Source organism: Colossoma macropomum, unplaced genomic scaffold, assembly GCF_904425465.1.
Source record: "Colossoma macropomum unplaced genomic scaffold, Colossoma_macropomum, whole genome shotgun sequence".
NCBI lineage: Eukaryota > Metazoa > Chordata > Actinopteri > Characiformes > Serrasalmidae > Colossoma > Colossoma macropomum.
The window spans coordinates 37,142,532-37,214,620 of NW_023494799.1; the positions used below are offsets into that span (position 1 = coordinate 37,142,532).

Sequence of the window (72,089 nt, forward strand, 5' to 3'; positions counted from 1 at the left end):
TTCAGACACTGTGTCAAAAGATCTTCACATTTGGTTTGTCATAACTCACAGAATCAACTTGTTCATGAAAGTCACGTCACTACTTTAGTCATGGTGTCATATTTTTCTGTGTCACTCTGTGGTGCTCTATCTGTGTTGTATCTGCAACAGAGAGCTTCAGTTCAACTCACAGTGTTGGCTTTACGCTTGCCCGAGCATACAGGAAGGTTTTTAATTGCACAGATTATGTCACTAGGACTGTGGCCTTTGGTGATGCATTGCGGCCTCCTACTTCCCCGGTGAAGGCAATTAGTGAGGGTGGCAATGCGTCATGGATTTTAATGGATTTCTCTCTCATTCGCACACTCATGCACACAGACACTGGACATTGCTTTATCTCTTGCAGCCCCAGATCAGCCCTCTAGCCATCTACCCATTTTTCAAGATAGTAAGATGGAGCTTTTTGCTTTCTTGATAAAACAGTGTCTTAGTAAGGTGCTGGATCAACAGCGTCCTGACATGCACTGATCAGCCATAACATTATGACCCCCTCCTTGGTTCTACGCTCATTGTCCATTTTATCAGCTCCACTTACTATATAGGTGCACTTTGTAGTTCTACAGTTACAGACTGTAGTTCATCTGTTTCTCTGATACTTTGTTAGCCCCCTTTTACCCTGTTCTTCAGTGGTCTGGACCCCCATGGACCCTCACAGATCAGGTACTATTTGGGTGGTGGGTCATTCTCAGCACTGCAGTAACACTGACGTGGTGGTAGTGTGTGTTATGCTGGTCTGAGTGGATCAGACACAGCAGTGCTGCTGGAGTTTTTAAACACTGTGTCCACTCACTGTCCACTCTATTAGACACACCTGCGTTGTTGGCCCACCCTGTAGATGTAAAGCCAGAGATGATAGCTCATCTCTTGCTGTACAGCATGAGCTAATCATCCTCTAGTCCTTCATCAACCGCTGAAGAACAGGGTAAAAGGGGGCTAACAAAGTATGCAGAGAAACAGATGGACTACAGTCCAAAGTCTCCAAGGTGTTCAACTGGGTTAAGGTCTGGTGACTGTGAAGGCCTTTGAATATGACTTCCACCATTTTCATACTCAAAACCATTCAGTGACCCCATGTGCCCTGTGAATGGGGGCACTCCTGGAATCCTGGAAGAGACCACTACCATCAAGACAGAAATGTTTCATCAGTCAAAATAACTTTGTATTGATTTGCAGTGACAAGTGGACTCGAATCATGCCAGCAAAATGACCCCCAGAGAATACAGAGACACTAGAGCCCTTCACTGTAGGGGTCAAGCATTCAGGTCTGTGCCGCTATTTTGATGTATGTCACACATGCACTCGCCCACTTGTAGAGACTCATCTGACCGTATCACTGTTTTCCACATCCCTGTAGATCAGTGTCTGGATTTTAGACCACTGAGGGTAATGATAGAGTTTATGTACTGCAACCCTGCTATAATATCCCTCTCTGTGTAGTCATAAATGGACCGTTCTGGCCAACACAGTCTGATCACGTCCTGCAGTGACATTCTCACCTGAGGAACAGTTGCTCTTCTGTTTTCCCTTAAATATCGCACTAATGCATGAGCATCAAAGTCAGTGAATGTACGATTTTAACCGTGTTTACTGATGATCTAAACGCCAGTTCAGCAGTCTTTGTGACTGAAGCTCATCCCATTCCTGCCCCAGTATTGCCAGATGTGCCTCAGAGCACTGCAGGATGTTAATTGCTTAGTTGTGTCAAGCTGTACACCTGTCTGGAAGCATCAGCACTTGCAAAGCATCTTTCCTCATTTATTCAGGTTTTTCCTTTCGTTTGGCACCAAATTGTATAAATGTAGTAGCAACGTAAGTAGTGCCACAGAGAAAAAGCTTGGACTTAGCCCTGTTAGCCTATCACATCCTTTTGCTCTTGGTGACCAGTAGAAACACAAGCAGTTTAAAATACTGTAGTCATATTTCTGACTAAACACTTTTTTCCCATTTTTCAGAATTTCTGGATAACTCACTTGTTGAGATGCAAACAAAGTCATTCAGAGCAGTTTAATGTGAACTGTTTTTGTGAAGAAACTTACCGACTCTGATTCCTTTATAGAAGTGGTGATAGGAACCAGGGGTCCCAATGTCTACAACGAATGTATAGCCATTTTAATTACTAGACAAAACCACCAGTGAACCTACACAAGTCTTCTGAGTTTTGTAATGTAATCTTTGAGGACAATGTGCCTTAACACACCCTGCTTCTACCTCTCACCATGAACATTTGCATTTTAGGCCATAACCTTGTGTAAAACTGTCATAAAACAATGTCTCAGGCTTTAGCGTATGGGTCATTCTGCAGAACATCCACTTTTCTATCTGTCCATAGGAGTCACTGGTGTTACCGATACTCATTGGTGTTCCTCATAATAAAGGAACACCAGAGACACTTTTAATGAAAAATGCATTTTACAAAATGGGTACAGAGCATCAAACCACATGCTGTCAATCATGGAATATCCACTAAAATATGTAATTTAATCCATTTGTATTCTATTTTTTTCACAATTACCTAAGAATAAAGTCGGTCACACCAGTGACTTCAGCTAAAAGCTTCATATGAAATCATGAGCTAAATGAGAAAATCTCTGATAACTGAAAGACACAGTGGACTCACCATATGCTTTTCTTCATAGATCCTCAGAAAACAGGTAAAAGGAAGTCGAGTGATGTCATCAGTGTGACTTTTATTTCACAATAAGAGATTTTTTGTTACGCAGTAACACCAGTAAAACGACTCCTGGGGACAACAACTTTCATTATATATTTTATAATATTTATTTGGCATCTGTTTTCTTTATATCATTTAATTTATATATTCCATAGTCATGTTTAGTTTATTGTAGTTAAAATTGCAGAAAAACCTGGTTTTTTTTTTCTTCAAAATATGGTCTCAGCCTTTACACATGACTGTGGGGACGAGCCCTTCTGTGGTGCTTGGAATTCTAGATATCTGATTTAAAAACTAATATTGCTAAATTGAGGCTCAAGAAGGTCTAATTGTTAAAATAACTTATTGTTTTATTTAAAAAATATAAATAAATTGTAACCCTAAAATGTTTTTTAAGTGTAATATATCTATAAACGCTAAGGACACAAAAATGGGCGTTTCTGTAGAATGACCCGTATGTGTAACCATTTCATGTGATAACTTTCTGAGAGGGAGCTTTAACGGACGTTAAACTCTTCAGACATCTGGTTCCTATTAGCACCACTGTGAACAATTCTTACTCTCTAAGTTCCTCTGGAACGGAGCGTTTCACATCAGGCCACACTGAATGACTTTGTTTACATCTGTATTCCCATTTAGGTCCAACCCACTTGCTCATGCTAAAATGTATTGTCCTAATTTGGACAGAAGGTTTTGGAAATCTAACTTTACATCAGTTGTAAATGGCAAATACAGGCCTGCAGTGCAGCGCCTAGACCTGCTTATTTCCAATTGAATGTCTATACTTGAACAGTGTGTGCACAGCGCCATCTCCTGTCACTTTTTGGAATGTCACAATACTTTGCAATTCTATTGGTAGAGCTTAGACCGTGATTCTATTGGTAGAACTTAGACCGTGTTTTTACTCATAGGCAGTGGTGGACGAAGTACACAAACCATGTACTTTTTAAAGTAAAGATACCCAAGGTAAAATATTACTCCAGTAAAAGTAGAAGTTCCTCCCTTTAGACCTCCCCTTGAGTAAACGTACAAAAGTATTTGCCTTCAAATGTACTTAAGTATCAACAGTGAAAGTACTAAAAGATTAATTATGGCTCTGATGTCCTATTATCATTTTTGTAACAAGACTCTTGCTTTATCAACTCATTTTAGGTGAGAATACTCCAGTGTCACTCTTGATACACCAATATTTTAATAGAATGTCATTAATTAGTGATGCTGATGACTATTAGAATTATCATAAGCACAAAACACTGAAGGCAAACAAGGTAAACAATTTCTGAGTGGCTCTGCAGTAACCTTTTGAACAAGCAAAGTTTCAGTTTAAGATTTATTTGCAACTTAGTTTAAATTAAAATTAGTTTAAATTTAAACAAGTTTAATAGTAATATTAATAATAATAAGTTTACTATATTGCATCTGTAGATCTCTGTTCATAAACGTAAACTAGCCAAAACAAATTTACTATGAAATGAAAGTGTTTGTATAAATTCAGAAAAAAGACACGTCAGTCTCAACTGCATATGTGTACATATTTCTATATTGTGGTCTATTTACACAAAGTTTGGTTAAAGTCAGGAGTTTCCTCCATCATTTATGTTGAATAGACACTCCCAAAATTTTACACTGCTGCACTGATGTTGAACTGTATGCTTGCACTTGGTCGGTATGACCAACAGGTCAAAACAAGCTCAAAACAAAGTGAGAGCTGTTCCCTGATTGGTATTCTTGCTTTGTGCTTCTTTCGTTTTGACATGTTTTTATGCACACATAAGCCAAAAGGAACAATAGAGTTTTGCAGAGTGTAGTGGAGTAAAAAGTGAGATATTTGACTTTGAAATGTAGTGGAGTGAAAGGAAAAAGTCACCAAAAATGGAAATACTTCAGTAAAGTACAGATACACAAAAAACTACTTAAGTACAGTAACGGATTACATTTACTTCGTTACTGTCCACCACTGCTCATGGGTAAGAGACAGCCTACTGCTGCTGCCTATCAGTTCTCTTTATCTCCACTAAATTTAGCATGAAGATATGTGAATATTTACGTGCAGGAGGGTTATCGCTGCTGTTCCCCACAGAAAGCTTACAACAGATGTTTGTGTAAAAACACTTCATATTTGAAGGAGGTCACTGAAGTAGCCTGAACCAAAAGCAGACATGTTGGATAGTACGTGTTTCCTCAGGGGCATCACATTGGGCCTGACTACTCAGAGCCGTTTGGCTCAGGGGGCCATCAAGCTAGTAGCGATTACCTATAATAATATTACAGGAATGTCTAGAGGATTACTACAAGAACCCCATAGTAAATTTGGACAACTGCTGTGGTTTACTACAGGACACTGCACAAGTATACACACAAGTATGAAATGAATAGATTTATGCAATACACCGATCAGGCATAACGTTATGACCACCTCCTTGGTTCTACACTCATTGTCCATTTTATCAGCTCCACTTACTATATAGGTGCACTTTGTAGTTCTACAGTTACAGACTGTAGTCCATCTGTTTCTCTGCATACTTTGTTAGCCCACTTTTACCCTGTTCTTCAGTGGTCAGGACCCCCATGGACCTCACAGAGCAGGTACTATTTGGGTGGTGGATCATTCTCAGCACTGCAGTTACACTGATGTGGTGGTGGTGGTGTGTTAGTGTGTGTTGTGCTGGTACGAGTGGATCAGACACAGCAGTGCTGCTGGAGTTTTTAAACACTGTGTCCACTCACTGTCCACTCTATTAGACACTCCTACCTTGTCAGTCCACCTTGTAGATGTAAAGTCCGAGACGATAGCTCATCTCCTGCTGCACAGTTTGTGTTGGTCATCTTCTAGTCCTTCATCAGTGGTCACAGGACGCTGCCCACAGGACACTGTTGGCTGGATATTTTTGGTTGGTGGACTATTCTGTGTCTGATCCACTCAGACCAGCACAACACACACTAACGCACCACCACCACGTCAGTGTTACTGCAGTACTGAGAATGACCTACCACCCAAATAGTACTTGCTCTGTGAGGGTCCATGGGGGTCCTGACCACTGAGGAATAGTATGCAGAGAAACAGATGGACTACAGTCTGTAACTGTAGAACTACAAAGTGCACCTATATAGTAAGCGGAGCTGATAAAATGGACAGCGAGTTTAGAAACAAGGAGGTGGTCATAAAATACTCATGACGTCCGTGTCTGTTGGGGTCTCATGATCCTCGGCTGTTGTTTCTGATTGGATAGACTAGATAGAGAAACCCTCTCTATTGCCTGCTCACAGGGGCAACTGTTGAGCGTGCAGTGACGTTGTGTGATCCGATTGGACGATTCCTCGCGGCAGGTTCCAGCGAGCCACTCCGTGCCTGTGGAAGTCAGCCAGCGGCGCTAGCGACGGTAGCCGGAGCTGGGTAGACTTGAGTGGGCAGAAGCCGCCGAACCCGAGCCAGGATGGGGGAAGAAACCGATAGATCGGTCAAGACCAACGACACAAGTAAGGGCGGCAGAGATGGAAATCACGTATCCGAGGCGGCCCAGGAGGAAAGCGATGTTCAGTACTACACGCTGGAAGAGGTTCAAGCTCACAACATGAGCAAAGACACATGGCTGATCATCCACGACAAAGTTTACGATATTACGAGTTTTCTAGAGGAGGTAAGGCGATCATGTTGAACCCTCGTCCGTTCTAGATAGACAGAACAGCTTAACAGTACCAGAGTTCGGTCTTGTGCTCCACTCTTCATAAGCAAAGTTAGCTTAGCTTAGCTAGGCTATCACTTTGGGTTGTTGTGGGTGGCTTAGCTTAGCTTAGCTTAGCTTAGTACCTGTAAACCATTGTAAAGCATTGAGTCTGGTAGGAATGACGCTAAACGCGATTTCTCATTCGACTGGCACAGTTAGAGCTGTACTCCATACTTAGGCCCAGTCCCATTTCTTCTTTTTAACCCTAACCCCTTTGAACTGAGTTACAAGGGGTAGTGGTTGAAATCTTGCCCTACAAAATGGGACAACCTTCAAATTAAAAAAAAAAAATGCACTGATTCGTTAACAGCTACCAGCGCTGCTCTGTAGGCGAGCCAGCCCGTCTTCAGTGACCGCAGAGAAGGGAAAAGTTCAGCAACCTCGCTGCTGGGCTTTGGTTACACTTAGGACATCTTATGCCTTCAAAGAGGGGGAATAAAACAGTTATTTATTCTCGCCCACCGCTAATTCTTTGGTGATACGGAGGTGAAGTCAGCTATTCGCCAGCTTCTTGTTCACATTTTCCCGTTCCGCCTTAAATGGCGCAATAGTGTGCAGCAGTTACATTCTGGCACTTCAGGCGTCAATACTGCCGGACTATTTAAGGTGGAACGGTAAGTTAGCTAGATAGCTACCGAAACATTAGCATGCTATTAGCGATTTTTTATGCTTGTTATTAAGAAAACGACCATAATACACTGAAACAACATTAAACTAGGATAATACGATAGTTATTGTAATTTTTTAACGGATAAAATTCTCACATTTGTGTGTTTTGTTTGGTCTCTTGTTCAGCCATCTTGCCGGTTTTTCTTTTTTTCTGATAACTCTCCGTTTGGAGCCTCTGAAAAATCTCGGTTTGGAGGGCCATGTAGCCCAACACTTCGCCCTACCCCTCCATCTCAACTAAAATTGGGACACCTTACCCCTAGGCGTGAACACGCAAAACAGAGGGGTAAGGGCTAAGTGGTAGGGGCGAGGGGTGAAATGGGACAGGGCCTTAGTTAAACAAGCAAATCAAGCTGAATCATGAACAGTACAATAACGTCACATTTTACTAACGAATATATACGTATATTTTGTTTTTTTTTACAACTTTATACGCTGAATTTTAGGCTGAAAGATGAGTTACGGAAAACCGGAGGTGAGGTGGCCGATATTGGTTGACCCCCGTCGTTCTAGCGATACTAGTGTCAAAGTAAACAAAAACGTTATTACTGAAAAAACTGTTTTCTCATCATGTCAAGTGACTCTTGGACATTAATCTACACACATATCTCTCCCGAAAAACATTGATTTGGGTGAGTAAAGTGCTTTCATTTATTTACAGTTAGCTTAGATTCCCGATGTTTTGTTTTGAGGTGGCCGATAACGGGGGTACCTACGCTAAGCTAAGCTAAGCTAAGCTAACTTTGCTTATGAAAAGCGGAGCACAACTAGACCGAGGTCCGGTACTGTTAAGCTGTTCTTTCCAGCTGTTCTGTCTATATAGAACGGACGAGCGAGTAGTTAACTGACATTATGAAACGCGGCCTGGACGTTGAACTGGTTGCTTAACTGCCTTTTACCTAAGGACCGGTTACTTAATCCTGTCATACATAATGTAGCTAGGTTAACTGTGGTGTAAATGTTAAATCCCACCAAACTGGATCACGTTTTTGCCAGCAAAGCTATTAATTATGGCTAATTGCTGGTCTGACATTGACAGTCAGCTTACCAGGTGAATCTGCACAACAGTGTTTCTTTGAACTCATTGACCAGGGTATATTTTGGTTTGTCCATCTGAATCTATTTGACCAAATCGTAAGGCAAGTTATTCACTAACTGCATGAAATAAATGTACATTTTTGTTTTATTTATTTATTTATTTATTTATTTTTTTGGTAAAAGCTCCCCTCAAATTAACAGAACATGTGTTTTATGATCACACATATTGCTGTATGCTTACAATTTACTGCTGAAAGCCAAAAGTCTTAGACGCTCTTTGTATTATTTTATAAAAATAATGTTTACAGAGCAGATCACTGAAGAGACGCCAGCTGTTTTTATAGTTTAAAGCTCAGATTTGTGGAAAAATGGGTCGACTTTCAGTAGAAAAAAAAATTGAGAGTTCAGCTTCCTTTATTATAAGGGTTTAAAATTACATCACCCATCTATCTGACTGGAAAGAAGACAGTTACAGCTCTCATACGACCCCCACCTTTTGAATGTAGCTTATGAAATATGAAAGTTATAAAGAATATGACGAAGTGCGTTTTGGAACCACCGGTGGTCTGAAGGATTTAAAAAAGATTAAAATGAAGGATAAAGTAGTCACATACAACAAATGCAAGCTGTCCATGGAATCACATGGTAACCTTTGCCCACTGGAAAAGAAAACTGATAATGTTGATTCTGAAGCAGAACAACGATCAGTAATCTGTAGCTTTTCTTCCGTGCTATGTTTTGACAAACCACACTACTACGTGAGGACACGCAGTGCGCTCTGTAAGGCTGTGTTTGAACGGTGGAGCGTCTTGCGCTAAAAAATCCGCATCTGAACCGTCAGGAATCTGCTTGTGACAAGTTTGGTTAAAGAGAGAAAGAGCAGATCTTTACATTTTGAATGTAGCTTATGAAATATTAAAGTTATGAAGAATATGACGAAGTGTGTTTTGGAACCACCGGTGGTCTCAAGGAGTTTAAGAGGTTAAAAGATGAACATATACATGAACTTGTACATTAGATCGTTATCGAAATTACGTTTGTCTCATACACGTTCAGTTTAGTGGACAGGCTCTTCGAGTAGTTTGTTGGTAACTGTAATTAAATGCCAGGAATTAGTACCAGTTGATATTTTGGTGAAAGGCTGTTGAAATAGCCCTACTTTCTAACCAAGATTTGAGGCCTGTGTAACATAGCAGTGAAGTGTTTTCTACATTCTTAAGGGAATTATAGATCGTTAGAGAAGCTCATGTCAGCACTACAACACTTGTTGTGTAATTGCCATGGGTTATGTAGTTAAAGGACGATTTCACCTATTTTCCAAAATTTCTACATAATTAAATAATTAAGAAGTAAACAAAGTCATTCAGAGGTATGATATAAAATGCTCCATTCTAAGAAAAGTTAGAGTCAAAACTTTTTCACTGCATTAGTTATAGGAACCAGACTACCTCACAAACTTGTTAGACCAAAGAGCCTGGGACATTGTTTAGACAAGTTTTGAGACAGTACTTTCTATATCAAACCTCAGAAAGAGAAATACTGTCATGTATGTTGTTTCGGCCTAAGATGTACTTTCTAAAAGACACTTAAGGAAAACTTGTTTTTCCCAACTTTTACCATAATCAGCAGTACATGTAAAACATAAGGCAGGCACATGTAGGTTCACTGGTCATTTTGGATCAAAAATAAAACAGGTATGTTCTGTATTCTGACATTACAACCCTGTTTCCCATCATCACCCGTATAAAGAAATATGAGCTGGTAAGTTTTTCTACAATTCACACACGCTGAATGACTTTATGTCTCAGTTACATGAATTGTGCAATTTTGAAATGGTGGAATTCCCCATTATATATTGACAAGTGGAGGGAAAAAAACACTGGATATATTGGATTGTACCGAGTCCAAAAGGTTTTAACACCTGGAGCTGCTCCTTCTGTAGGGTTTAAAAAGTAGTCAACTGACTGATTTAGCGATAAGATCTAACTTAAATCATAAGATTCTTTGTTTCACAGCATCCGGGAGGTGAAGAAGTGCTTCTGGAGCAAGCAGGCGCAGATGCAACGGAGAGCTTTGAAGATGTTGGCCATTCCACAGATGCAAGAGAGATGCTCCAACAGTACTACATTGGAGAGCTGCACATGGTATTATTCTATTCAGCCTTGTTGACTTTGTGCTGGGGTGGGCATTATGACTATATTGTTGACACAGTTGCTTTTCTGAGCATATTGTGGAACTCTAAAGAACGCCGACCACCTGCACGTTGGATTGGATTGAATGCTGCGGGTGTTTGTCTGTATCGATATATCAAACCTCAGAAAGAGAAATACTGTCATGTATGTTGTGTGTCATGAAAGTATTGAGAGTTAGAGTTTTGCCATATTGCCCACCCCTACATTGTTTATGAGTACAGAGTGTTCAGTGAAAAGCTAGCTTATCTTATCAGTGGAAAAACTTAGCTCCAGAGAAAAGCTTGTCTCTACCAGTCTGCAGATGTAGTGAGACGTAGACTTTGAGCATGATCAATTGGGATACATGATACAACATGCTATAAATAAAGCCTTAAGAATAAAGTGGATTAAGACAGTAGCATACATCAAAATCAATAATCAGTAGGCTCTGTGGCCGTGGACAGTATCAGGTGTTGGTGGGATCAGTATGAGACTCTGTTGTAGTCTTTATACTGTAGATATAGTGATGCTGCAGCAATCAGAGTAAAGATATCAGGAAAACATTTCACAGTCATTAACATCGTCTTCACGCATTGACTTAATGTTGGTTTAAGCATTGCATTACGTTTCACATGCAGCTTTTCATTTTTAATGTTTTTGAATTTAGCAAATGTGTCAAAACAACACTGAACAGATGCATCAATGGGAACTATTTAACAAAAGCATTGCTTCTTTGTTCTTTTTAGAATGACAGAAAAAAGGAGGCTAAAAAGGTAAGAAAATAACACAGCATTCAATTAACAGCATATCTTTTGTCTAGAATGGATGTAATAAACTAGAGTAGACCTGTGCCCAGTGGCACTTAATCAAGTTGATAGTTGAGGTTCTTTTACCACAAGTACCAAAAAAGTTGTTTATTTATTTATTTATTTATTTATTTATTTCATGCAACAGTAGTAAGCTCACACATATGTATGCTGAACTCCACACCTCTCCCCTAATACTTATACTTGTATGTTGTATGTTATCCTTAGCATTTCCATACAAAAGACTGTTCACTGTATGTTGAATACAACACATAACTGCTTACTCTAACAGTATGTAACATGTAACACCATATATACTATGTTTATATTATATATATATATCATATTCATAGATATATTTGTGATATGTGTGTATATCGTTCATATAGTTATTTATTTCATATATATCGCTGCTGCCGAAAGAAAACCGCATATCTCCATTTTTGTCATTTTTCAGTTTTTGACAGTTTTTGAATAGACCAAAAGAAATGGCCCAAAATGATTTGGAAAAAAATCTAGTTCCATTAACTTACATTAAATCTAAAGTATGTTTTTTCCTTTTCCTGTAAAGTTAGCATTTTGGAGATACAAGGTTTTCTTCTGACAACAGTTATATGTTGTATTTATGCCTATTATTGCACATTTGCCCGTTTTGCACTATTGCTACTATTTGCGCGTCTGGTAGACGCTAACTGCATTTCGTTGCCTTGTGCTTGTACTGAGTGCTGGATAAACACGCCTGGTATCATGCACAAAAAGCCACTCAGGAAAATCATGTCTCAGCTCTCATTTATCAGGCAAAACAGAGTTTCCTCACAGTCTCAGCCAAAAATGCTGCAGGGAAGAAGCCAGATGGCTAAGCTAAGCGGCCACAAACTCTGACAGTAAAGTTCATGTGACCTTTGTAATTCTTTTCTTTTCTTACTAGAATAATAACAATTTTGTGGTCAAGTTGAAGTTGACATTATACTACAACCACAACTTCTACTGAACTGCACTGTATTATTTTCTCTTATTCGACAAACTGTTTTCTTCCGCATGTGCTTCAGTGTAATTGCCATGGGGTATGCCCACCCCCCGACCCCCCCCCCCCCCCGACCCATCAACCCAGTTTAAACGTTTTCTGTGGTTATTTTCCACATAGTCACCTGAATAAGAGGATTCTGTTACCGGCACAGGCCTGAACTAGAATATGTGTAGGCGAGTTGTTCGTTAAGCAGTCTTTGCTTCGTTTTACATAAATTCCTTGTACATAAACCCATACTTAGTTAATCCTTCTCTTAACATCTCTTAACTATTCCTCATCTTTCCTTCTCTAGGAAGTTTACATCACAACTTCAAAAGAGTCCAGGTGAGACATTGTGCCCTGTGAAGGTCTGTATGTATGAATCGGTACTGGCCATCGTCCACCGCTGACCGTTCACTTGTTTTTTCTTTGTTCAGCTCGTGGACCACCTGGCTGATTCCTGCTGTAGCGGCTGCCGTCGTGGGCATCATGTACCGTTATTACATGCTAGAGCACAAATCATCTTGAGCACTACTCACCAGGGCCTGGATTACCAAAACTGTTATAGCATAGTGTTTACTGTTAGGTTAAGAAAATGGTCATAGAGGTACGCATTCTGGCATCAAACGTCAATTCGTTGTGTCTTTAGGTTCCGAATTTTCAGAAGACCCAGGCCAGGGTAACTTCTCTCTTCTTTTTTTTCTTTCTCTCTTTCGTCTGGAGGCCTTGACTTGTCTGTCCAATACCACCCCACCACACTGGACTTGCAGGATGACCCTCATTCCCCTTTTTATGCCAGCAACTTTGCAGGGAGAGTGAGGAATCCTTTTTTTGTCAGATTTTTCCCCACTGTCTCTTTATTATGCAGGATTAGAGCAGGATGAGCAGGAATTGGACCGGCTCAGAATGTTCTAACGCTTTCTTGGCCGTAGCTTTGACAGTTCACATGCAGCACTGAATCGGAATGTGGCGCACAATGTGCCTTGTGTGCCACCTTCAGTTAGTGCTTTAGGTAAGCAACAGAACACAGAGGGAGCGTGTTATCGCGAAATAACATCGCGACTGTGATTTGGTTGCCGTTGATCATCACAGCCGTGATGTTATTCGCGATAACACATGACCTCGAGTGTTCTATTGCTTTTATACAACAGTTAAATAAATAAAGTAATAAATTAATAAACTGGGCCGTGAACGCGGCGTTTAATATGTTTTAATGTTCGCAGTTCCTTCACCAAATTATAGTTCCTTAACGAGCAGCTTGTTGACACTAAATTCCCAAACTGTCATCACCACTGAGCAGCTTCAGTCGGCAGCTGCGACAGAAACCTAAACATGAAATGAACCCAATACCATTTGCTAAATGTGTAGTCTGATCTTCAGAGTCTGACCAAATCAGACTGAGCCTGCAACAATATGAAGTTTAGCTCAGTTTTGTCATTTTTTGCAGATCAGTATTAATGTTGTTTTGTTCCAGCCAGTCTGTAAAGTATCTTACAGCCCATTTAGTTTGGCGAATGGTATTGGGTTCATTTCTGGCTGATTCCAGGTTGTTTAGCTGTTCTTCTGTCACAGCTGCCGACTGAAAAGCTGCTCAGTGGTGATGACAGTTTGGGAATTTAGTGTCGTCTCATCTTCAGAGTCTGACCAAATCGGCTGTCGGTCAAATGTGACTTAAATGTCATTTAAAAGTGTCCATTTTCTGTTTATAAAAACGTTCAAATGGCTTGAGCGTCTCCTACAGCTGTCAAAGTCGTTGCTTAGCAACGGCGTCTCAGCGGCGTGATAGTGTTTGTGAAAAAACACTTCTCAACCAATCAGCTTGCGTGACTGGAACTAACTGTTGTATAATACAAAAAAGGATTATTTTTGCAAGAGATGCAGTTGCATAGTTTGAGGTTTCAGGCTTGGTTCATGCAATTATAATGTGAATGTTTTACGTCATAGGTCAGCTGTATTGGAGACGGTAGTTAATTAGTCATTAGGTTTCTCCTTAGAAGGATACTCCAGTGTTTTATAGCTTCATTTCTGTCTGGTGTATCTAAAGCGTACAGATAACTACCACAGGCAGTCATTTTTTTTGTACTTAGTAAAACAACAGAAGACCCAAAGATACAACATGCATTTAAAATAGATTCTAATGGGCAGATGCTTTACAGATGTGGAGTCTTTTACACATTGTGTTTCTTGAGGCAGTAATTTTTCTGTTCTTTAGCTGAGTATAAGAAGATTGTCCATTGTAGTTGACTGTATGCTACAGAAGATAGAGATCAGATGGTAAAATCCTGGAGTACTTTTAATTTTTTTAAATTCCACCTTTAAATTGCCCTGGGTTCACCCGAAGGCCATGAAACACACAAGTAGTATGCAATCACTGTCCGTATAGACCCCAATTTAATTCATTGTGAGGAACAAATAAACAAGGATTCCTCACTTTCATTCGACTGTTTAGACTGAGCTGCTCTTAACTTACACAAGTACCGTCTCATCCACATCCAAGCATCAAACGAAAGCGGAACAGTTTGGGTCCAAACTTTATAAAATTGCTTATAAGCCTGACAGTCTGAGACATTTACATTTTACTCTTTGTTCTTACTTTGATTCGTATAGTGCGGTACCTGAGGATGTTGAAAATAATTCTAACACTTTGCCCTTTTGTATTTTTACACATATGTTTATGGAGATGTAATGATAACAATAATTTATTTGAAACGATTTGTGGTTTGTGTTTAATACTTGAACTGTCATGCAGTCCACAAAGTCTGTATATTTCAAATGATACTCTATGCATTACTTTTTTTTTTTTTTTCATCTCAAAATTGCGAGCACTTGTAGTACATAGCCTCAGTCAGGTGTTGCGTCCTTCCCCTTCACTGGTGACACAAGTTATTTGTATGCAGTGTCTTCGTTTTGTCTTCATATCTTATCAAAATCATTGTCTTTTCCAGTCCATGCAATGTTTTTTTTTTCTGACTTTTTACATGATGGGGTGGTTGAATGTTTTGCTTTTATGTACTTTTAATCTAAGAATCTTTAATCTAGTGTAACTGCACCCTATTTAAATTGTTTCTGAGACTGAAGTAGAGCTGGGAGCACAGTGAAATTCCAGCACGTTGTGATCACTTCAGTAGTGTAGTCTACTCTAAGATTACGATCTCTGGTCACCATTTGACTATTAAAATCAGCCATTTCCATCTAGTTCAATGTGTAAATAAGTGGTCATCCTTCCGTACCACAACAGTGTTGCTTTGCTTTGTGTAAACATGGATGTTTCCATCATTTCTGTATATTTTCTTGGCTGTCTGATATATTTTGATTTAACCAGATTTGACAGAAGCTGTAAATGTCTTTTGAATACAGTGGGAAGAGGGAAAAAGAACTGGTTCCATCTGGTCATAACTTGACAGATTTATTTCTTTATACAGTTATGATCATACACCAATCAGGCATAACATTATGACCACCTCCTTGTTTCTACACTCATTGTCCATTTTATCAGCTCCACTTACTATATAGGAGCACTTTGTAGTTCTACAATTACAGACTGTAGTCCATCTTTTTCTCTGCGTACTTCGTTAGCCCCCTTTTACCCTGTTCCCACAGGACACTGTTGGCTGGATATTTTTGGTTGGTGGACTATTCTCAGTCCAGCAGTGACACTGAGGTGTTTAAAAACTCCAGCAGCACTGCTGTGTCTGATCCACTCAGACCAGCGCAACACACACTAACACACCACCACCACGTCAGTGTTACTGCAGTGCTGAGAATGATCCACCACCCAAATAGTACCTGCTCTGTGGGGGTCCTGAGCACTGAAGAACAGGGTAAAAGGGGGCTAACAAAGTATGCAGAGAAACAGATGGACTACAGTCTGTAACTGTAGAACTACAAAGTGCACCTATATAGTAAGTGGAGCTGATAAAATGGACAATGAGCGTAGAAACAATGTTATGCCTGATCGGTGTATATGGTCATTCAAAGTAACTGCACTTCAGTATCACTTCATATCAGTATTTGCATTTAGAACGAAATGTGCACAACCATTTACTCAAAGGATGATGTGGCATTTATTGTACCAAACATAAATGAGCTTGTTGTAGTAATGCAGCTGTGCTGGGTAAACATGCTTGATGCTGTAGGCAGATGGTACGGTGCACATTTTACATCCTCAGAACATGGCGTCAGGTATCAGACTGAAAAATTGTCTCGGCTCTCGTTTATCAGGCAAAACAGATCGTTTCCACACAGCCTCAGCCAGAAAGGCTGCAGGGAAGAAGGCGGGTGGCTAAGCTAAGCGGCCACAAACTCTCGGACAGTGAAGTCCATGTGACGATTGCAATTCCTGTCTCTTCTTACTAGAATGATAAAAACATTGTGGCCAAGTTAAAGTTTGCATTATACTACAACCACACCTTTTACTGAACTGCACTGTATTATTTCCTTTTATTTGACTGTAATGAAATATTGAGTTTTAAGAGTGCATGGACAGTTTCTTTTTTAGTTGAACTGGCAAAAAAGGAGCAATTATGGTCATAATCTCTTAATGGAGGCCAATAACCCCTTATGTCAGCTCAAAAAAGTTAAAGATTTTCATTTTCACTTTCTCCATCAGCTTCACGAGGCTGAGAAATAATAGTTTTATTCATACACAGTCCTCTAATGCTGTGTTTGGCAGACTGATGGCCTCATCAGCCTTTATATCGCCCACCACCACCAGTGGCCAGGCAGACACTTGCCAGAACTTAATTTCACTTTAATGAAAAGCTTTTTCTTACTGTATTTTATTCTGTGCTCCTTTACCTTTAATCCTGAATGGGATTCTTTTACCGCCTTTACCACCACACTGAAGCAAGCAGACTGTTCTGTATAGGCATCCTTTGTAGATGATCGTGGATTTATAGTTTTTTATATATATATATAGTCTATAACCCCTGTTGGTTTGGTTAATGTTTATCACCATTTTATCACTTTACAGTTAAGTTGCTTAGGCAGCTGCTAAATTAAGATGGATTCTCTCAGCCAGTTTGTCCAATAAATACGGATAAATACACACACACACACACACATCTGGTTCCAGATTGCTCTTGCACACATCCACCTATCACATGATTTAATAAATTCCATCACTGACAGGCTTGATTTAACATTGAATTGAGATTTAATTAGCATTAAGAATTGATTAGTAAACCCGAGTGTTGAATGAATACCACTACTTATACCAGGGAGTCACAAGGAAAACATGTTGACACACCACTACTTGTATTATTAATGCTATTTGACCTTATTCTAATATTAGTTCTTTTGAGAGCAAATAAACATGCACAGCTTTTAACCTCTGAGCAGATTAGATATGATAGTTCACCTGGATAAGGAAGGAGAAGGTCAAAGAAAAATGAGTGACAACACAGGAATTCCAAAAGGAGAAAATCAAGCTCCACTGATAAAATCTACAAGTGTTTCTGTCCATCTGTCCACTGTGAGACGACAACACTGGATTTCCACCTACTTAGATTGAACTTTGGAGGTGTTTACAAGAGTCATCAAAAATGATCCCTCTAGACTTTTTGAAAAACTGCAAGAAAGAAAAAAACAAAAACGAGTCTCCTGAAAAAAGAATAGACGCAGTAATAAAGGCAAAGAGTGGACACAATCACAGAAACCTTCCCCTAGAGGCCCTCTAGGGCCCACTGTCACGCCAGCTGTGACATCCCTACTCATGGGAACATGCCTCAAGAAATATGTGTGTATATGCTCATCAGTGGTCTCTTGTTAAAACTGAAGAAAGAATGGATGGAAAATACTGCTAAGGAACCAAAAGCCTGGGATGAAGTTCAGCTTTCAGCAGGACAATGATCCCAAGCACAAGGCCACAGCAACACTGAAGTGGCTCAAAAACAAAAGGGTGAATGTCCTGTAGTTGCCCAGTGAAAAACCTGACCTCAATCCTAATAAGAATCTGTGTCACTGTTGGAAAGTTGCACAAGAATCATCAAGACTAACGGAATGAAGTGCTCCAAATCTGCAGAGCTGAATGGAAAAAATGAACAGCTCTACCAAATATGTGGGCTTGAATACTGAAGCGAGCAGCATATGTAATTTTTTTCGTCTCTTTGTTTTAAAAATCTACATCTTCGTTTTTATCTTTGCTTTGGAAATGTAATGTTAGCGTTTATAGTACAATGTGAATTTATAGCACACAATGCTAATAGGAAAAGCATGGATACATATCATGTTGTTGACTTGCGAGGGAGTTGAATGTGTTTACAAAAAGTTAATAGTTATATAATACTTACAATTAATATAACGAGTTTGAATACATAGTAGTACATTTGTGTATCAGTATATACACTGATCAAGCATAACATTATGACCACTACGCTCATTGTCCATTTTATTAGCTCCACTTACTATATAGGTCACTTTGTAGTTCTACAGTTACAGACTGTAGTCCATCTGTTTCTCTGCATACTTTGTTAGCCCCCTTTTGTGGTCAGGACCCCCATGGACCCTCACAGAGCAGGTACTATTTGGGTGGTGGATCATTCTCAGCACTGCAGTGACACTGGCGTGGTGGTGGTGTGTTAGTGTGTGTTGTGCTGGTACGAGTGGCTCAGACACAGCAGTGCTGCTGGAGTTTTTAAACACTGTGTCCACTCACTGTCCACTCTAATAGACACTCCTACCTTGTCAGTCCACCTTCTAGATGTAAAGTCAGAGACGATAGCTCATCTGCTGCTGCACAGTTTGTATCGGTCATCCTCTAGTCCTTCATCAGTGGTCACAGGACGCTGTTGTCTGGATATTTGTGGTTGGTGGACTGTTCTAAGTCCAGCAGTGACACTGAGGTCTTTAAAAACTCCAGCAGCCCTGCTGTGTCTGATCCACTCAGACCAGCACAACACACACTAACACACCACCACCCCATCAGTGTTACTGCAGTGCTGAGAATGATCCGCCACCCAAATAGTACCTGCTCTGTGAGGGTCCATGGGGGTCCTGACCACTGAAGAACAGGGTAAAAGGGGGCTAACAAACAGTCTGTAACTGTAGAACTACAAAGTGCACCTATACAGTAAGTGGAGCTGATAAAATGGACAATGAGCGTAGAAACAAGGAGGTGGTCAGAATGTTCTGCCTGATCAGTGTATACTATATTAATATAGTAGTACACTGACAATAATAATAATAATACTTACTACTACTCCTACTAAATTATTATTAAAAAATAATAACAATAATAGTAATAACTTCTACTAAGAGTGTTTCTGGGAGGTTTTAGGGGTCAAAACTCTTCTTTTGAAGTTTCGTGTCTGTTTCCTTGGATCATGGGATTGCAATGGCGTCTGTCTGTACGCAGTGTTGACGTGCTCAGTGTCGTATTTTCAGAGGGATTTTCTTTACTTTATTAAACATTATTGTTCTTTGACCACAGCAATGTGACCAGATTTAGTGGACGGAGTTCACCGAGCGCTGGAGGGAGCAGGTGAGAGTTTTATTTGGGTTTTAGCGGCTCTTATTTTACACTTCTGTGTTCCCGGTTAGCCGGTTTAGCTAAAACTCAGACTCGCTGTTTATTTCAGCTTTGAGTGACTCGCGGTCGACAGTGTGACTTTAACTGAGTCAGTGTTTCTAATGTGAATGTAAACCCGGTGAGTATGTTAATATAGGTTAATAGTAATTAAAATGATAAAATGTGTAGTTTTGTGCGGTGCGTAAGTTAGTTAGCTAGTGTAGCTTCAGTGTAGCTAGCTAACGTTAGCTAACGCTAATGAAGTAAAGGCAACAACTCCACACTGTTTTCAGTTAGACGCGTAACGATACGAGATTTAGTTCCACTTAGCCTAAATACGCTGTCTAAATATATCTAAATATACTGATAAATATATCTAAATATATTGCTGCGTAGACGTTACAAGTCTTCATTATAAGCTGAATGAAATGGATGGAGTCCCTCCTGTCCTTTTAGCCGCAGTCCCATCGGACTAGAACTGTGAATTTAAAAACGTTTCTCCTCTACAGAGTACATCTGATATCTCTATCTATATATCTATATATCTATCTCTCTCTCTCTCTCTCTCTCTCTCTATATATATATATATATATATATATATATATATATGTATGTATATATATATATATGTATATGTGTTTATTTTTGTATATATATATATATATATGTGTGTGTGTGTGTGTGTGTGTATATATGTATATCTATTTATATCTGTATATCTATTTATATCTGTATATCTATTTGTCTATCTGTATCTATCTATATATCTATCTATCTATATATCTATATCTATCTATCTATATCTATCTATCTATCTATCTATCTATCTGTATATCTGTCTATATATCTATCTATTTCTATTTGTATGTATGCTATAAAAATCTATATAAATATCTATATCTTGCCGTTACTAGAGCATGGAACTACTAATGGAGATATCTTTACATTAATACAGTATTTCTTAATCGTGGTCCTGGTGGCCCAGTGTACTGCACGGTTTCAGGCGGTGTATTCGTAACAAATTCATGTAATACCTTTTTGTGAGGCATTAACTCTTCACATGTCTGTTTCTTATCACCACCACTGTGAACAATTCTAATTCAGAGTCTCTAACAAAAAAAAAGATCACATTAAACCACTCTGAATGGCTGTATTTATGTCTTATTGATTTATTTTATATAGAAATGTAGAAATATTAGTGGAATGTCCCTGAAGAAATTTCACCACACGGAAGCAAACTAAATCTGTGGATAGTTACCAGCCTGTCAGAAAACGAGGTTACAGAATACCGTCTTAAATTGTGTTGCTTTAGCTTGCTAGAAAATGGCAGTTTTATTTTATGCTACACTGGTGTGAAAGCTTTTATTTCAGCCTTTTGTTTGGTCATAGATTTCCATCATTGCTGTGAATAAGGCCAAATAAAGACTAGAGCGTAGTTAAAACATTTCTTTCTGAATTCCAGTGCTAACCTACGTTGGTGGGTTACTACTGTGGTAACCAAATAGGCCCTGCAGTCAGACCAATGGGTTCTTCACACCTCAGTTCTAAATAGGTAAGTTATTTCTTCCTAGATCAGTCACGGTTCTGACTAATTCCTAAAAGATGGATTCTGAAGCTAAATATATTTTTGCCTTTACAGATAAGGACCTTCACATTTTGCCCTACTACAGCAAAGGACCATATACCCTCTAGGAAGATGGAGGATGACGCCTCGCTGCATCGTCTGGAGGGCAGTGACCCAGGTGCTCAGGTTGGAGGGCTAATGGTAAAGAAGAAAAGTGCTGCGGTGGAGCAGCACGTATTCCGAGCCCCGGCACCACGAACATCTCTCCTCGGCCTGGATCTGCTGGCTGCTCAGAAACGCAAGGAGCGGGAGGGGAAGGAGCAGCTGAACTCGGACCTTGATGACCAGAGGTCAAAGAAGTCCAAGGTGTCTTCCTATAAAGACTGGGAGGAGGGGAAAAGTGACTCTGGGTCCGATGATGATGATGAGGGGGGTAAAAGCAAGAACGGGAGAAAGGAGAGGTGAGTTATTTGAAACGTATAGTATGTAGACCGCAAAGAATTTTCAGTGTCTAATTGCCACTGGCATTGCAGTTTAGTCCAATTAAATAATAATAATAATAATAATTAATAAAAAAAAATTATATAACACTTCATGCCAGTGGCAGCTCAAAGTGCTTTACAGACAGGTTATAAAACATAGTTATACAAGAAATTATTAGTATTTATTTAGAATCAGAAGAAAATGAAAAAGATCAAATTAGAAGATGAACACCACGAGACGTGGAGTGTTATTTAAATGCTGAGTTAGAGATTCGTTTTTAGATGCGTCTTAAAAGTGAGCTCTGAGCTTGACTGTCTAATAAAAGGTGGACTGAGCTCCACAGTTTGGAAGCATAATAACTGAAAGAGTCTCTCCATCTTTACTGTATTTTACAGAGGGTATTTGTTGAAGGCCACTATCTGCAGATCTCAGATTACGTGCCGGAACATAAACCGACAGACACTCTGTGTCTGTTAATCTAAGTTAATCTGTGTCTTAGAATTACAGCCCATAGTTTTGTACAGTGAAGATTTTTTTTTCTCTATCCTATTTTATTAGTTGTAAGACCATTAATCAAGCATGGATTACAAATAATAACAACTATGAAACTAATATATAAATATGAAATAAATTGAAGTGCGGGCCTACATGGGGTCAGCTGTTCAAGATTGTGTTTTAAAGAACCTGCACTAATATTTTGTGTTACAGCCGCAAGTACCGAACGGCTGGCTCAGAAACACCTTCCAACCCTGGAGGGGTTAGTGAGGAGTTCCGGCAGAAACATCAACAAAGGGAAAAAGACCGTTGGGAACATGGAGTATATGCGTCATCCAAAGAGGACAAAAGCAGGGACAGAAACAGAGAAAGAAGCAAAAACACAGAGCGGGACCGGGACAGAGAAAGAGACAAAGAACGAAAGAGTGATCGAGGTGAGTGAAGAATGATGATTTTGTCAAAATAACATGAAAGGATACCTTCATCTTTAACATTTCCAGATATTTTTTGATATTTTGATTGTTGGAATCTGAGGTTTTTGCTCCAAACATGATCGACCAGTGTGGTGGTCTTGTGGTTTTTTTTTGTGCTGATCTGTGTTGTAATTTTATGCCATAGGTAGTATGAGTCAGGTAACGCTAACCATACACTAGACGACTTTGAAAAGACTAAAGACTGACACCCTCTCACACCTAAAGACAATGTCACAGTTTCTAGTCACAGACTGTGATTTTGCACAGACTGGGGATCTTGCAGTGTCACTATCTGTAAGACTGCAACTAGATTTCTGAGATTATTCCCCATCATAAACCTGGTGGAAATTTACAAGCCGAGAAACCCTTTTCCTTCTCCACTCTGTAGTAGTACAAATGGAAAGATACACTAGCTGGGCTTGTAAAGATCTGGGGCTCAGAGCTGTTCACTGTTGAAATGTGCACTCTGGCAGATCATCACCCAGAATTTTTTTTTAAATAACCTGTAAAATGTGCAGTTACTTTCTTATTTAACAAAGATTTACGCATCAACAAAACATGCAGCGATTCAGCATTGTTTATTAGATATTCTGAACTAAACCATAAAAAAACTAACCAACAAAATAAGAAAACACTGTAACAGAGAGTCATAAAATGGGGAAAAAAACATTGATGCTTCTTCATTAAAGCCATTCTTAAAGTCCTCTGCGCATTTTATTACATTACTGTTACAGACTCAGTGAACCTGGAATCTTAAATTAATCTAAATTTATAGATTAATATGATTATTGTTTTAAAGTGGAGCAGATTTGCCTTTTTTACAGAGAAGTCTTGAGCCAAAACTTAAAACTTACAATAATATTAAACACTAAACGATTGAGATGACGCGAGCGCCACGCAACTCTAGCAAGACTCTCATGATTTTATTCCGACACTTGATATTTGTCTGCGACAGTGAAATCACTTGAAAAGTTGTTTGGTGTTAGGCTGACATAAGTGTTGTAGCGCTGTATTTGAATGCTGCTGCTGCTGTACTCATACCAAAAGGTTGTAGAATAAGTTTGCATGAGTCACTGTGCTGTATAGCCAGTTGTCGTTGACTTTCAGTTAAGCACTTTATTTGGTGCTTATTTTAAATAAGTGACTTTCTTATTTTAAGCATTTTAAAACTTGAAATGAATGGCCTATTAAAGAGCAAATAATGTAATATACATCAGCTAATAAAAAGTACTGAAAACACTACTGTGCTAGTGTGTTTTATGAGTTCATTTACTCCACACAGTGTGAGCTTCAGGCATTTTAAAGGGTGGGGGGTGAGGGAGTCTTCCAAATAGGCTGCAAAGATAGTCATGATTTTGTTCCCTGTATAACAATATTTTTTATGTTTTTGGCTGTTTTTTGATTCAGATGATCGAGAGCGAAGCCGCAGCCGGGGTTCCAGCAGCAGTCGTTCAGAGCACGGGGACGGCAGTGTTCGGAGCGAGCGCTCTCAGAGGGATGGCTGGTCAGAGCGCATCAGCCGCGGGAGCCGCAGGGATGAGCCTGAGAGTCCTCGCCATCGGCCCAGAGGTCAGTTAGTCTGGGTCGGTTGGAGCACCTAACTCAAATAAACCTTTCTTTGCCTAAAAATGAAAGTAAATCCTGAATGTTTTTTGGATGTGCCCACACAGATGCTCCAACACCGTCCCGCTCCAGCTGGGACGAAGACGACAGTGGCTATGCCAGCTCACGACGCTCCCACTGGGAGAGCCCCTCTCCTGCCCCTTCACACCGGGAGTCTGATCGCTCGGAGCGCAGCTATCGCTCCTCCCGTGACAGCGAGAGGAGAGACAAGTTAGAACCTTTTTATGCATTCTGAAAGTGAAGCATATCGAAGTGAAGTCTTTAGGATGCTGAGTCTTCATGTTTGTTAGAATTATTTTTTTGTTCAAATGTTCTGTTAGTGTTGATTCTTACACGTGTTTGTTTCTTAGGTCAGTGAGGGCTCGTTATCCAGAGGACACTCCTCTGCCCACACCCTCGTACAAATACAACGAGTGGGCTAATGACAGGAAGCATCTAGGCTCCACTCCTCGTCTCTCTAGAGGGAAAGGTATTCATCTACTTTGTCGCATGTTGTTTGTTTGAACTTGTTTAAGGTATGCAAAGATTAAGTTCTATATTGTTATAGATACATGACTATATATATATATAATAACTTAGATATATAACTAAACCTGTTACTAAATAGTTCTGTTTGTAATTTGCATTATTAACATGATTGCAGAGATTAATTCAATAGAATTGAAGATTTTGCACCCATTTATTCACATGTAGAATGGACCAATCTCTGCATCTTTCCATTTACTGTCTCACACAACTTTTTTTTTCCATAAGATTAGTTTATGTAATGACTAATTTGTGCAATTTCATCAGTTTACAGTTGATCCTATTTTTTAAATGCCATGCTGATGAAAATGCAAGATATTTAAAAAGACAATGGAGGCTCTGAGAAATAGACATTGGGCCTCATTCACCAGTACCTTCCCTTTTTTTTCCTGTTTTTTTTTCGATATTTTTTTCTTAAGTAAGGTCCTAAGGAAGAACTCTGTGTCAGAATCATGACGTGTTCTAAACCGCAGAATTGTTTGCACCTTTGTGCTGTTGAGTGTGTGTGTAGGTTCTGTTCTTACCTAAGAACAAATTCTAAATAAAAAATTTCTTCTTAAGAACGGTTGATGAGTGAGGCTCATTGTATAGTTAGGGTTAAACAACCATTTTTAAGTTCGTAAGATTCATTTGAAAGTTCATAAGATTAATTAATCAAGGTTAACTATGGCAAAATCTATGATAACATTATGATCAGAATGTATGACAGAAGGACAGAAATGCCATACACAGTCTGTGGAGGTTGGTGAACTTGTTTTGAATGATGCCTTGAACAAAATTTCTTAAAGTGAAATAAGTCTTTTATTCATCTTTTGTTTAATATGAATTTCAAATTATTGTACCTCATTGAGCTGCCGTTGTCAAAGTGATTGTAAATTATAAGTTTAAATGGATCCTTTCTTGCTGTAGGTAGAAGGGAAGACGGAGAGGATGGCATCACTTTTGACAACGAAGAGGAGAAGGAGCAGTGGGAGGAAGACCAGAGGGTGAGTTTGTGCCCTGAAATGTACTAAAAGAATAGAAAGTACTTATTTAATATACATTTTAATAAACTTGTACCCTTAATCTTTGTTACTATTATGTAAATTCTTTGTCCACAGCAAGCTGACAGAGATTGGTACATGATGGATGAGGGCTATGATGAGTTCCACAACCCCTTGACTTCAAGCTCAGATGAATACGTGAAGAAGAGAGAGCAGATCTTACAGAAGCAGACCCAGAAACGAATATCTGCCCAGAAAAGGCAGCTCAATGAGGTACAGTATAAGCTCTTCAGTGCTGTACAATGTGCAGACATGAACAGATATATTATCGGAGTATGGATATGGATACGTTGTTTGACTTAGATGTTCTGCCTGTCATCTTCAGGATAATGAACGTTGGGAGACAAACCGAATGCTAACCAGCGGTGTGGTGCAGCGGTTGGAAGTGGATGAGGACTTTGAAGAAGACAATGCGGCCAGAGTCCACTTGCTCGTCCACAACCTAGTTCCTCCTTTCCTAGATGGCAGAATTGTCTTCACCAAGCAGGTGAGGTCGCTTGTTACAGCTTTGACTGGAAAAGGACAAAGGACAGTAATCACAACCACCAGATTCTACATCAGCGTTCATGAATTCCAATCTTGAGCTATGTTATTGTTTTAATGAGGCGACTGAACTACCCTTAACCTCTTATTGACCAGGGTGTATTTTGGTTTGTCCATCTGAATTTACATGACCAAATCGTAAGGCAAATTATTCAGTAACTGCATGAAATAAATGTGAATTTTTTTATTTTTTTATTCATTTATTTTTTGTAAAAGCTCCCCTCAAATTAACAGAACATGTTTTATGATCACACATATTGCTATATGCTTACAGTTTACTTCTGAAAGCCAAAAATCTTAGACGCTCTTTGTATTTTTTTTATAAAAATAATTTTTACAGAGCAGATCACTGAAGAGACGCCATCTGTTTATAGTTTATAGCCCAGATTTGTGGAAAAATGGGTCGACTTTCAGTAGAAAAAAAAATTCTTATTATTCTTCAGCTTCTTTTATTATAAGGGTTTAAAATTACATCACCCATCTATTTGACTGGAAAGAAGACAGTTACAGCTCTCATACGACCCCCACCTTTAGAATGTAGCTTATGAAATATGAAAGTTATGAAGAATATGACGGAGTGCGTTTTGGAACCACCGGTGGTCTCAAGGAGTTGAAAAGGTTAATTCTTATGTTTTCTTGGAATCACTAATAATGTCCATCTCCCCTCTTCACAGCCTGAGCCAGTCATTCCGGTGAAAGATCCCACCTCAGACATGGCCATCATCTCCCGCAAGGGAAGCCAGCTGGTCCGCAAACACAGAGAGCAGAAGGAGCGCAAGAAGGTGCTGTTTTCATCAGTTCTCACTTCTCAGCTAAACTCAGAGATATCAGTCCTACACCCCACAATGCACATAGATACTAACTTTGCATTGTGCATTTCTCAGATTATTAATATGTTATGCCCTGATATACTGAGACACTATGTATGTATGTTTAAGAAAGATCCATTTTTCTTAGAATAACACTCCCTTTACTGTTCCTCAGGCTCAGCACAAACACTGGGAGCTTGCCGGTACCAAGCTTGGAGACATTATGGGCATTAAGAAAGAGGAAGATGGTTCTGAAGGCAAACATGTTGGAGAGGATGGTGCTGTGGACTACAGGTACAGCTACTTATTTTTAAAGGTTGCGTTGGTCCCAGGGCTGCAACAAACGACAAATTTGATAGTTGAATAATCTTCCGATTACTGAAACGAATAATCGATTATTCGGATTATGAATCACTACATTACCAAATAACATTTGCTGACTAGCACAGAAGACAAAGATGAATAATGTTCAAAACTCCAGTGTTTTAATGAATTTTCCTGCTAATACGAAAGATAAATAAATATTTGTTTAAAACCAAGGATGTGCAAAGTAGCAGCAATAAAATACAACAAAACTGAACCAGTTTTCCTTTAATCATGTAAACAAACAAATCGATCTGAATTTAAATGTTAAATGTAAACAGTGCGGTCTGTGATCTGTGCATTCTCCTATCTGTCTAAACTCTGTTGCAACTAAATTCTACAATCACAGGTCTTTGCTGAAACAAAGTCAGCATCTCTCCATGCTCTTGTGAGAGCCCCGCTCTCCTCTGAGAGCAGATACTTCCCGCTTCAGAGGAGACGCGCTCTGATGGAGCGGACGGGAAAGCGGCAAACTTTTGTTGCAAACTCTTTTCTAAACAGTTAAATGAATGAATTTGTGTAAACACTTCATTTCAGCGGTCACCCTTCGTCCAGCTGCCTTGTATGTCTGCTGAGAACTACCTCCTGTTTGCGAGTGGAGCCAGGTGTTCACGGAAAAGAGAAAACTGTTTGGAAACACTTTTCTGTGTTCGCTAAATTTGAACGCACCGGTGGCCTCGACGTTAAGATGATGATGCAATGTTTAAAGGTGTAAACGTTATCTGGAAAGTGAACAGGGTCGCTGTGAATAATAGTAACTTGCTTCTCTGTTCCAGCTCCATTAACGATACCAGAGAAAATAGAAAGGCCCAGTCCCATTTCTTCTTTTTACCCCTACCCCTTGTTTTCAAGTGTCACCCTAACCCCTTGGAGCTGAGTTACAAGGGGTAGTGGTTGAAATCTTGCCCTACGAAATGGAACACTCAAATAAAAAAAATAAAAAATAAAAAAAACATTGACTCATTAACAGCTGCTAGCGCTGCTTATTGCCCACCCCTAATTCTTTGGTGATACAAAACTGAAGTCAGATATTCATCAGCTTCTTGTTCGAATTTTCCCGTTCCACCTTAAATGGTGCAGCATTTACATTCTGGCACTTCAGTCATTAGAACTGTTGGACTGTTTAAGGTGGAACAGGAAAGTAATCTAACTAGCTACAGAGACATTAGCGAATTTTTTTTTATTTTTTTTATGCTTGTTATGAAGAAAAGGACCATAATACATTGAAACGGCATTAAACTAAGATAATATGATGGGTATCGTAATTTTTTAACGGAGAAAATATTTACATTTGTGGGTTTCTTTGGTCAGTCGTGCAGCCATCTTGCCGGTTTTTCTATTTCCTTATATCACTCTGTTTGGAGTCTCTGAAAAACTTCTGTTTGGAGGGCCATGTAGCCCCAACACTTATATCTCAACTAAAATTGGGACACCCTAACCCTAGATGTGAACATGCAAAACAGAGGGCTAAGGGCTAAGTGTTAGGGGCGAGGGGTGAAATGGGACTGGGCCAAAATGTTACAGCTCATTACATGCAGTAGAACGGCTAGAGCTAGTATGCGGTTTGGAAAGGGGCTTATCTATAGACGAATCTTCTTCACCCAGTGAGCCGACAAGTTTCCTCTTAAGGTGCTCCAGCATGGAGGATGTGCTCCCATGCCAGCTAAGGTCGGCTTTACTAAGCGCAACTGGCAACCTTTTCTTTTCTAAGTTAAGATTGAAATGCTCCCACACTTTTAAGGATTTTGTTCTTGAGGTTCACATCGCGCTTTAGTAAGCGGTAATGTCAAAACTTGCGTAATGATGTCACCAGCTAATCCACTAACAGGCGGACTGCAGTCCGAGTCCAGACCCAGACGCTGTCCTATGCGGACCTGGACCTATAACTGATAAACTATGGAGAATTATTTAATTTCGAATAAAAAATAAATATCACACGTGATGCTACTCAGCCAATCAGGTCTGAGCATTACGCTGCGCACCGAGACTCGAATGAGTGATGCATACACAGGGGAGGGACGAGGCGAGGCGAGGAACAACAGTCGGAGAAGGAAGTCAGAGGGAGGTTAATTCACATGGCGTGCTCTAAAAGAGAAAAAACTGACAAAAGTTGTTGAAATATGACTGAATTGTACTTTATTTGATTTGACATTCAGTTGTTGACTGTATAAGATTGTTGGTACAACTACTAGGCTACTTCAGTTTACAGTATTTGGCACTGAATCATGATGCAGGTAGGAAATTTTCTCTAACTGGACCTTATTGAATTTTAATACCCCTGCTCTGTTCTATCAATCTCTCTCTAGGGCAGAGCAGAAGTTTGCTGACCACATGAAAGAGAAGAGCGAGGCCAGCAGTGAGTTTGCTAAGAAGAAGACTCTGCTGGAACAGAGGCAATTTCTGCCCATCTTTGCTGTCCGGCAACAACTACTCAACATCATCAGGTACATCATTTTGCTGCAGAACTGAAGTCAAGTTGTAGGTGCCGCAGCTGCCTTTGTGCATTTTTATCTACCATGTTTCTTATTTCTGTCAAAAATCTTTACAGAGACAACAGCATTGTAATAGTAGTGGGTGAGACAGGCAGTGGGAAGACCACCCAGCTGACACAGTACCTGCACGAGGACGGCTACACCAGTTACGGCATGGTGGGTTGCACACAGCCACGCAGAGTGGCAGCTATGAGTGTGGCCAAGAGGGTCAGCGAGGAGATGGGCAGCAACTTGGGAGAGGAGGTAAGCTCTATGTAATGTTGCACATTAAATTAGATATCACAGGCTTTTGTTCTATAACTTCTCTTATTAGATATTCCTCTCAAACCATTTCATATTCATTTTATGGATGAATACTGCCATCCAGTGGATAAACTGAGAATTACACATCTTATAGACATGAACACTGAAAACTGTATTGCCCAGAACTACAACAGAATATCTGGTAGGGGTTTTAACAGGGTGATTGAACTGCAGTGTTAGAATAAATTATGCATTTATTTTAGCCAAAATAAAATTCTCAGGCTATTGTCAGATTGTTCCCAAGACATGTTTGTGCATTTGAAGTGTATTTTAAAACATTCTGAATTGTGGTGAAATGAGATTTCATGACCCATTTAATTATTTTCTGAAGTATCAAAATTGAGCTGCTGAAGTCAGATTTTACATCCCTGTTGTCTGAGGTATTTGGTTCTAGTACTGATGCTCATAAAGACATTATATTGTTGTGAATCTAATATAAACACTTGTGCCAATTTATGTATAGGTTGGTTATGCTATCCGTTTTGAAGACTGTACCTCAGAGAAGACGATGATTAAGTACATGACTGATGGGATCTTGTTGCGAGAGTCTCTGCGCGAGTCAGATTTGGACCACTACAGTGCCGTCATCATGGACGAGGCTCACGAGCGTTCCCTCAACACGGATGTGCTCTTCGGTCTGCTCCGAGAGGTCAGATCCACCATTCAGACTGTTCTGTTCTGACTTTATCATAGAGTATTATTACAGTTCTTCAGTTTCCTCTTTTTTTTTTAAGATCTGTTTATTGGAGTTTTCAGTTTAAGTTTAATCTGTGATTTTTGCCCTGTTGATTTTTTTTTTTCTCCCTTTTCTCCTTTTTTCTCTTCCTCATGCTTTTTTTTTTGCTTTTTTTAAAAAGGTCGTGTCCAGACGTTCCGATTTGAAGCTCATTGTCACGTCTGCCACCATGGACTCGGACAAATTTGCGGCGTTCTTCGGAAACGTTCCCATCTTTCACATTCCTGGAAGGACATTCCCTGTGGACATCTTGTTCAGTAAGGTAAGATGTGTTAATGGCTCCTCTGGTCTCTAATGTAGTTTCCAGCATCGGAAGGAGGCTCTCTGCTCACTGAGGCTAAGTGTGTGTGTATGTCCGTGTACAGACTCCTCAGGAGGACTATGTGGAGGCTGCAGTGAAGCAGGCTTTGCAGATCCACCTTAGCGGAATGGTGGGAGACATCCTCATCTTCATGCCTGGTCAGGAGGACATCGAGGTGAGTTTTTAGATGAGAAAAAAAAATTCTGATGTAGAAATGGTAGAAAGGCTTCAGTGGGAAGTTACTGTGTTATACAGTGAAGTTTTAAATGCCCCAAAACTTAAGAACCACATTTATTAGCTGCATCAACATCAAACCCCCCTGTGTTGCTGCAGGTAACGTCAGATCAGATCGTAGAGCGTTTGGAAGATCTGGAGAACGCTCCCTCCACTTGCAGTTCTGCCCATCTATTCTCAGCTGCCCTCAGACCTGCAGGCCAAGATCTTCCAGAAGGTATGTTATCCATCCCTGTCAATTCACTGGAAGCTTTTGAATTGCTTAAATGATTTGTATTTAGAAATATTTGTCTGTCTGTCGTGCTAGGCCCCGGACGGTGTGAGGAAATGCATTGTCGCTACCAACATCGCAGAGACCTCTCTGACTGTCGATGGGATCATGTTTGTTGTGGATTCTGGGTATTGCAAACTTAAGGTACGTGGCTGTGGGCTTTAAAACGATTGACTCATGTTTCTTTGTGGTTGCCCGGTATGTATGTAATCCTCCCAAATGGAAATGTAACCCTCCAAAAGCACGTCATCACAACTGTCATTTGTTTCTGTTGCCCTGTTTCCACAGGTGTTCAACCCACGCATAGGTATGGATGCTCTGCAGGTTTACCCCATCAGCCAGGCCAATGCCAACCAGCGTGCTGGCAGAGCTGGGAGGACAGGGCCAGGCCAGTGCTACAGGTACACATACTCATGCCTTTCTCTTGAAGGCTGATGCTAGATGTTGGCCTAATCAACACATCTTCGCTCAGGGTCCAGAGACTGATTAGACTCCATTTCAGCAGTGGGAAAGTGGGAGGGTGAAAATGAAGAGAGTGAGATAGAGAGCCAGGGTAAGACCAAGGAACATAATGGCAGCCTTGATTAAAGTAGTCTTTAGCCTGTCTCGTTAAAGCCTTTCTCTTCAGTGTGACCTGCGGACAGTCTGGCCTGTAGGGGATAGTGTCTTGGCCATCCACTGCCAGAGAATGACGGAGGGAGAGAATGAAAGAAGGAATGAAAGGTCACAGTGTCCTTCTTCACCATCAAACAGCAGAAAACCAGAGCAGCACCAGTACGCCACAGCCTCACCCTCTCATTTCAGTTCCGATCAGAAGTGGATTGCACATTGGGAACATTGTGTTCCACTTGGGCCTCTTCACACCACTCCAGGCTTTGAAAGCAAACTGCCATGGCATTACCATTAGTGTGTCTTTGTGTTCTAGCTTCCCTCCATTTCTGGAGGCTGTAGTTCATCTCAGCTCTGCATCTTTCTACATCTCAAAGGCTCTTGCCGACTGCCATTTCTGTCTCTGTGATTTGCAAGCCTGTCCCTCGTTTATAACATCCATCAAGCAGCCAAGAGGACTGCAGAGAAGAAATAAAACCATAATCTTGACAGGATTTCATGCCGTTTCATTTTGTTTACAGCAGGGAGAATGCGACTCCGAGACTCCTCCGCCAGGCTTTTCCACAGTGACCTTTTCCAAATCTGCACTCTGGTGAACATACAGGGACACACAGTCTCAGTAGCATACACTCGTTCATGGATGGAATTGTTTTGCATCCATATTAATGCGTCTGGCTGCTCAGGAGAGCGTGCCATCTGTGGCGTTCTGCAACTGTGAACAATCTGTTTCTGTGAACAATCAGTTTTTGTTTGGGCGCTGTAGACTGAGAGAGAGGCCTCATAGGGAAGTTGTCTGCGCGTGAGGCTTGCGTGGTGAATCCGCACCTCAGAAGCACCTTTACAAATGCCAGCGTCACTTCAGCTCTGCTTATGTGGGGGAGAGAAAGCATACCCACTCCTGCTGAGCTTTTCAGCGTAATTCACCAACTTCAGTAGGATTATCCAATAAGGTGAATGGCTGCACAAATCCTGTGTTGGCTCAGACCTATCTCTGCGTGCCAGCGAGGAGAGCCGTGTTAAGTGCTTTGGATATTTTAAGACGCTCATAAGCAGTTTGGAAATTGCTCATTGTGGGGAAGGCTCTCTTTGGCTTCTTTTTAAGGTGGGAGTGGAGTGAGTCTGAATAGAGCCGAGACTTTGCGCTCTTTCAGGCGTTACTACATTAGTCATTCCTCAGGCCCCATGCAGAGTCTTTATTTGGTACCTTTTCATTAAACGACTCACTGTCTGTCCATGTGTCTGTTTGGGCTTTTCTCCACTTTTCCTCTCTCTTTTTTTTTCTGCTTCGCTCATTTCACAAATGTCCGCCCTGTTCATATATTACAAATTAACGGTCACTCCTTTATTTGGCTTCCTCTCATTCCTAGGTTATACACTCAGAGTGCCTTCAAGAACGAAATGCTGACCACCACCATTCCAGAGATTCAGCGCACCAACCTGGCTAACGTGGTGCTGTTGCTGAAGTCTCTGGGGGTGCAGGACTTGCTACTCTTTCACTTCATGGACCCGCCGCCCGAAGACAACATGCTCAATTCCATGTACCAGCTGTGGATCCTGGGAGCTCTGGACAACACAGGTAAGGTGCAGTGTTAACCTCAGCACTTCCATAGGCTCAAGAGGCAAAATGAGCCACTTACGACACAGATGTACAGATCTGTATTTAGGCACACCTGAGCTCCCCTGGCCAAATGACACATTTTGTTGATGGTGAAGTAAAAAGAAATAAATACAATCTCTTCACCAAACTATTTTAAAAAAAATAACATTTTCTGAATGTTAATGTACAGTTATTTCTTTAACTTAAAAACAGTTATTGTGGCACCTGGACACCCTTCCAGTTTTAAAGTCTCAGAACGTACATGACTCATTAGGACTGTTTAGGTAAAGAATGGTCATTAGGAAATGATAGTACACTTTTATCAGCTCCACTTACTATATAGGTGCACTTTGTAGTTCTGCAGTTACAGACTGTAGTCCATCTGTTTCTCTGCATACTTTGTTAGCCCCCTTTTACCCTGTTCTTCAGTGGTCAGGACCCCCATGGACCCTCACAGAGCAGGTGCTATTTGGGTGGTTGATCATTCTCAGCACTGCAGTTACACTGATGTGGTGGTGGTGTGTTAGTGTGTGTTGTGCTGGTCTGAGTGGATCAGACACAGCAGTGCTGCTGGAGTTTTTAAACACCTCAGTGTCACTGCTGGACTTAGAATAGTCCACCAACCAAAAATATTCTTCCAACAGCGTCCTGTGACCACTGATGAAGGACTAGAGGATGACCAACACAAACTGTGCAGCAGCAGATGAGCTATCGTCTCTGACTTTACATCTACAAGGTGGACTGTCAAGGTAGGGGTGTCTAATTGAGTGGACAGTGAGTGGACACAGTGTTTAAAAACTCCAGCAGCACTGCTGTGTCTGATCCACTCGTACCAGCACAACACACACTAACACACCACCACCACATCAGTGTTACTGCAGTGCTGAGAATGATCCACCACCCAAATAGTACCTGCTCTGTGAGGGTCCATGGGGGTCCTGACCACTGAAGAACAGGGTAAAAGGGGGCTAACAAAGTATGCAGAGAAACAGATGGACTACAGTCTGTAACTGTAGAACTACAAAGTGCACCTATATAGTAAGTGGAGCTGATAAAATGGACAATGAGTGTAGAAACAAGGAGGTGGTCATAATGTTATGCCTGATCGGTGTATAAACATAACTTATTGTCACTATTAGCATTATGATTATATTGACTACTTCACACTCTGTCAGTTCATTTAGATCCTAAAACTAATATGTATGTAAACCTGACAGTGGCATTATGGTGCCGCAGACTAACCTGAAAGAAAGTAACAATCACACAAAGGGGTATGAATGTGACTGTTAGGTGCAGCATGTCCTTGAGAATTTGTGAGGATCTGACTGAAAGTGGGATTTCTCTGTATTGCCCCTGCACTGTGTTAACAGCAGATAATCTCTGATTAAAGCTTACCTGCCCAAAGTGTCTACTCTGCTTTTCTCTGCATTTTCTCCCTAAGCTTCTTAGAGTCTGTCATGTAATCACAGAAATCTGAGCTTTGGAAATTTTTGATCAAATTCTTAAACCTGTACAGGATTCCTCCCAAGGTTATGTTTTGCACTTCTATTGCTCGTTGTGTAACTGTAGCTCCCTCTTCTTTCCCTATCAGGTGCTCTGACACCCACTGGGCGGCTTATGGTGGAATTTCCTCTGGACCCAGCACTGTCCAAGATGTTGATTGTGTCCTGTGATATGGGCTGCAGTGCCGACATCCTCATCGTAGTCTCTATGCTGTCTGTGCCAACCATTTTCTACAGGCCCAAGGTCTGTGCATGTCCTTAATTTGTGAAAAGAATGAGAATCTGCTAAGCCGTAACATCTGAAGTCTCTGTCCCTGTTTATATACATTTGATGAACCTGCATATGAGGCGTTTCTTCTGTTTGACTATCCACGTAATTAAAACGTTTTGTTTACCATGCTCCAATTAGGGCAGAGAAGAGGAGAGTGACCAGGTGAGGGAGAAGTTTGCTGTCCCTGAGAGCGATCACCTGACCTACCTCAACGTCTACCTGCAGTGGAAGAACAACAACTATTCCAGCATCTGGTGTAACGAGCACTTCATCCACACCAAGGCCATGCGCAAAGTACGGCAGCATCTCAGTGTGGTTCACTGGTCCTTGAATCGGTGTTATTCCCTTAATCTTTTCAGAGTAACTAGACATGTCGTTTACCTCTTTGCTGCAGGTGCGGGAAGTGCGAGCACAGCTCAAAGACATCATGGTGCAGCAGAAAATGAACCTGACTTCTTGTGGCTCTGACTGGGACGTGATCAGGAAGTGCATATGTGCAGCCTATTTCCACCAGGCTGCAAAGCTGAAGGTACACAACCAAATGCTGACATCTGAGTAAAATTTCCTACGTCACTGTTGCACATAAGCAGGAGTGCCGTGTAGCATTTGAGTCCCTGCATTGACCAAGCGTGTAAAATTTGTGTCTCTATAGGGTATCGGGGAGTATGTGAACGTACGAACAGGGATGCCTTGTCACCTTCATCCCACCAGCTCTCTCTTTGGCATGGGCTACACCCCTGACTACATCACCTACCATGAGCTGGTCATGACCACCAAGGTACTGTGCCCCATCTCGTTTTCACTCACAATGTCTTTTGTAGCTCTGTGGTCTGGTATGTTGTGTAAAGGGTTTTTTCTTCTTCTCTACTACTACAAGAACCGTGCCGAATCAGGTGTGAAACTCAGTGTTCATCTCCTTTAGCAATGCTGAGTCAGAGTCTCATTCACAGACTTTTAAATGCACTCTGTGGTCTTGAAAACATAGCGGTGACCCTGACGCTTGATTTGCTATAAAGCTAAAGGAAAAAAGAAACAGCTGAATAAATGTTGCCCTCCTCAGATTCAGGCTTAGTGCACTGTTGCTGATGATTCTGCTAAATTCTTACAGTCTGCAGTCTTATTTATATATCACCTTATTTATATAGCACTCTTTACACTTTAAAATGCAGCTTAAAGTGCCTAACAAACAAGGAATCGATACAAAACAAGCATAAACAACCAATACTGTACAAGGAAGAAAAAGTGATAAGGACAGTAATTATGCTTTTGCTGCAGTTTTTTTTGGGTCATAGTTATCGTCTTAACTCTTTGGTAAGATTATGAAAATGTTATTCTTAATATTAATGACTGTGATTGATATTCATCACTTTCATTTTGTCACCGTCTAGTTTTAAGGGAGCATCCTGGCTTAAAACTAGCATTTAATATTATTTGTCACATTACATAGAATTTTAAAGTGCAGTTTACAAAAGATGAAGTGGTTGATTTCATTTTTTTGACAGAGTGTCCCTGTTAATGAAAATGAACATACATCTGCCTTGGGTGGGTTTGTGGTTCTGTATGCTGATATAATTGTAGTGTCACAGCCTGGGTTAGGGCTGGGTTTTTGCTCTGGTTTGATGCTGGTGTCCATGTTGCAGGAGTACATGCAGTGTGTAACAGCGGTGGACGGCGAATGGCTGGCGGAGTTGGGCCCGATGTTCTACAGCATCAAACACGCCGGGAAGAGCAGACAGGTGAGACGCAGTCATTACGTTTACATGCTTTTTCCACACACTTGGCTTTCTGTTGAACATCCCTCTATAATACACCCCTCTCTCCTTCTCTCAGGAGAACCGCCGGAGAGCCAAGGAGGAAATCTCCAACATGGAGGAGGAGATGTCGCTGGCCGAACAGCAGCTGCGTGCGCGGAAAGAGGAGCAGGAGAGGAAAAACAACATTGGCAGTGCGAGGTACTGCTCTAACTTCAATAACACAGTTATGCCTCACTCATGCGTCTGCATATGGAAGAGGATTTACAATCAGCTCCTCGCTCTTTAGAGCCGCTGTTCATGCTCTCTCACAAAACCTTAATCATCCCATTTGGGAAATAGTCAAAAGTCTGCTGTGCTGAAATACTAATGTTGCAATTTTAGGAAGACTATTATCACCCCTCCTTCCTCAAGCCCCCCCCTTGCTTAGTCTCTCAGTCCGCCTGATCTCTCTCTCTCTCCTCGCCATCCATTCTTCTCGTCTCCTCCGTGATGAGCTTTTCTCACCTCTTGTCTTCACCGCAGAGGAAAAGAAATAATATTGACTCCTTGCTGACCCCCATTACTGTAGCAATTTAAATGGTGCCGATGCAGACAAGACAGGGCCGCCTTAATTTTCAGATTAATCCGAGAAATTAATTTTGCACACATCTGCCAGATCCACAAAAGAAAGAAAGAGATGGGTGCTGTAAAATAACACATTATTAATTAATCAGTACATTTATCTCTATATCAAGGCTTTTCTCTGGCTGACTGTTGAGAAGACATTCTGATGATCATATTAACGTATTGAGGTTTGATTTCCATGACTGGGAGATGTGATAATTAACAGGGTGGTCGTTTTCTCAGTCTCAGGTGTCTTGATGATGTTTTAAATAAGTTATAACCATGACGTCTGAAACGGAACACAGGTCTACTTAAATGTCCTCATTCATACCACGGCATGCGTTGGTTACTGTGAATGCAGTGTGTGCTGTACAGTAAGGAACAGGAAATAAGCTTAGAATTTTCTCTTAATGTCCACCTGAAAACAAAATGGACCTTTCTCACCTTCAGTTTATGTGCTTGGTCATATTACACACAATTCATCATGTCATAGAAATAACATGATTAATCATTATTTCTCGATAATTTTTGAGCTCAAAATTGTATCCAATCACTGCATTATTTCCACTGCGAACATGTAAATCTGTGAAGTGCTTTTAAAACGTAGTGTGCAGCTTCTGTGCTACGTGCCACGAAGCTGCAGTCTCAGCCGCTCCCCCACATGTAGACAGAGCGTCTGATTTCTAAGCTAAGCTGGCCACAACTATCAGGATTTTGCCATTCTGACTGCCTGTCTGCACGTCTGTGGCTACGTTAACACAGCAGGTAAAAGTGGCCCAAATCGGATTTTCTCACCAAATGTTTTGGGTTGGTTGTTCACAATATCTTTTAAATGTGACCTGTATGCGGCCGTTTCTTTCAAAATCTCTTAGAACACAGCGGTTGCGACAAGTGTCCTCTATTTTTTTTGTACAGAAACATCAGCTTAAATGTTTGAGGCCTCAGCACCGTGAAATTATGGCGAATGTCAAGTTGGATTGACGTTGCATGAATTCACATCTGGCTGTTCAGACTGAGTCACGTTGCTGCAGATCGGATACGGATCATATTTCAGTACCACATATGAAAGTGTCTCAAATCAGAGCTGAAATTGTCAGATTCAGAGAGTTTATCTGTTCACACTGACAAACAGACAAACATTTGTTTCACATATGAAGAAAAAGATCAGATTTGGGCCACTTTTACCTGCTGTGTGAACAATTTTCTGTGTCTTTTGCAAGCAGTTGCCTGCTCTGTGTGCTGGACTGTGTGCTGGACTGTGCTCTTTACAGCCATATCAATGCTGGATTGAAAAAAAAATTCACAGCATTTCTTTACAAGGTATTAAGTAGTTCTGTTTGAAGCACTTAGTAGCTTTTAAGCTAGTTCTCCTGACGTGTTGGCCGAAGCTTACTGGATTGTTTCCTGCCTGTCCCTCACGCCTCACATTTAAACACCAATCTGTCGTTGGTTATTTGCTTGTCAGTCAAATGTACCTTTACTGTCAAAGTAGGCAGTTCTGGGCCCATTTAATGCAGGAGTCTCGCTCACGAGTGTTAAGTTATGGATAACCGGTCACATTATCAACAAACATTTCAGCTAAAGACAGTGCTAAGAGGTACACTTAATTTTCCTATTTGCTTTGACAGAAACTAACTAGGCTACATTTAAAACAAGAAAATAAAAAAAAACAAGAAAAAATGGTGTCTGATTCATGCTCACTGTTACCTTACTTGGATTTGTAAAATCAGAAAATGATTAACACTGTAAACAAGGAAACGTGCATAACCAAAATGTATATGCACTTGTGGTGACTGACACAAAGTTTTGATTAATACAAGTCTGTAGGACGAGGCGAGGCGGGGCTGGTGGCCCACTGGATAAAATAACTGGTGTTGCAGAGGTCAGGGGGGTTGGCTGGTTTTGTGCATTGGATGCTGGTGGCCTGTGCAGAGCAGTATTTAAAGATGATAGATCTCTCTGCCACCCATGTCAGACCTGTGCAGGTCCCTACTGAGACAAACTGTCCTTTCTGTCTCCTTTAGCCTTCCCACCACTGTTTACTCTCCTCTCTGCTCATCACAAAAAAAATAATTAAACTGGTCTTTGCTTTGTAAGTGTAGCCACAGCTGACTGTTCTGCTTTGACTGTAACGGGTCTTCATCGTACACAACGATCAGCCATAACATTATGACCATTACAGACTGTAGTCCATCTGTTTCTCTGCATACTATTCTTCAGTGGTCAGGACCCCCATGGACCCTCACAGAGCAGGTACTATTTGGGTGGTGGATCATTCTCAGCACTGCAGTAACACTGACGTGGTGGTGGTGTGTTAGTGTGTGTTGTGCAGGTCTGAGTGGATCAGACACAGCAGTGCTGCTGGAGTTTTTAAACACCTCAATGTCACTGCTGGACTGAGAATAGTCCACCAACCAAAAATATCCAGCCAACAGTGTCCTGTGGGCAGCGTCCTGTGACCACTGATGAAGGACTAGAGGATGAAAAACAGCAGCACTGAGCAGCAGCAGATGAGCTGTCGTCTCTGACTTTACATCTACAAGGTGGACTGACAGAGTGTCTAATAGAGTGGACAGTGAGTGGACACAGTGTTTAAAAACTCCAGCAGCACTGCTGTGTCTGATCCACTCGTACCAGCACAACACACACTAACACACCTCCACCACGTCAGTGTTACTGCAGTGCTGAGAATGATCCACCACACAAATAGTACCTGCTCTGTGAGGGTCCATGGGGGTCCTGACCACTGAAGAACAGGGTAAAAGGGGGCTAACAAAGTATCAGAGAAACAGATGGACTACAGTCTGTAACTGTAGAACTACAAAGTGCACCTATATAGTAAGTGGAGCTGATAAAATGGACAATGAGTGTAGAAACAAGGGGGTGGTCAGAATGTTCTGCCTGATCGTTGTATACTATATTAATATAGTAGTACACTGACAATAATAATAATAATAATAATAATAATAATTACTACTACTATTAATAAATTATTATTATAAAAATAATAGTAATAACTTCTACTAAGAGTGTTTCTGGGAGGTTTTAGGGGTCAAAACTCTTCTTTTGAAGTTTCGTGTCTGTTTCTTTGACTCATGGGATTGCAATGGCGTCATAATGTTATGCCTGATCGGTGTAGATATCAGTCTGAGTTCAACCCAGCACAGTTACTGTTTGACTACAGTTTAGATTCTAGTTTTTGCAGAAGATACAGAACAGAAGCAGTATTAAAGTTAAACTGAGACATAGAACCTGAAATGTAAGTTAGAAGATGGTGGCCCTTCTCAGGTTAAGCTAAACTGAATGAATTGTATTTTCGTTGAATGATAAGAATAGACTGCTGTTCTTTTGATGTCTTATCAGTAGAAGATTATGAGCAATTTGGGTTCGTTCAGTTAAGGGGACATGTCTGTGGGGAAACGCCAACATTTATAATTCAAAGTCTCTCTATGCTGTGTTCATTGGTACTATGATACCATTGGTTCCATTTTGATGGGCTTACAAATTCATAGTTCATCATACCGAATAATATGAGCCAGTTTTGCCAGTTTGACCAAACAGTTTTTTCTCTCCTCATTTTTTCTTTACAGGTCAATAAAGATCTGCACTCCGGGCAGAAGGGAAGATGTGCCCATGACTCCAAAGCGGACTCCTGCACGTTTTGGCCTTTAGGTCAGCATGTGTGTCAACACTGTCAAGCATGTCATCTACTGATTTCAGAGATGGAAGAAAAGAAATCCTTTTCCCTGAACGCTGAACCTGCATTTCCCTGCTCAGGCCAGCAGTAGGAGCACTTGTATAAGGGATATAAGAGAAAGGGACTCTTGGATAGTAGTGTTTTAATGTGGTTCTCTTTTTCTGTCTCTCTTTCCTTTTTTGTTTTGTCTTGTCTTTTTAAAGCATACCTGAAGATTCAGATTCATAAGCCGACGTTGTTTCTTGTCAGAACCTTCAGGTTCAGTGTAATACTGCTCAAATCATGTTTGTATTATTATTATTTTTTTTTTTTTTTTTTTTTTTAAAGGCAACAACAAAAAAGGCTGGCCTGTAGTTTTGAGAGCACCCCAGTTTAGAGGTCATTTCTGGAAGTGATGTTTATAATACACTGTGCTGAGCATGTCCAGTTAAGTAAAGTAGCTTGTGTGCTAGAAATTGTTAAAATCAGCACCAGCAGTTCTGGATTTTACAAGACTGCAAATCTTTGAAAGGGTCCACAGTGAACAGTCTAGTTGCCAAATGCTTACTTGTCTTTAGCAGCTGTAAATATTAAAAGTGTCAAACCATCTGTTTTTAAAGCCTCCCTGTGTTCACTCCACTCTAGTGTTGCGTTCTTTGTATTATAGGTCCACCACTTGAGGGAATAATACACTGAGGGCTTTTATGATGGAGCTGTTTTGTTGATGTTCAAAGCAGGGGCAGAGATTTAATATAATTTTATGTCCGAGTAAGAACGGCACAAGCTTGTCCAACTCAAATTTTGCACTTAACCCTCTATTGCTCAATGTTGCCTCAGGGCAACAAACTCATTTTCCTCACTTTACAATAACATTGTCCATATTTAAAGATAATGACAGGGTTAACAATAAAGGGTACAGTTTGAGTATGTCAATAAAAGGCATGTTCTTGATCATAAGATCTCTTATTGGGCACTTTAAAACCTCTTTTTTAACATTCGATAATCTTTTTTTTTTGTTATGAGTATTTGCAGAAATATGTTTGTTGCTTAGAGGCAACATTGTGGAATGGATTTGACCAGTCACACAGCTCTATATCATTTCTTCCCATTGTTGCACAATGTTGTCTCAAGGCAACATACCCCAAAATTAATATTTCATAATCAGGTCAATTTTATGCAAGAAAAGTGAATCTTTTTTTTGTTGCAGTAGAGGGTTAACAAAATGAACTTTGTAATAAATTTACTAGGTGATTTAACTCAATTAGCCTGGGTTTAACTTACCCTAAACTGTTTTTGGTGGCTCAATAAGTAGAGAAAGCATGATTTGCCATCTATAATTATTTCATGATTACAAAATTAGTGTTAAAAATATATTGTAATAATGTTGTGGATAATCTTACATTTGCTATCCTATCTGGCAAGCTGGAACCTTCTATGGAGATTGTCGATACACTATGTAAAAACTGGTCAGTGAGTTATTTATGCTGACAAACGTTTGGAAGAAGAATCTCAGATGGGAATTTCAGGTGAAAATGTTTTAGGGGCTCTGCTGTTTTTCCTCTTAGAATAATTTAATAACATTTTCGAGATTCTTAACTCGTAACTTAGTCGGTTAAACACACTTCAAAAAATACAGTTATATAGTTACATCTGGGTCATTCAAGAGAAAGGTCCACTTTTCTATCTGTCCATAGGAGTCACTGATCCTCACTGGTGTTACACATAAGAAAGAACACCAGAGACATTTTTAATGAACAATGCATTTAACAAAATAACTGTTACAGAGCATCAAACCACATGTCGTCAATCATGGAATATCCACTAAAATATGGAATTTAATCCATTTATATTCTATTTTTTCACAGTTACCTCAGAATAAAGTCGGCCACACCAGTGACTTCAGCTAAGAGCTTCATATGGAATCATGAGCTAAATAAGAAAATCTATGATAACTGAAAGACACAGTGGACTCACCATGGGCTTTTCTTCATAGAGCCTCAGAAAACAGGTAAAAGGAAGTTGAGTGATGTCATCAGTGTGACTTTTATTTCAAAATAAGAGATTTTTTGTTACGCAGTAACACCAATGACACAACTCCTGGGGACAACAACGTTCATTATATATTTTATAATATTTATTTGGCATTTATGTAATTTAATTCATATATTCCATAGTCATGTATAGATTATTATAGTTTAAATTGCAGAAAAACCTGTTTTTTTCTTCAAAATATGGCCTCAGCCTTCACATGACTGTGAGGACGAGCTCTTCTGTGGTGCTTGGAATTCAATATAATTGATTTAAAAAACAATACTGCTGAATTGATGGATCAAGAAGGTGTAACTGTTAAAATAACATTTTATTTAAAAATGTAAAAAAAAGTAACCCTAACATGTTTTTTTCAAGTGTAATATATCTGTAAACGCTAGGGACACAAAAATGGACACTTCTGTAGAATGACCCCCATATATAAGCATACACTATTCAAATGCACAGCGATGATCAGATGAAAGTGAGGACTATAGGATTATTGTCAACTTTGACCAAAGATGTGCAGATCATGGTTAATAGATGATCAAGACCTGCGGGTGGTCAGTCTGTATGTCCATCTGCTTAAGTTGTTGAGACCAGTTTGAACAGTTTTTAGAATAAAAAGATGATTTTTATAAATAAGTACGCACTTGAATGTGCTGATTACCGGACTCAATGAGAGAACTCTAATATTCTCGGTTTTCCAGGCGCTCCTGCATGTTCACCCACACAAACACTGGAACTAATTCAATTAACTCACCACAGCCAAGCAATTTTCAATCAGGGGCTGATCAGGCAGAAAGGTGGGCTGACATTTTCTAATTATAATGATGATCAATGATCCTCGTTGGTAAAACAAAGCCACGTCCTTTCCTCTCCAAATGCTACCGTTCACCAGCACTGTGCGTCTTCCAGGATTTGTATTCATCTTATAAGCGGACGCTCGCTGAGAGAGGAGGCCAATGATGCATTAATGATTAAAAACATTAATGAGCTGAGTGTTGATGTGACAGAGCTAGACTGGAGGCCAGCTTGAGTCTCATTACAAAAAGCATCAGTGTTTTGATCTCGTTGGCTGCGTATTTAAAGTAAGCTGTGCCACCATTTTATGGTCTTGTAGCTTCTTTGAAATCCAACCAAGTGATCAGGGTTCAGAACTACGTTGCCTCTGGTTTTGATTAATGTAAAACTTTGCTAGATCCATGTTTCTCACCTGATCAGGGGGCTTTCCTTCATTCACAGCTCTGCAGACGCTGGCAGACGTTCACTGAAGACACCTGTTAAAAACACCTACCAGCACTAAAGTACTGAGGTTATCTTTAATAACACAATAAAACAATCATTTAACATCCGGCTTTGTGTGAAGAGTGTAGAATATTCCATATATGGTTTAAATATCAACAAAGTCAGACTATTTGGAAAGAATGAAGTGACCTCAACTGTCCAGTGGTGAATTTCAGATACTGCTGCTTTTTTGAAAACTGGCCCAAGGTCAAGGCTGGCTCCTAGTCCAGTGCTGTTTTCTACTGCCTGCATGATTGTATTGTGTTTTTTATTCAGTGATACATATCGCGGTTGTCAGAACAAAACCTTGTATCTCCAAAACGACAACTTTACAGGAGAAGGAAAAAACATACTTTGCTTTTAATGTAGGTCAATGGAACCAGACATTTTTCCAAGTCATTCTGGGCCGTTTCTTTTGGTCCGTTCATCATGAAATTTTGATACAGCGTAAAGGCCAACAGGTATTTTTAAATTATGTCAAAAACTGAAAAACGAAAATATGAAAATATGGATGGAGAGAAAATTTAATCAAGTTCTCCTTCTAATGATGGTCTTATGAAGTGAATCATCTACTGCACAAACGTAACTGGGCCAGATCTCTGGTATTGGCTGACATTTTGAAATCCCTCTGCTGAGTGACAGAGCCAGCCGTCACCTTTACGGGAGATTTCTGCTGAAGGTCTCTGTGATGAGGAAAAGAATTAAAACAGCCTGGATGTCACTGAGAAGGGAGCGACCGGATTAAGAGTAAAAGCATACTTCTGCACTCCTCACAGCTGTTCACTCTGCAGTGTACTCTGGCACAGACACTTTGAGGGACCATGGGATTCTCTTCCCATTGACAGAAAACTGGGAATTCCGATATGGAATTGCTGGGGTGATAAACTTTGTTCTGGCTGAAACTTTTGCACAACAAATTTCTGTTTGATAAGAAAATTAGCTGTTCTTTTAGCATGTTCTCATACTGAAGAACCAGGAGACGTCTGAACTCTTTTGGTCAGAGTTTCTAATCACAGAAAGACTAAAGGCTACAATGAATTTATCTTGTTTGGTATCAGCTAATAAACCCTTCATAAACACACTGTATTCAAGCTAAACAATAAGTTTGATGTGATTAAGTGAGTAAGGTTAACGGAGTTATCAGATCATTAGTATTCAGCTTCATTTAAGGCTGTGTCTATTTACTCTAAGTGAAAGTAGCACTAACTCCGCCTACTAAATCATAACACTACAGCACACTACAGAACTAGCTACTAGTGCTAGTTGATACAGCGTAGTGGACAACACCGCTGCCCTGCGCGTTTGAGGAAAGGTTTGATTCCCCGTCTGGGCAAAAGGGGAATTTTTGCACACTATTCAATTAGTTTTGGCAATGTAAGTCTGCAGTTTGGGTGTTTCAAATTTGAATTAAAATCCGTTTAAGTCATTAGAGCGAGTTTACGTACTTGTTTGGTGAGAGAAAGCTGTTAACAAGAATAACCTCAGGGAGAGCTTAGAAATAACCTGAATAATGTTGCTGATGAAATATAGGCTAATACTGCTGAAACACACACACACACACACACACACACACACACACACACACACACACATACACACACACACACACACACACACACACACACACACATACACACACACACATACACACACATCTTCTAAGCCGCTTATCCTTCTGGGTCGTGGGGGGAGCTGGAGCCTATCCCAGGAGTCACTGAGTGGAAGGCAGGATACACCCTGGACAGGTCGCCAGTCCATCGCAGGGCAGACAGACAGACAAACATATACATTCACACTCACACCTAGGGGCAATTTAGCATGTCCAGTCAGCCTGACTGCATGTCTTTGGACTGTGGGAGGGAACCGGAGTACCCAGAGGAAACCCACACAGACACACTGTGTGAACAGTATAAAGAAATTGTATAAACCAGACTATAATTAAGTGTTAATATCATCTCATTACTGTGAACACTGAGTGTAAATATTAATGCCATTTACAGTAAGGATACACAGCAACATCATTCTATTTACAGTAGCTAGATTTACTAAATCTCAGGCCACGTCACCAATAATGTGATCCAGTTCTGGATTCGACGCTTGCTGTGCCATCAGAGAGTGCAGGTGCCAGCCTGGCTTGTGTGGGGGGCTTTATGAAGTGCAAAACATGACAATAAAGGCCCCGTACGGTTCCCCAGCTGGAAACGTACGAAGGGATGTGGTGTATTTTTTTTTTAAGGCAAAACTTTTAGTTTTGGGTGCTCACCTGATAGTATTGGGTGTTCACCACATAGTTTCTGGTGCGCACCTAAACTATCAAGTCAGCACCAGATACTATGTGGTGAACACCCGATACTATCAGGTGAGCACCCAAAACTACTAAGTGAGCACCAGATACTATTAGGTGAGCACCCAATGCTATCAAGTCAGCACCAGATACTACGTGGTGAGCACCCGAAATTATCGGGTGAGCACCCAAAACTATTAAGTGAGCACCAGATACTATGTGGTGAGCACGCAATACTATTTGGTGAGTACCCAATACTATGTGGTGAGCGAAAAAAAGAAAAATTCCAAAATGGAAAGGAACCCACCCGATAGAACGGTTTATCTGTTTTGTGAGAACCAAAACTTCGTCACTTGAACTTTTGACATTTTGCCCGCTTGCTCATTTTTGTTGTGGGTGTGTACAGTTTATATATTTTATATATTTTTTTTCCCACCACATAGTATTGGGTGCTTACCAAATAGTATTGGGTGCTCACCTGATAGTATCTGGCACGCATCACATCCCTTTCATTACAAAAAAAAAAATAAAATACTGCATGTCCCTTCAGGGGTCTGTAAAAACGTGTTACTGAAGAAAAAACTGCTTTCAGAACTGGATCAGTGGGTCACAGTCTTCAGTCCTTAAAACCTATTTTAAGTGTTGTGAAAAGGAAAGATGATGTTACAGTGGTACCTAACTTTTTTGGGATTTGGATTTTTTGAATGAGCATAGAACTACGAAAAAACACTAAAGTTCATAAGGTAAAACATGATATTCATGTTTTTTTGTACTGTTTTTAATTTAATACAGACAAAACCGAATTTAATCACTGCTTTCTGTTTGTATTGGCTTTTCACAGACTGGCCCAGTTTGTTTGGAATTGGGTTTGTAACATTAGGAATCTTGTCCAGAGACTGTAATTTGTATAGAGGCATACAAAGCGCATCACTACAGTAAAACGAAGCACAGGACCCCTGCGTCCCTCTGCGTCCCTCTGCGTCAAAGCTCAGGGCTACCTATGACTTTGCTGTTCTGAGGGACACGCGGCTTGCTTCCATTACAAACCTAATAAGAGCACAAATGAGATTAATGAGGAAAACACAGTGCCAGCTGCACTTTTAATTAACCCCAGCTTTGTAATGGTGTTCTGATAAAGACAATGAGAGGAGCAGAGCTCTTCTGTCCTTCCACGCTTCACCGTTTGTTGCCTCTCTCACTTTCAGTAATAAACGTCCTTCTGGGACCCAATTACATCCCATGGCTACATCTGGTTTGGTGGAGACATAACCAGAGCCTGTGCTCATCTCACACGTCCCCTGTCTGTCCCTGCTGGCCACAGCTTTCACTTGATGGAATTTCAGAGAACCTTCCTGCAGTCTCCCTCCACAGCAGAGCCCACTGCTCATCACACCACAGCACTGAAGAATGTTACAGTGAGTAAAACATTCAGTCTCACTTTAAAGCTATAATTTAAAAAAAAGTAAAATTAACTGTGTAAGTTTACAGTTACAAACTACATGTTTATGAAGGGAAATGTGTAAAACCTTCAGCAATATTCAGAGCCAGGCTTTAAGTTGCATATTTACACTAAAAAAAAAAAAAAATTAAGTTTTTACAAAATTCAAGTATCCTTGTATCCTGCAGAGCTGCTGTAAGTAGCATTAAATCCAGCATGGAGAAGTAAATGTAAACCTCAGTTAGCTTGGTGCTAATGTAATATAGCGGAGACATTATACAGTGGGAGGTGGGTCACTGGTTGGAAGATGGTTGGAAGAGCTCAAAATGCTCAACATCTGTTTACGGAGAAACATATTTTTACTGCATTATTAGAGCCATAAACTATAAACCATTTCTGAGATCTGTAATAGTGATTTTAAATATGTTGAAACGTCTGCAAGTTTGAGTTTTTAGGTCTCTCCCCATTAAAAAGGCAGGAGAACTCTTGTATGACTGAAATGACTGTCCGGCAGCATGGACAAGATGGTCACAGAGGGGACAGACTGTCCTATAAGGACTTTGAACAAAGTTTTTTTTAAATAGAGGCCCTGGTGAAAATTAGGATTGTGCTACAAAAAATAAATGGACAAAACTAAATATTTTCATAAGAAAAATGCACAATTTTAGGAAAGATTAGATGCTGTTCTCTGTAGAAAACATCAAATATTCTTTAAAAAATAATTTAAACCTAAAAATAATTTTTACCTATAAAAATCAAGAATCAATGCAAGTCTATAGGTAACACTGACTTCCAGGTTTTTTCCTTCTCCTATATACATTTTGGAGATACAAGGTTTTCTTCTGACAACAGCGATATATATATATATATATAGATATACACACACACACACACATATATATATATATACACATATATAAATGACATGTAATAAACACTTTCTCTACAACAGAGGTGCTCAATCCTGGTTCTGGGGATCTACCACCTGTAGAGTTTAGCTCCAACCCAAATCCAGCACACCTGATCCAGAGGCATTTGAATGTTAGAGCCAGGTGTTCTCCATCTGGACTCTCCAGGATCCAGACTGGGCAGCCCTGCTCTACAGAGAACAAACTTAAATGTGGCATTTTTTTGGCAAACTTTTGTGTATTTCTAGTTATTTGCTGAGTTTAACATACTGGAAAACAGTAACTGTTCATTAAAGTGTGCAGAGGTTTATCTGTAGAGTATCCTTATTTTCACTTAAAAAACCATCCAATCATATGACCAGGGACGCTTAAACATTTTCACACATTCTTAGGCCTATTATTCAGCAACTACACAGACTACACTGCAAACTAGCTGAGCAATTATAGGATAATAAAAGTTTATTTGTTTAAGTCCTGGCCAATTATCATTTTAACATCAAAATAGTATTTTTCTGCACAAATATTGACACCTGAACATAATAATCCAGTATATACCAGTAAACTTGTGTATATACCAGCTTTAGATGCATAATTATGTTCTTAATTACTGTGTGGGTGTGTATCCCTGAATCTGATTTAGGATGAGATTCCTCTTATTTGGACTTCACTAGAGCAGCACTCTTACCTTTTAAAGCAGAGGTATTCAAACTGTGGGGTGCGCAAAGGAATCGCACAGGTGGGAGTTGAGATAGAAGATTGCAAAAATATATATTTGAACGATGGTCATAAACTGTTTTTTATGAAGCTCTTATTGTCATGTGCTGCTTTTTATTTTGTTAGGCAGTTAATAATAGACAATAAAAGTTCTGGACAAATTGGACGATTTGACCTGATTTTCTTTATACATGTGTTATAACAGTGTGTATAGTGACAAGTTTGTTTTACTTGAGGGGGTCCAAGTTCTCAAAAAAAACTGGCAAGGCGGCCTCAGGAGGACAAAGTACAAACACCTCTGCTTTAACCTCTTTGACTCTTTGGGACCACCGCTGGTTCCAAAACGCACTTTGTCATATTCTTTACTTCATAACTTTCATATTTCATAAGCTACATTCTAAAGGTGGGGGTCGTATGAGAGCTGGAACTGTCTTCTTTCCAGTCAAATAGATGGTGATGTAATTTTAAACCCTTATAATAAAAGAAGCTGAACTTTTGTCTACTGAAAGTCGACCCATTTTTCCACAAATCTGGGCTATAAACTATAAACAGATGGCGTCTCTTCAGTGATCTGCTCTGTAAAAATGATTTTTATAAAATAATACAAAGAGCGTCTAAGATTTTTGGCTTTCAGCAGTAAATTGTAAGCATATAGCAATATGTGTATGATTATAAAACACGTTTTGTTAATTTGAGGGGAGCTTTAAAAAAAAATTAGTTATTTCATGCAGTTACTGAATAACTGTATATAATAACTGTAGTTACTGAATAATTTGCCTTACGATTTGGTCAAGTAAATTCAGATGGAAAAAACAAAATGTACCTACGAGCATAACTGGTTAAAGCTTTATGAATTCAGTCTATAAACACTAGAACTGGCAGGAGCTTCCTGCTATTTTGTTGAGCTGCTGGATTTTTGATCCAGAACTCTCAGCACTCATTACACCTTCCACCATCCTGACCAGTACAATACTATACAACAACCAATGCTGGGACTGGCCAGCCCAGGACAGAGAGAAACCCACCACCACACCTCACTAATGAACAATAAGGCCCTTATCTCTTACTCTCAATAAGGGGGTATTAATTTAATGTAAAAAAAACATAAAATACTGGCTGCTGTTTTGGACCTTACCGGACTCAGTGTGATGGCATAGCTTGGTCAGCTGGTCGCACATGATGTACACTCTCAAATAGAAATGGATGCTGTTTGGAGAAAGACCTCTGCTCTGTTCTCTGACTCGTCTCATTTAAAACTGAAATAAGATCCAAACACGTCTTACAAAACACAACATTGTGTTCCTCAAAGCCAGGCTATTTTTCTTAATTACCTGCTTTAATTAAACATGAACGTGTCTTTAGGCATATGATTATTACTTATATGCTGATTGAAGGCACTAGTAGTGTAAAGAAATGCCAGTTACGCTGGAATTACCTTTAAAAGCTGTGCTTGGGGAAATTTAGGGCATTAATAACAATTATTGGCTTTCTTTAGTTTTCACAGACACCTTAAGTGTTGGGTATTGACTGTTGTGCTGTTGAGAATGTTGCCTATTGATTTTGCCGGAGCTCAGCGAGATGGTCTCCTCATCCTGTAAGGCCCAGATTAAGGCTCGCACGCTTCCACACATCGAGCAGCTGGGGCTCACTTTCACTGCCTGAGAGCGCAAAGAACAGCCGCTCCACACTCCACAGCACTGCACACAGGGATGGGCATGGTTAGCATAGCTAGTGGATCTTATGGTTTGGATAAAATATGTATATATATATTATATATATATATACATATGATGAAAACTGCATTGAAGAAATATGTGAACTGTTTTCTATTGGACACTTTGCAAAATTCCCACCTCCTTTAGTTATCGTTGCTACATTCGTCAAACCTTCAGACCACCTGGTAGCGTCCGTAGCATTTGTGCTAACAGACTAAACAGTTGAGTAATACAATGAAAATGCAGCAGTGTGTATAAAGACAAACAAAAACATGTTCAGTGCAGACACGTTTGAGATCTGATAAAATATCAATGTTGGCCAATTTAAACCGAACAAAAAAGGATTATCGAAACCATGTTTACGTTAAAGATACAGCCAGGGGCATCTTTCAGCTACCTGACGCTAAAGCGGCAGTTTGTCATGTTAAAGGGAGGAGTTTTCAGCATTGGTAGCTACGTCTTTAGATGAGCTAATGCTAAAGCTAACACTAGTCGTTGTTGAGTGTTTTACAGTCTTTCAGCAAAATTTTAGAAAACAATACGAAGAATGGTAGTATTTTTCTGTCATATACAGAAATGTGAGCACTAAACAGTCCTGTTTAATGTGACTGTGACGCTAAGAAAACTGATCTTAACATTTTCCTGTTACAGAAATAATGTTAGAAAATCATTTTATCGTCATTATTATTTTTAGAAAATACAGTAACCCAAGTAAAGTTCAGCCAGCATAAAACTGAATGTTGATAGTTTTGTCACTGAGCTGTAAATTTGGTTTTCCACATTTGAATCCAAAATGTCGCTGTTTTCAGAAGGAAACCTCGTATCTCCAAAATGGTAACTTTACAGGAGAAGGAAAAAATGACTTTACTTTTAATGCAAGTCAATGGAACCAGACTTTTTCCCCAAGTCATTTTGGGCCGTTTACTTTTGTTATTCATGATGAAATTTATACACCATGTAAAGAACAACAGGCATTTTCAAATCTTTTTCAAAAACTGAAAAACGAAAAGGAGATACGAGTTTTTTTCTGACAGCAGCGATATTTTCAGTTTCAGGAATGAAACAAACAGCACCATCCTTCAGATGATCAGGAAAACATGTATCAGGCACAACACATTCCTCAGTTACACCTTTCCACCATTTGTTGATCTAAAAACTCAGAATAGTTTGGCGCCAATAGACTCTAATATACTCTACTATACTGCCACCTCCATTCTCACAGCAGGTTGAGTTCTGAGGAGTTTTCCTTTGCTTAGTAGCATTTAGAGATGACTCTGATTGGCTCTAGTACCATGCCAATCATAATTCTGCCAACAGTCCAATTGTGAATTACTTTATTTCACAAATATGCCATTGTTTTTAAGTAAACAAAAAAGCTATTTTTCCATATGCATTCATGAATTTATCTCTATAGAGAATAAATAAAAGAGAAACAGAGCGGCGAAGATCACTGTAGTGCATATTATGCTTAGTACAAATATTCACTAAGAATATATTTTAAGAAAACGCTTCAAGTTTTGACTCAATGAAGATCTGAAAGAAACACACAAAAATAAAATCTCATCACAGTTATCAATCACAGAAACTACTGGTACAGGAGCTGCTTTAACTTCTTTTCATTTCACATTCCTCGTTTATCTTGGAGTAAAAGTTTGACTGTGTATCATTTACAGTCAATTAAAAACTACATACATTTGCGTTAAGTCGCGAACAAAAATGCTAAAATATCTAAACGACAAACATGTATTCAGGTATTATTTACGTAAACAACTATTCAAGTTCAACAGGGACATTCAAATCTTTAGGCATAAATAAATAATTCCATAATAAACATTCAAAACTTTTTATATTGTATATTTTACTATTTCAGAAAAGGAGACTGTGTTTTAAAGAAGAGTTCCTAAGTGTCGGAGAAGATCCCTGAGATTATGTGGAGATTACTGCAGGCTCCATCCCAGCTGTGTGAGTGTCTCCACATCCAGCAGAGCCTGTGAAGGGTTCTCCTCTCCAGCACCCTGCGTGCGACTCTGCGGGCCACCTCAGCAGCGAACGTGGGCTCAGGCACTGTTCGGCACACGCGGGTCAGCTGAGGTCCAGGTTGATGGCCAGAGGCTTCTTTTTGCTTGGGTTCTCCCTCTGGCTGAAGACCCCTCTGGAGACCGATCTAGGACATGGCAAGAACATTTGAACCCACTGAAGGAGCACATTATAATAATATAGAAGAGAAAGCTTATTTAGCCACCTGATCTACGAGCTTCATCTGTAGATCTTTACTGCAGGTCAGCAATATCACAAACAAAGAATATCACATCGCCCATATGTACCACAGTGTTCTGCTTATTTCACACAATGATGTTTTCCTCTTCAGGATTTTAACTCAGAGTCTCCCAACAATAATGTAAAATTCTTCCATTTAAGAGCTTCATCTAAAAACCTATCATTTAATTTAAATTTGTCCAGAAAGCTTAACGTAATTTCATTTATCATGATACCGATTAGGCCTGGCCAATATATAAAAACAATGATAATTTTCTTCTGGACTATCAATTATATAGCCACCACTCCTCCAACACACAAACCACCACCCACTACAGCTTAAGCCTACTCTGTTTTATGTTTTAACTGATTAAATGAATTATATTTAAAACACAACTCCTGTTAAATGTTATATAAACAACTATTTTGCTTTTCTTTCTGAAATTTGTGTTTGCAAACAACATTCATGAGATCCTGCTGGTGTGGGTTTCCTCCCTTTTCATAACATACAAAGGTGAATTGAGAATATTCAGCCTGATAAATGTGAGCAAAATAATGGAGCCCATGAAAGCATGACTGGTCTTGCTCTCTCAGGTTGGGTAGGATGGCCCTCCCTCTACCCATATCACTAGCGTGATGCTAGTCATGTAGATGCAGGCGTCTGTAAGCTGAAGTAATTGGTAGTTAGCATTCTCCTCCAAGCGTGTAGATCTCTAATGACTTTGTGTTAGTGGCAGTCTGAAACAATGCAGCACTGGCTTCACATGATTCAGAGGAAACACCGCTTCACAAGATTTCACAGCTTCACCCTCCCAGCTTGGTAGAATCATGTAATAGGGGAGGACCTATACTATATGGCCAAAAGTATGTGGACACAATCACATCTATAGAAGTTTTGTTGATCATCACATTCCAAATCCGTATGCTCCAATATATATAGTTAGGCCACTCTTTGCGGCTATCACAGCCTCCACTCTTCCGGGAAGGCTTTCCGCAAAACTTTGGAGTGTGTCTGGCTCACAGTCAACGTTCCAACGTTCCAATTCATATGAGGTTAAGGTCAGGGCTCTGAGCCGGCCACTGGAGTTCCTCCACACAAAACTCATTAAAATGTCGTTACGCTGTGGGGCTCAGTCATTCTAGTACAGGAAAGGGCCTTCCCCAAAGTGTTACCACAAAGTTTGTAGCATATAATTGTGCAAAATGTCTATATATGCTGTTGCATTATCATCACCTTTCACTGGAACTAAGAGGCCCAAACTCTGAAAAACATTCCAGTAGATAGTGTTCTCCTGGCAAATGCCAAACTCAGATTTGTCAATCAGACTGTCAGATACTGAAGCATGATTCTTTACTACAGAGTAACATGTTTCCACTGTTCCAGTGCTTTACATCACTCTAGCTGATGCTTGGACCTGTGCATAGTGATCTTAGACCTGTGTGCAGCTGTTTGGCCACGGAAACCCATTTCATAAAGCTCCTGATGTTCTGTTCTTGTGTTGATGTGCTTCCAGTGGCAGTTTGAGTGATGCAACAGAGGACGGGCGAATTTTATGCGGCACATGCTTCAGCACGTGGCCATGCTGTGAGTCTGCGTGGTCTACCGCTTCGTGGTTGAGCTGTTGTTGCTCTTAGATGCTTCTGTTTCCCAAAAACAGCACTATATCTAGCAGGGCAGAAATTTCATGAGCTGACGTGGCAAAAGAGGCATCCTATGACAGTGCCATGTTTAAAGTCTTCAGTACAACCAGTTCTACCATCAGGTTCTGTGGAGATTGCATGGCTATGTACTTGATTTTTTTGAACTGTTAGCAATGGAGAAGTGTCCACTTACTTTTGGCCATGCAGTGTAGCTAGTGGGTGGAATAGCTAGTGAGTGGAACTGGGTGGACTAAATTCAGGAAAAACAGGGTAAAATCCCTAAAAAAATCTATTATTCATTAGTTCTTTTTCCAAACATGGGTGAATAACATCTTTCATGTACTGACATCAGTTATACTCATATCTGATTACATCACCTTACTGCCCAGCCATAATAATAATCATATTAAACAATAATAATATTGTCATATGGACCAATACTAATCTCCACACATTATCAAAAGTCAAATTTCAAGCTCATATACTCTGTCCATAGTACTTCTGTTGTCCATTCCTACATTAGCAACAAAATTAATGGTGCATGCCACTACAGCTGGATGTGACCATTAGCTTCATGTTGGCCTAACCTTTATTGTCCTGTCGTCTCGTCCAGCACTGGCTGGCTCCTCTCCTAGCTTGCTCCTCCTCTCTACCTCCCTGCAGCACACTGTATCTCTGGGAGCAGACAAGGCCACATTACCACTGGGTGCAAGTGGAGAAGGTCAAAGGTCATTTCCAGAGATGATATGCCAGTTTCTTTAGATTTAATGAGCTCTCTCTAGCACAGCCTGCTCATCAGGATTTTTTCCTCTTGGAAAGGAAAATCCAGCTTATTAACAAAACTAAGCATAATTTTCTTTGGCCCTGAAGGTCTCAGGCTGCATGTAAATTTCTCCTCTCATTTAAGAGAGAGAGAGAAAAAAAGGCCTAAACCGTCACAGTCTCTTGTTTCCGAACTTGTCGTCCTATCTGGCAGCTTTGCATACACAAAGGCCTTGTTGGATACTCCAGCAGCCTCGCTAATGCATGCCCTTTTGTGCCGCTTAATTCCGCTGGGATAAACAGGTTCCTGTATGCAAAATTATTCACACGCGCAGAATTAGCCAGAGAAGCAATCAGAAGTATGAATAACAATCCGCAGCGGTACACATTATAACTTTTGAGCGGGAGAATAAGGCGGCGGAGGATACCTAGGGAAGTGAGCTTATCAAATAAAGCTTGATAAATGTGCCCCGAATGAAATGAGTCAATCATTTTAATGTGCGCGAGGAGCCCTGAGGAGAATAAATAAGCAATCGCCACATCACGCAGAGAGAGCAAATGAGCATGCTGCACAATTAGGCAGGGTCACATTGGCACAGAGCTGCAAACGCACTAACGAGCTCCGCATCCATCAGACAGAGAGAGAGAGAGAGAGAGAGAGAGAGAGAGAGAGAGAGAGAGAAGAAGGAAGAAAAACAGTGCAATAGGAACAAATTTAAAAAGGAAAGAAAGAAAGAAAAAAGAAAAAGTAGAGACAGACAGAGAGAGGAAACGAGAAGGTGGGGAAAAAGAGACAGACAGAGAAAAAAGAAACGAGCAACAGGGAAAAAAAAAGAAAGCTACTGCAAAAGAAGCAAGGAAAAGAAAACATGCATAAAAGTATCAAGCAAAGAAAAGAAAGAAAGAAAGACCGAAAGACAGCAAGCAGGAAAAACAAACAAGGAAAGAAAGCAAGAAAGAGGAAGGAAGAAAGTAAGAGAAGGGAGAGGAAAAGGAAAGAAAACAGGCAATAAAAAGATAAACGAAAAAGAAAGATAAAGAAAGAGAGACAATGACAGATTTAGACAAGGAGACAAAAAGCAAGGGACAGAAAAACAAGAGAAGAAAACAGATATAGACACTCAGAGAGTGAGGGAGGGACATGAAGAGAAAAAGAGAGAGGGATAGGGTGAAAAAGAGGGAAATGGGTCAAAACCATCCCAACTCAAGGCTTTCTGTTTCTCCTGATTTAAATAAAGTAAGCCAATGTAAGTCAAAGGGACGAAGCAGGACCACAGCAGGACATGCATGCGAGCGTCCAGCACACGCTCGGTCCCTGAGCGGTCGGGAGGTGCACTGACATGCAGGCATGGCAGCCAGACAGCCTGACAGGCCCCCATGGCACGGGCTTTCAAAGGCGAGTCAAAGTTATTAAGTATTCAATCACATAAAAGGAGGTGAAGGCGTGAAAGGTTGCGGACCAAAGCACTTTTGCTCCAGTGCATTAAAAGCTGCCCGGCCGCTCCAGCCCTGCGTGAAAAGAAATAGATTGCCTCCCAGGAAGATGGCTGCTGAGTTCTGCCCCCTCTCTTTTCTCCCCCTCCCTTTAATAACAGCAATCTGCTGTGAAAATCTAATCCCAAGTACCATTTACGCCGCATCTAGATAACTTCTGCTTGGAAAAGCGTACAATATGAATATTTCATTCCCTGATATCCAAATAAACATGGCAGGCTTTCTATCAGTCAGGGGACGCTGCAGCAAGTGAACTGGAAACAGCAAAGTGCTAATGAATAGCGAGGTTTCGGGAAAAGCGCGTCTCGTGAAAGCAATGTTCTTTTATTTCTCTTTAAAAATGTGCGCATTAGGGAAAAAAGTGCCCGCAGCTCAAGAAAACAGTGATAAAACATCCCGACGATGCTTATGAAGAAACATAAAGCGATATGGCGTTTACCTCTCGGCTTCGGAATACGCTGTCTGCAAATCCATTTCGGACGGAGGGACTGTATCCATTATTACTCACTATTGTCAGTAATGTTCTTTATTTCCTAAAAATCTGAAGCACTACATTTAAAAACAGTGCACTCAAACCACCCAACAGTGAGGGGCCAGGGGTCCGACTGAACTTTATTTTTTGGTGCAACTAAACAACAGAAGTGCTATCAACCTCAACGCTATCTACTGTGTTCTGCTGTACACTGTAATCTGTTGGAACGATTGTATGTAGACTACAATTATAGATATAAAGTATTGGGCATTATAAAACAGAGTTCTGGTCCTAAAATCTGATTGGCTGAGCTGCATTCAAAGCCATTGTAAAATATATAATATGCGCACACCTATGACTGTCACAACAACTGAATTCAGTAATAAAGTACTGAAAATCTTTGAGCTCTGAATGGACAGTCATGCTGCTCTCATGGTGTACTGACAGATGAAGTAAAACCCGGTTTTGTTTTAAAAAAAAAGACAGCTAACAGGCGAATTAATCTTCCGTGTTAGCCTTTTATTTACTGAGCGGTTCACTGCAAAACTGAAAGGTAAACAGTAAAGACTGCATTACCTGAATGTCACACTTGAAATGTACGGAGCCCCGCTGGTGACATCCTGTATAAACAAAAATAATGCGTGGCCACGACTTAGTAAGGTGTGGGAATGAGATGATTAAGTCGTGGCCACGACTTAATAAAGCGCGGGAACGAGATCCTAATGCGTGGCCACGACTTAGTAAGCCGTGATCTTGTTCCCATGCCTTAATAAGTCGTGATCTCGTTCCCATGCCTTAATAAGTCGTGATCTCGTTCCCATGCCTTAATAAGTCGTGGCCACGTATTAATTTTATTTATACAAGATGTCACCAGTGGGGCTCCGTAGAAAAGAAATGCATGTTTTTTTGGTTTGATAATAAGGAGTATTGAACTCAATGTGGGAAAACAAATATTAGCTGGATGCTAATACAACAAAGGAAGATGAAGACGAACACAAGCTGAAGGTCTGTGCATTAAGTGCTGCTATATTATAAATGTTCTTTGGCAAAAAATGAAAAAGTTCATGATATGATTGCAACATACAATCAAAGTTCTTCCCCTCTTTCAGCTGTCTGTAGTTGCTTGGCAACAACAGCATACTGTAAATGAACTACATTTTTGGTGGAAGAATCAGTTTATTATGATTATTGTTAAATATTACTTAAATTATGTATTGAGAATGTATGTATTTTGTCATATTTTATGCTGTTTTGAGACACTTGAGGCCACATGTTACAGTGGTTTTACCACACATAACGGGGTAAATCACTGATGCTTTGTGTCATGCCTAAGAACGCAATCACAGTGACGCACGGCCTCTCATGGCTTATGGCCTTGTTGTACTACTGTTCTGATTGGTTAAAAAGCTCTGCACATATATATCTGATTACAATAGTTTCTTCAGAAACCGGCAGTATTAAAAACATAAAGCCATGTTTCTTTGCTTTACTTTTTTCTTCATTTTGCAAAACTGCTGTATAAAAGCAACAGAACACTCAAGGTTGTATGTAGTATTGGAAATGACACATTGGATTTGCAATAACACACTTTATCTCATGATTTATTGCTTAATTATAGAGCATTTATTATAAAGCATATATGTCAAACAGTGTTTGGGGCTTCACTGTTTAATTTTCACTTTATTTTGCAAAACTATTGTGTGTAAGTTATAGAACACTTGTAGTTGTATATATTACGGCTGTGATCATCAACAGATGTCGTGAGTTTATTTGCGATAGCGCCATCTTGTGCTGTATTGCTTAATTACAATGTGCTTTTTAAGTTTTAAGGAAAAATGTTAGCATTTACAAAAAAACCTAAAAAAAGTTCAGAATATCATCGGCTTGAATCGTTGCAGCTCTAGTCAGAATGCGTATCGCTGCTGTTGGAAAAAAAAAAACAAAACTTCTAGTAGTATCTCCATTTTTGTCATTTTTCGGTTTTTGACATAATTTGAAAATTCCCGTTGCCCTTTACATTGTGTGTACATTTCATGACGAATGTACCAAACGAAATGGCCCAAAGATACTTGGAACAAATTCTGGTTCCATTGACTTACATTAAACGTATAGTAGGTTTTTTCCTCCTCCTGTAAAGTTACTATTTTGGAGATACAAGGTTTTCTTCCGACAACAGCGATATGTAAAAGGTGTTACAGAAAGCACTGATGATGATTCTTGCGTGTCACATGCAAAGATCTTGGGGCCCCTGCTCTTGGCTCCCACTTCACTGCTGGCCCACCCATGCCATTCCATTCCACATCTACTTGTTTGTATTTACTCCTTCGTCTCTCTCTCTTGAGCCACTTACAGGCCTGCAGGCTTTCTGCATGTCCTGGAACATTAGCTGAGCTTCATTTAGTTACACAGTCGAAGCAAACGGACCGAGCGTGTGCGTTTCCTTTCCAGTGGTCCCCGCTTATCTGGCCTCTCTCACTCCTGTTTGCTCTCTCTCTCTTACACACACACACAAACACGCTCTCTGGGTGATTAGTCAAGAGAACCATGGTCTCTGGGGCAATTATGCACTCACTGCTCCAGTAGCCCTTCCTGTCAACTTCTCTTTGCCTGAAACTCTGCAAATAGTGGAACTCACGAAAGTACAGTAAAGTGCAGCACTTTCTGAGCAGGTCAGTGACTCCAGCACTGACATTAACACGGCTAAGACTGCATGTTCTGATGGTGGGGTGGAAGCAGGTTGGCGTGTGAATGGTGTAGAATGGAGTGGGAAGACAGGAGGTGATGGCAGCAGTCACTGAACCTGGCAGTGGGTCATAAGAACAAACACAGAGGGGAGACTGGAGAGCCTCATAAGAAGAGTCAACACAGCCCGGCTGATTGAGCTCATTCGCCACGCTGCCTGTGCCAAAAAGTTCCCTCAAACTTTCCCTTTCCAATTTCACATTGGAAAATCATATCACACCCTATTAGAGAAGATAAGCCTTCGCCCTCAGAGGCGGCTCATTGAGAGGACAGGCCTCACGGAATGAGGTGGCTAAAAGCGACAGAGACCCACTCTAACTAGCAGACACCTTTTCACTACGGCTGATAGAAATATCATCCCGATCTCATCTCATTAGCCGCCCTGGTTATCACTTAGGAGGAGAGTGGGTGAGAACGATGAAGATGGGATTGAGGGAGTATGATATAGAGAGAGAGAGTTCTCATGGATATGTCAGAGGCTGGTAGGACAGCTCTTTACTCCAGGAGCACAAAGTCTTGGGTTATGGTTATTCAAATATCTGCACTTTGGAAATGGATAGATTATGCACGTCTATGAGTTCAGATGATGCCTTTTTAAATGCACATCATGCTTAAAAGAACAACGATGAGCCTCTTGAGTTGGGCTGAATGGCCCCTAAAAGCTACCTTATATAAAGTTATAACATTAAATGGTTATGAATACTCTGCTTGATACCTGAGACACTGTTTTATGGTAGCGATGATGAGATAAGGTTTGTCCTAAAGGATAACCTGTACACATCCATGACATCCTAACAACGCAAAGCCTTAGAAGCACAATACGAGTGGGTAATACTGCGATATTTATCATCGTGAAGATACATTATGTGACTAAGCTTTTCGAAGCATGTGTATCTTCTGTACTGCAAAGAGAACCTATTTAATTTAATTTACTGTAGTGTAGTAGGGCTGCTAGCTGACGTAACAGAACTGGAGGTTGACGCTTTCCTCCGAGCGTGTTTGGCCGTTCAATGCCGTTGTGTGAGCGGCAGTTTGAAAAGATGCAGTGGAGCTTCACAGGTCTTGGAGGAAGCCTGAGCTAGCCTTTACCCTCCTAGCGCTGGTGGTATTGTGTGATTGGGGGAGTCCTAAGTAGTGTAGTAGGATTTGGAGATGAGAAAAATGGTAAAAAATATTTTTTTTTTTTGATATTCCACTGTTCATGTTAATCAACTATTATTCGACATATGAGTTGTATTTTAAGCTAATTAACCAGTTGAACACAGTCAGCTTGCTAACGTATGTAACGCTGTGACAGGACGAGCTGCCAAATGTTCTACAAAAGAACAGAACAATTAACAGCTTAAAATATTTGTAGGAGAACATTAGAGATGCAGCATGTTGAGCTTTAGTTGTATTTCTATGGGTAATATTAGCTAATTTTGGCAAATTACTTAGGCTGCATTAAGATGGTGGATCATATTGTGCTCAAAATGTCATTATATCCTGTAGTAAGACGTAGATTTCGCACGCTCCACTCAGTTCGTGTTTTTTTCACGGCAGTTCGCAGATTTGTACGATGAAGATCGTTGTCGAAAAATTTGAAACATGTTCAACTCAAGCAGACAAGCTCCACTTGTGATGTGTCAATTTTGACAGGATAACCAATCAAAAACAACAGCTTTGCTCACTTTTATGATATAAAATTACTCATCTTGAAGAAAAATAATAATCCACAGGCATGTGTAGATTCCTGTACATTGCTGCCACTGAGGTTTTGCAAGTACCCCTCACCACTGTAGCTTGGTCAATAGTTTAGTGACTCTGCTTGCTGTTTGTGGTGTTTAAAGAACTTGCTAACATTTTTCATGTGGACTGAGTAAGAAAATTAAGCATGCTGGACTTCCTGTTTCCTTCAAAAAGAATCACAGTAAAGCTTGACTCATGCTATGTTGAGTGTCATGTAAGACTTTGCAGACAGCGCACAAACCTAAAAGAAAACAATTCAGCGTTTATAGTTTGCACTTCCGGCGTTGCAGTATTCTCCAAGATATTAAATGATAGAGGTATCATTCAAGTGCCTGGAGAGGCGTATATGCTCGGCAAATTCCCCTTCAAATTCATTAATTTTGAATTAAGTGCTGCATACATGGTGAGCGCCAAGTTACAAAAATTGAGAGGTGCAAGATCAGGCACAAGTGTGCATGTGTGCGACTGCGTCCTAATTTGTGATGTGGTGTCAAACCTCTCGCCTATAACATCAGCCATAAAGATCTGCTCTTTCTCTCTTTAACCAAACTTGTCACAAGCAGATTCCTGACGGTTCAGATGCGGATTTTTTAGCGCAAGACGCTCCACCGTTCAAACACAGCCTTACAGAGCGCACTGCGTGTCCTCACGTAGTAGTGTGGTTTATCAAAACATAGCATGGAAGAAAAGCTACAGATTACTGATCGTTGTTCTGCTTCAGAATCAACATTATCAGTTTTCTTTTCCAGTGGGCAAAGGTTACCATGTGATTCCATGGACAGCTTGCATTTGTTGTATGTGACTACTTTATCCTTCATTTTAACCTTTTTTAAATCCTTCAGACCACCGGTGGTTCCAAAACGCACTTCGTCATATTCTTCATAAGTTTCATATTTCATAAGCTACATTCTAAAGGTGGGGTGTCGTATGAGAGCTGTAACTGTCTTCTTTCCAGTCAAATAGATGGGTGATGTAATTTTAAACCCTTATAATAAAAGAAGCTGAATTCTCAATTTTTTTTTCTACTGAAAGTCGACCCATTTTTCCACAAATCTGGGCTATAAACTATAAACAGATGGCGTCTCTTCTGTGATCTGCTCTGTAAAAATGACTTTTATAAAATAATACAAAGAGCGTCTAAGATTTTTGGCTTTCAGCAGTAAATTGTAAGCATATAGCATTATGTGTGATCATAAAATACATGTTCTGTTAATTTGAGGGGAGCTTTAACAAAAAAATAAATAAAATAAAAATGTACATTAATTTCATGCAGTTACTGAATAATTTGCCTTACGATTTGGGCATGTAAATTCAGATGGGAAAAAACAAAATATACGAATAAGAGAATAATAGGTTAAAAGAATGCCTGTACTTTTTCTTTCGCTATCTGCTCACATAGGTACAACACTAGAAGTGAATTGCTGTCCTCTTCATGTGAAATTGTTAACTCATTCTAGGTTGAATGTCACTTTCAAAATGTGAACAAAAAATTGAAATGTTTGTTGATAGTTTTTGTGGTTGACATCATCAGGGATTATTGATAAGCCCTATAATGCAGTGTGTGAAACTGCACTCACTGTTTTTGTTTCTTTAAAAGTGCAACTACTGTTACTTATCGTCTCTTCCGATTTATACACCTCAACAAATAAACACTGTGATGTATATTTTGTATCGTCAAAATGTCTCCAAGTATCGCACTGTATTTCTGACATCACCCCCACAATGTGCATGCAATGCATCAGAATCAAGGATCCTGGAGCAAAAGTTCTTTGAGCTACAACATCTATATTTGAGCCACAGCATCTCTCTGCAGCTCCTGGCAGAATTCTGTGCTGTGTTTTGTACTTTACTATGCATATACACACCTTCCCTGCTGCTGTGCAGACCTGCTGATGGACATGAACACTGTCTGAAATGTGCAGATACCTTTTCAAAATTCATGAAGTCATATTCAGAAGCATCATGCTGGCATCTGTACTCACAGCGCAGAGGGCTGATGGTTGTGCAGTTGAGCCAAGGCGCTCCTCTGGTCACTCGTGCTCTGTGCTTGAAAGGCCTGCAACAAACCCGACCAATCAACACACTTCTGACCTTTCCATGAACTGCTCAGCACTGTGGATAAGCGCTCTTCGCTGGTCAGTGGAGTAAATCTTATTTAGGGAGATTCTGTAAACGCACCTTCTCCCTCTCCGCCTCCATCCTTCGCTCATCCAGCTCTGCCTTCAGCGTCCGGATCTCCACCTGCATCTTCTCCACATTCTCCTGCAGGTGACTGGAGGAAGAGAGAACCTGTTTCTATACTGCCCCTTTTTTTTTTTTTCAATGTAGTGTTTAAAAAACTGGGTAAACCCCAAACTTCTGCAGCTGCCCAGTCATACAACTACTGAACAATGGACAACTACATGGGTTCACACTGGCCTCCCACAGAAATTTGATTGGCCACTTAGATGCACTCTCACTGAAGCTGGTAGTTGATAAATTATTAGACTGTCAATCCTGGATAGGTCTGGGTGTCGTCCATTGATTCTTTTAAGGAATCATGACAGCATGTTTCTGTTCTACTTGAAATAAATTATGTTATGCATTTTTGTTTCTCATTTTAATTCTCTGCATAGGTTTAGTTTCAAATTGCATGACTTTTACCAGCACTGGTAGCTGCCCAGTCATTACACTAATGTGAAGGTGTATTACCACAAATGAAAACTGTGGCAGTATTTAATATTTTGTCCATGCTTTACGAGGCATGAAGCTCATGACAGGTAGAAACAGAGCTACACTCACTAGCAGGTTTAACGCAGCTTCTTTTGGGGAGTTAATAGTATAAATTTTATGCTGGTTTTTTTTGGCTCTTCTCACATTTCATGAATGAAACTGGGAGATGGAGGGGGAAAAGGTGACTTTTTTTTGGGGGGGAAACTTTAAGTGTCAATTATTTTTTAAGAATACAGTCTAAAACTAATTTTAAAGTGTATTAACCAATATATTTGAGTGTTTTGTATTTAAGTGACATTTTATTGGATTTGTTGCTGTAGTGATAACAAATGAAAGCTGAAAGCTAAACAGCTGAGATTTTTCAGCTTTGTTATTATTGCCGTGTCCCAAATTGCATATTAGCACTATAAATAGTATGCAACAGTAGGCATACACCATTAGTTGTGCACTCATTAGTGTAGTAAATTAAGTATAGAAGTGTGTGGTTTGAGACGCAGCATTAGATCAGCAAGACAACTTCAACACTCCAGCAGCTCCAGCGGCTGATTATAGCTCTGCTGTGCCGCTCGTTAGCTGCTCATTATACTTTTCCAAGCTAAAGTTTAAGGTACGTCTTGGTTAAGGTTGCATTTAGGGAGGTGAAAGTAATGCATTTATTGAGTTTTGATATGGTTTCTTCTTTGCATAGTAGAGTTTTCACCTGCATTTGTGGATGCAGCAACAAACTGTGTGAAGAATCATTTCCTTTAGATTCTCTGAATCTTTTAATGTTATTATGTACTGTAGATGATGGAATCTCTGTTCTCTGCTATTTTACATTGAGAAACGTAATTGTTTTAACATTTGCCTGCGCAGTCTTTCACAGAGTGGTGAACCCTCCTCACCTTTACTTCTGAAAGACTCCAATCATGTTACTGACCTGTTGCCAATTAACCTGATTAGTTGTGAGATGTTCCAGCAAATTCAAAATGAGCAAATATTTTTCAAAAAGCAATAAAATTTCTTAGTTTCAAACATTTAATATGTTGTCTTTATAGAATGTTTGATTTATATAGAGCTTAAATGTTTTCACACTGTTGCATTCTGTTTTTGTTTACATTTTGTACAGTGTCCCAACTTTTTTTGGAAACACCTTTTGTCCTGACAGTACTGTTTATGCTGTTTACATTCTGTTTTCAATAAAATGGAAATGAAACTGAATATATACAAACTTAATTTGTAAGGTTTACAGGTATGACTGTGTGTATGAGTGAGTGATGGTAGGAACGCATGTTTTATCTTATTTTATTTTGCACTGTGAGCTCCTGTAACCAAAACTAAATTCCTTGTATGTGTAAACACACCTGGCCAAAAAAGCTTGATCCTGTTTCTGAACTCCTTTTTTTTTAATAAAATGTCCCTCAAATTTCAGTTTGGGATGGCAAAAAATGCCCAATCCTAAACTAATTTTCATTATTTTGTTGACAAAATGTTCTCATGTTTGCTGGAACATGCAGATGCTTTGATTCACCTAAACATCCCCAGAAACTCATCTGGAGTGTCTAAGGTTGGTCACAACTAGAGGTGGAATGACCTGATCCCAGGTATTAGTATTGGTCCAATATTAGTATAAAATCATAACAGTTTGAGCACAATAGCCTTCTTTTAGATGTTCATATTAAGTGAAGTGCTTCAATTAAAATGAGCTCACTTTGAAGCACAGTGGTTTTTGAAGAAGAAATATCGGACCGGTATCAGTATCAGCCGATACTCAACGATTCAATATCAGTATCGGCAAAGAAAAATGGTACTGTGCCACCTCTACTCACAACACAGTGAACAAAAAAGACTGTAGAGTTGGTAGAGGCTCATTTGCACACTGCAGCCTCCTGTGACACTGCATTGAAAAGGCCAATATCACGCTAACAATTCACAAACACTACAATGTAAAGTAAGCTTTGATACACTGTGCTGCCCTAATATTCACACACTCATACACAGAGTAGGTCTCCGATGAAAGTATTCCCAGTGCTTACTCTTTTTCAGCTGTGAGATGGATAATCTTCTTGCTCTGGTCTTTGATTTTGAGTCCAAGCTTCTCATTAGTCTGCCTGGTAGGGGAAGCAGAGTGCATCTGTTACAGAGCAGTGTGTCATGCAGGCAGGCTGTAGCCCCCAGTACCCTGGCAACATATTAGGGGCAACAGAAAGTAGAAAAATATTCAGATATTTGAGTGACAACAACACATTAGAAGAACAGGCAGTGATGGCAGCGGTTCAGGTTCAGAAATAACTATGTGTGCAGCAGCTGTGTAAATCTCACCACAGTTGATTCGCATCAAATTTAACTATTTTATTACACGGGAATGGAGTACAAAAATAAAATAATAAGTAATGATAAATAATAGTTTTGAATAGCATTTGAAATGGAGAATATTTTTTGGTGGAAAATATAACGTTATGTTTGGTTATAAATAAGGCCAGAGTAATATTAAAATACTTAATACTGCTACTGATTTTAGGAGCTAAAAATTTAAATAACTAGTAATATTGGCCGACACATTTTTAATATTTTTATTTTAATTTTGTACTTTACTGGCAGGTATGATTGTCAGTTCAACCATTACACTTCTTCAAACTCACAGTCTCACATAATATAAATACTATATTAAAACACAAATAAGCACTGGGGGTGGGGCTAGCCACATTTGTTTGGTGTTTTATTTTCTGTCAATTATCTCTTATTTTTCTCATTTGTCTACAGTTTTTCTCATAGAAGAGGCTTTTTGGTTATAACGTTATTTTCTTACTGAAGGTAGGCAGGATACATTCTACAAGTGTTTGTTACTCTTTCCATGGTAGTGTTTTGTGTTCAATTTCACCGTTTCGGCCTGCATCAGGTGAAGCAGGCAGTGCCTCATATTAGGTACCAAGTAGCACAACTATTTAAGGTTTCAGTCTATCATCAGTAGACTGAGTTCAAATCCTTGCAAAACTGCAAACAAAGTCTGTTATTATCAGCACATAATTTTTGCAAATACCAATAAGACTGTGTTTCAGCAATATCAGCAATATTACTGGCCAACTAGTATACTAGTTAGACTCTAGGTAATATCTATTCTAACCCTACATTCACACCGGCAGAGACTTTTCGCCTCTTGTCACCCAGATCGCACATCGCTCATCACCTGTGGGCGTTTCTGAACTCTGAACCATGGTTTCACTGACACCAAGCACAAATCAGATCCATTCCCACTAGAAATAAAAATCCTGGTGAGAAATCGCCTGTGTGCTTATTTTTTTTTAATCCCTGTGTCCGTGGAGTCAGCGTGCGAGGAAAACAGTATTTGGTCTTTGCGATTACTGTCTATTTGCGGCGAAAGCACTGCCGCCATTATTCCACCTGTAGTAGGAACAATTATCTAGGATCCAAAAAAGAAGCGTCTCGTTTCACAGTGGCGGAGATAAAGCGTGTACTACGCTGCTCAATGCTAAATTGGTAATCGCCACACCGCTTCGATTCTTATTTGCATGAAGTTAAACTCAGCTAAACTCTGTTGTGTCGCTGACTCCGCCCACTTTGTGTTGCCAACATTTGCGCTGCCTCCTGTCGCCGGAAATCGCCAGCACTCATTGAAAATGAATGACCTAAGGCCACTTTGCCGCATTGCGTCGCTGCCGGCGTGAATGCAGGATCACATAAAAAAAAAATTGCACTTGAATCGTCACCTGCAGATGCCTTTTTATAGCCCTAATGTGTAGGTGCAAGGGGTTCCCTGCCTCACTCACAGAACACACATGAAACAGAATAAGTGATGTGAAAATCATAAGGTCTATCTGTACACCACAGGACAATTTTCACACTGGATATGTGATCTTACTTTTGCTCCTTCACCCACTGGTTCACATTGGTCACCACCAACTCGCTCTCTCGGTGCAGGCGGGAGCTGTCACAGCGAGCGTCACCCAAAGCCTGCCTCAGCACCTCCACCTCAGCCACAGCTGCACTATATTGCTGCTCTATGGAGTCCATTTGTGAGTGTAAGGCCTCCACCTGCAGAGAGACAGAGTGGTAAATATGACAGGAGGAGAAAAGTCCGTTTGAAACCATGTCATTTGGCTGAAATACTCCAGCTGGGTGAGCACAATGTGTGTGTGTGTGTGTGTGTGTGTGTGTGTGTGTGTGTGTGTGTGTTTGTATTATGGCTGCACAATATGTAAAAATATGAACACAGCAAATATACTGCCAGGTACTACGATATACCTTGCAATGTACTGAAAATACATTGGTTTTGCCTAAATAATTTGCTTTTGTTATATGAATATCAGAACATCCACAAAAACACAAATCTGGAACAGTGATTTGTAATAATGCTCATGTATACAGTAAAAAACATACTGTGCAAAAGTCTGAGACCACCCTTCACTTGTTTAATTTCCAGTCAAAACAGTCACTAAGTAGAAGCTTTTCAATTTATCAGGAGATATTTAAGAGGAAAGTAGGTATAAGATAATCCACTTGCAATGGAAAATATATGGAAAAACAGGAGTCTCCAAAACTGGAGTTCAAAAAATAATTAAAAAATATATGGAAATTGGGGCTCCTAACAGCTGTGCAAGACCTGGAGGACCACCAAAACGGTCACCATCAGATTCACAGCACTTAAAGCTTTTATCTTTGAGAGAGAAGGAAATAAAGCTGCTTCAGATCTGAGAAAATCCACAGATGTTTCTGTCCATCCTTCCACTGCGACAAGTCAGCTCAGCATGGGTCTGAAATTATGATGCTGAGAAGCCTCACTGTGAAAAGCAAACCGACAAAAAAAGAATATTTGCGCGAGAACAACATAACTGGACTGCAGAAGTCCAGAGAGGCCATGAGGTAGTTATACATTTTTGGATTGTTATTTTGAGATAACAAGTTAATTATCTTGAATTATCTAAAATTGTTATCTTGAAATAAGTTACTTGTCTTATGTCGAGGTAACAAAAGTTATCTTGAGATAAGTTAATTATCTTGTGATCTCAAGATAAAGTTGCTATATTTAGTTATTTATCTTGTTATCTCAGGATAACAACATTGTTACTTTGAAATAACCAGTTACTGATCTTGTTATCTCAGGATAACAATCCAGAAAATTATAGCAGCGGCACATGGCCTCTATGGTACGGAGCCCTGCTGGTGACATCCTGCGTAAATAAAATAAAAATGCTTGGCCACGCCTTATTAACACGTGGGAACGAGATCCTAATGCGTGGCCACGACTTAGTAAGGTGTGGGAATGAGATGATTAAGTTGTGGCCATGAATTATTAAGGCATGGGAACAAGATCATGGCTTACTAAGTCGTGGCCATGCATTAGGATCTCGTTCCCACGCTTTACTAAGTCATGGCCACGACTTAATTATCAAAGGATGGAATTTACTAAACACTGAAAAATATATTATATTTAGTTCTTAGTTTAGAGGTGTTTGAGTAATTTTCTCTTAAGTATTTGTCTTTTGTCCTGTTGCTGAAAATGCGTAACTTGTTGGCTGTAACTTTTGTAAGTAGTGACAAAGGCCAATATCATGAAGTTTAACAATGTATTGTGCAGCCCTACTATGCATGCATGTGTGTGTATGGATGACCTGAGCTACTTTCGAGTGGTAGTTCTCTCTGAGGGAGGCGATCTCCACCCTCAGTACCAAGACCTCCTCATCTCTGCACTGCAGAGAGGCTAGCTGCTGCTGACCCCAGAGCTGAGAACGGGCCAGCTGGGAGCTCAGCTCTGCCAGGCGTCCCTCAAAGGTTCGAGCCTGGAGGACGACAAATAAAAAGGTAAGCAAGACTACAACCAGTTTCACACCGTATCATGGGTAGAAAATGTTATATTAATATAAGACCATTAAGCGTTTTAAAGGGCCCATATAGTGGACAACTACAACCCCAATTCCAAAAAAGTTGGGACACTGTGTGAACTGTAAATAAACGTAAATAAAAACAGAGTGCAATTGAACTGTGCGCTGATAACAAGCTGGATGGTCC

The 72,089-nt window shown here is 40.1% G+C and overlaps 3 protein-coding genes across 3 annotated transcripts in view; 2 read left to right on the forward strand and 1 right to left on the reverse strand.

The window, feature by feature from the left end:
• Positions 1 to 6,047: 6,047 nt before the first annotated feature.
• On the forward strand, positions 6,048 to 13,234 carry LOC118819373 (cytochrome b5). Its single transcript, XM_036587128.1, has 5 exons — positions 6,048 to 6,348; positions 10,158 to 10,286; positions 11,060 to 11,086; positions 12,439 to 12,470; positions 12,563 to 13,234. Exons 1-5 carry the CDS (start codon positions 6,145 to 6,147, stop codon positions 12,651 to 12,653), a joined length of 483 nt encoding a protein of 160 aa, XP_036443021.1. The 5' UTR covers positions 6,048 to 6,144; the 3' UTR covers positions 12,654 to 13,234.
• Positions 13,235 to 19,445: 6,211 nt separating this feature from the next.
• On the forward strand, positions 19,446 to 41,898 carry dhx38 (DEAH (Asp-Glu-Ala-His) box polypeptide 38). Its single transcript, XM_036586464.1, is given in 29 exon segments — positions 19,446 to 19,605; positions 21,095 to 21,184; positions 21,272 to 21,657; positions 22,388 to 22,608; positions 24,055 to 24,216; positions 24,318 to 24,480; positions 24,621 to 24,739; positions 25,705 to 25,781; positions 25,896 to 26,051; positions 26,164 to 26,325; positions 27,056 to 27,163; positions 27,366 to 27,484; positions 29,860 to 29,997; positions 30,102 to 30,288; positions 30,812 to 30,997; positions 31,206 to 31,346; positions 31,450 to 31,560; positions 31,719 to 31,772; positions 31,774 to 31,836; positions 31,927 to 32,034; positions 32,179 to 32,291; positions 33,867 to 34,075; positions 35,688 to 35,842; positions 36,008 to 36,163; positions 36,264 to 36,398; positions 36,522 to 36,647; positions 37,510 to 37,605; positions 37,700 to 37,821; positions 41,817 to 41,898. Coding segments are annotated over 27 exon segments (3,798 nt in total). The 5' UTR covers positions 19,446 to 19,605; positions 21,095 to 21,184; positions 21,272 to 21,328.
• An 11,915-nt stretch (positions 41,899 to 53,813) lies between these two features.
• Positions 53,814 to 72,089, reverse strand: part of LOC118818669 (trichohyalin) — a 315,469-nt gene continuing 297,193 nt past the window's right edge. The window contains exons 36-41 of the mRNA XM_036585957.1: positions 71,693 to 71,860; positions 69,943 to 70,115; positions 68,099 to 68,173; positions 65,550 to 65,643; positions 65,354 to 65,427; positions 53,814 to 54,440 (exon numbers count right to left, since the gene is read on the reverse strand). Coding sequence (XP_036441850.1) covers positions 54,359 to 54,440; positions 65,354 to 65,427; positions 65,550 to 65,643; positions 68,099 to 68,173; positions 69,943 to 70,115; positions 71,693 to 71,860 — 666 coding nt within the window. The 3' untranslated portion in view covers positions 53,814 to 54,358. The remainder of the gene's footprint in view (positions 54,441 to 65,353; positions 65,428 to 65,549; positions 65,644 to 68,098; positions 68,174 to 69,942; positions 70,116 to 71,692; positions 71,861 to 72,089) is intronic.

Bases quoted from the DNA above. Each gene is read 5' to 3' on its own strand.
- LOC118819373 (XM_036587128.1), top strand. From the start codon at position 6,145: ATGGGGGAAGAAACCGATAGATCGGTCAAGACCAACGACACAAGTAAG. The intron at 10,287-11,059 runs GTATTATTCTAT...TGTTCTTTTTAG, and splicing joins ACATTGGAGAGCTGCACATG to AATGACAGAAAAAAGGAGGC. The intron at 12,471-12,562 runs GTGAGACATTGT...TTCTTTGTTCAG, and splicing joins ACAACTTCAAAAGAGTCCAG to CTCGTGGACCACCTGGCTGA.